General features: G+C 40.9%; 1 protein-coding gene and 3 pseudogenes across 1 annotated transcript; 2 read left to right on the forward strand and 2 right to left on the reverse strand.

The window, feature by feature from the left end:
- Positions 1-6,200: 6,200 nt before the first annotated feature.
- On the reverse strand, positions 6,201-10,138 carry LOC101123714 (keratin, type I cytoskeletal 18-like; annotated as a pseudogene).
- A 9,915-nt stretch (positions 10,139-20,053) lies between these two features.
- SAMD7 (sterile alpha motif domain containing 7) lies at positions 20,054-42,539 on the forward strand. The gene is made up of 8 exons (XM_055381437.2): positions 20,054-20,290; positions 22,644-22,770; positions 24,399-24,523; positions 28,221-28,299; positions 29,733-30,361; positions 31,636-31,757; positions 39,473-39,583; positions 41,452-42,539. The coding sequence occupies exons 2-8, from the start codon at positions 22,685-22,687 to the stop codon at positions 41,638-41,640; spliced, it is 1,341 nt and encodes a 446-aa protein (XP_055237412.1). The 5' UTR covers positions 20,054-20,290; positions 22,644-22,684; the 3' UTR covers positions 41,641-42,539.
- Positions 35,162-36,398, forward strand: LOC109026189 (glycosaminoglycan xylosylkinase-like; annotated as a pseudogene).
- A 6,115-nt stretch (positions 42,540-48,654) lies between the features above and the next one.
- On the reverse strand, positions 48,655-52,324 carry LOC101149945 (four and a half LIM domains protein 1-like; annotated as a pseudogene).
- Positions 52,325-68,030: the final 15,706 nt, after the last annotated feature.

The following is a 68,030-nucleotide window of genomic DNA, read 5'->3' on the forward strand; positions in this document are numbered from 1 at the left end:
AGTTAAACCTAATGCAAACTATGGACTTTGGGTGATTACACTGTGACAATTTAGGTTCATCAGGTGTGACAAACGTACTACTCTTGTGTGTGGTGAGGGGGGCGGTGTTGATAATGAGGGAGGCTATGTATGTAGGGGACCTGGAGCATATGGGAAGGAAATCTCTGTACCCTTCTTTCATTGTTGCTTTGGATCTAAAACTACTTTTTAAAAAAGTCTTTCAAAGATCAATATAGGCCGGGCGTAGTGGCTCAAGCCTGTAATTCCAGCACTTTGGGAGGGTGAGGCAGGTGGATCACTGGAGGTCAGGAGTTCGAGACCAGCCTGGCCAACCTGGTGAAAACCCATCTCTACTAAAAATACAAAAATTAGCTGGGCATGATGGCACACGCTTGTAATCCCAGGTACTTAGGAGGCTGAGGCAGGAGAACCCCTTGAACCCAGGAAGGAGAGGAAGCAGTGAGCCAAGATCACACGACTGCACTCCAGCTTGGGTGACAGAGCGGAAAAAAAAATAGATCAATATAATGCCCTAACTGTAATATGAAGGAGAAAACTAATGAAAGTAATCTAAAAAAAGTCATGCATTTTAATATGCAAATATTACAGTACAACTACACAGAAAGACATAGAAAAGCCAGCCACTTGTGCCTGCTTATATTTAATATGTTTGATTTAATTTATATATATTACTTTCCTATTTTATTACATTTCAATATATTTAAATTATATTTAATATAACAATATATTTTAATTTATATTCAATGGAACATATATATATATATTTTTATTTTTTTGAGATAGTCTTGGTCTGTCACCCAGGCTAGAATGCAATGGCATACACATGGCTCACTGCGGCCTCCACCTGCTGGGCTCAGGTGATTGTCCTGCCTCAGCCTCCTGAGTAGCTAGGACTAAGGTGTACACCACTATACCTGGCTAATTTTTAAATTTTTTGTAGAGACTGGGGTCTCACCATGTTGCCCAGGCTGGTCTTTATTTTCTGGGCTCAAGGACTCCTTCAGCTTCAGCCTCCCAAAGTGCTGAGATTAGAGGCATGAACCACCATGCCTGGCCAATGCAATATTTTTGACTTTTAAAATATTTAACATTTTGAAATCAGAGTTAAGTTATTATATATTTCACAGTAGCATATTGTGAGGTTTTAGATAGAGAGAGCCATAGAATGTCTAGGAATATAGAATGATGTGATGTGTCTATGTGGTGACTCAAATAGCATGAATGGCATTGCTCTTCCTGATGTGATGTTTTTGCAATGAACAACTCTTAGTAAAGTTTGGAACAATCGGCCGGGCGCGGTGGCTCACGCCTGTAATCCCAGCACTCTGGGAGGCCGAGGTGGGCGGATCACGAGGTCAGGAGATCAAGACCATCCTGGCTAACACGGTGAAACCCCGTCTCTACTAAAAATACAAAAAATTAGCCGGGCGTGGTGGCGGGCACCTGTAGTCCCAGCTACTCAGAAGGCTGAGGCAGGAGAATGGCGTGAACCCGGGAGGCGGAGCTTGCAGTGAGCCGAGATCGCGCCACTGCACTCCAGCCTGGGCGACAGACTGAGACTCCGTCTCAAAAAAAAAAAAAAAAAGTTTGGAACGGAAAAAATCAATTTCCCCTGAACTTATATCAGAATTGAATACCTGGATAATTCAATGTATACTAAAATCACACAAGAGAAAGCTCTGTGTTTCATGTAAAGTGGAGTTCAGTTCTAAGCTCTGCTAATTCTAATTTATCTCCATGAATTCCCAGAAAATCATCTTAAAATTTTGTGTGAGGCAATACAGTTCTTCGTTGAGCAGGGCAGTCCACATACTACAAGACATACTTTATCCCTGGAACCACCCATCAAATCCCATAACATTCCCCAAACAGCCAACCAACCAGAAACCCTCCGTAGGTTTCTTTCTTTCTTTCTTTCTTTCTTTCTTTTTTTTTTTGAGATGGAGTTTTGCTCTGTCGCCCAGGCTGGAATGCAGTGGCACGATCTCGGCTCACCACAACCTCTGTCTCCCGGGTTCATGTAATTCTCCTGCCTCAGCCTCCTGAGTAGCTGGGACTACAGGCTCCCGCCACCATGCCCAGCTAATTTTTTGTATTTTTAGTAGAGACGGGGTTTCACCATGTTGACCAGGATGGTCTCAATCTCCTGACCTCGTGATCCGCCCGCTTCTATCTCCCAACCCCCATAGGTTTCTAAAATACCCAAGGAGGCACCTCATCCCTAGTGAAAATCCCTGGTCTGAGATCTCTTCTAGTTCCGAAATTCTGTGGTTCTTTTTATATGCTATATCCCCAAACTTAATCTAATTAATTATTTGTAATACCTATTAAGTGCCTTACCATTGAAGGAGGCAAAAATAACCTTGTGTCTTGTTCCTTTGCAAAGATTTTTACAGGCTTATCCCTAATGCCCAGCACAGCCCAACACATAGGGTCTCAATAAGTACTTTTGGATGTATGCATATATATGGGGAAGATATTCCAGCAGTATAAGACATGAACATTTTCCTTACATTCTACATTGCCACATTTCCAATACATTCTAATTGGGAAATTAAGAATAACATGTGACAACAATAAAAGATCAGTACAAAATAATATTTCATTAAGGGGTGCATCTTGTCGATTAAAGCTGTAAGTATAATAAAGTGATAAGAGAAATTACTGAGATACCCAGAGAAGCTTTCATAATCAGTAGAATTGGAGCTAAGGCATGAAGGAAGAGCAGAACTTGGGTGAGAAAGAGGGAAAGCTTTCCAGAGAAACTGAGAGAAAGCAGGGCCCAGAGTCAAGAATGTGCAAGGTCTGTGTGCAGAAAGGGCAACGAAGTTCGTACTAACGAGGAGTGGAAACGTTGGGATGAGGTATTCAGGGGCCAGATTTAGAAGGGACTGGAATACGAATTAGTTGAAACTTGTTATTTGAAAAGTTTTAATAAAGGCCAAGCTATGCACTGTCTTAGAAACCCAAGCAAACTGCTTACCTTGGGGGGTAAAATGAGTGTGGATGACTGAGGACCATACCATTGGAAGTGGTAGAATAGAATAGTGGTTACACACTTAAATTTCAGGTGAAATAGGCCTGGGTTCAAATTCTGGCTCTGCCTCTACTAGGATCCTGACCTCTTGAGCTTCGGTTTCCATTTCTAGAATGAAGCAAATAATAGTGGCTACCTCAGAGGATTATTATAAAGATAACATAATATGGTGCATGTGAGATGTTTGGTGTGTTGTAACAATTTGATTACTGATTAAGTGTTGGTGACAAGGAATGTTAGCTGCATATATATCTCCAGACTTGCTGGGAGGCTGCTGAGGGTGTGGGGAAGGGTGGGGAGAGGATCCTAGGAGTAATGCCCTCTATCCTTCCTTTTATTATTTGGGATTCATAGAAAAGCTATTTTCAGGGGGTGATGATTAAGGAAAGTTCTTTGTGAAGACATGATTTTCTGTCTCACTTATTGAACTTAGTGTTTGTTCATAATTTGTTACTTATTTTGTTGCTTTCAAAGAAAGGAAAATATTTGCGACAATGACTTCCTATATGTCTCAAAGGCTGTGGCACAACTACTGCATACAATGAAAACTCAGATGATTTTTCTTTCCTCGCAGTGCAGGTGAGAAAAGACTTCTACAGAAAGGGTGAGCTCCTCAATTTATTTGATCCAATCTTTAGCGATATTATTTGGGTCAGCATTTCTAAAGTTGCATGAATATAAGAATTAGCTAGAATACTTGTTAAAAATATAGATCCCCAGACCCCTTCTCTGGAGAGTCTAGTTCAGTTAATTTGGGCTTCTTGCTAAGGCAATTGTAAAATGCAGTGATAATAGCTGATGATTACTGAGTGTCTACCATGCATCCATCACAGTTGGAAGTTCTTTATGTGTATAAACTGAGATCCTTCCATAGTTTTAAGAGGCAGGTACTAATACCATCTCCATATTAGAGATGAGTAGCTAAGCAGAAAGAGGCTAAGATTGCAGAGCTAGTAAGTGAAAGAACCAGGATGTGAGCCATCTAGCCTGGCTCCAGAGCCCATGCTTTTAACCATTACCCTTCCCACCTCCACCTTATATACAGATGCCTATGCTGTAGTTTGAATGCTTTCTTCATATCACCAGAGCAAGTAAGGGTGATGTTCTGTTTTGCACATTTGGTACCACATTTAAGATGGAAATGCTTTTTTAAGGGAAGTATGTAAAAATATATAGGAGAGAAAAAAAGTTGTTTTTTGTTTTTGTTTTTGTTTTTGTTTTTGTTTTCAAGATGGAGTTTTGCTCCTGTTGCCCATGCTGGAGTGCAGTGGCACGACCTTGGCTCACTGCAACTTCTGCCTCCTGGGTTCAAGCGATTCTCCTGCCTCAGCCTCTGGAGTAGCTGCAATTACAGGCATGCGCCACCACACTCAGCTAATTTTGTATTTTTAGTAGAGACAGTGTTTCTCCATGTTGGTCAGGCTGGTCTTGAAATCCCCACCTCAGGTGATCCGCCCACCTCAGCATCCCAAAGTGCTAGGATTATAGGCGTGAGCCACCGCGCCCAGCCAAAAAGGTTTTTAAAAAAGAAGAAGACATTAGCTAGCTGTGAGATAACTTCAACTGAGCTAAATATGTGTAATTGAAGTCCCTAAAGGAAAAAGGAGGAATACAAATTACTTGATAGAGGAATGGCCAAATTTTTTTGAAGATTGAGGACAACCATAAACCTACAGAACCAAGAAGTTCAATGAGCCCCAGACACAAGAAGCACACAGAAAAAAACTAAATAGTGCATATTATAATCAAATTGCCTAATGCCAGTGATAAATTTAAAAAATCTTAAAAGCAACTAGAGGAATAAAAAGACACATTATCTACAGTGAACCAAAGATAAGAATGACAGCAGACTTCTTGCTAGAAACAATGAAGCAAGAAACAGTGGAATTATACCTTTATTTTGTTTTTTATTTTTTAATTTTTGAGACAGGATCTCACTCCATTGCCCAGGTTGGAGTGCAATGGTGCAATCATGGTTCACTGACACCTCGACATTTTGGACTCAAGTGATCCTCCCAGCTCAGCCTCCCAAGTAACTAAGACAACAGACACACACCACCGCATTCAGCTAATTTTAAATTTTATTTTATTTTTTTAAGATATAGGGTTTTGCTATATTGCCTAGGCTGGTCTTGAACTCTTGAGATCAAGTGATCCTCCTGCCTCAGCCTTCCAAAATGCTGGCATAACAGGCATAAGCCCAGCCAAACAATACCTTTAAAGTACTGGGGAAAAAATCCTGTCAATTTAGGCTTCCGCACCAAGTGAAAATATCTTTCAAATATAAAGGAAAAATGGATATTTTTTTCAGACAGATAAAAACTGAAAGAATTCCCCACAAGCAGGCCTGCATTACATGAAATATTAAAGAAATTCCTTCAACCAAAAGAAAATGATACCACATAGAAATCTGGATCTACTCAAAGGAATGAAGGGCACTGAAAATGTTTTCATGGTTAGAGACGACAGTGCATATCTCCTTGATCTTAATGAGGTTCCTCAAGCATTGAACCATTTTCTACATGGACACATCAATAAATTTAGCATTGATGACTGATGCAGGATGTTTTGCAGCTAACTCAAATTCTATTTTGCCAACTTTAGTACTGTTGATCCTAAGTCATCCCTCAAAGGTATAAGCAACCAGCTTAGAAAAAGTTTCAATGCTTGATGCTTTCAAGTAGCTTTCAGTTTCTTGAAGATAAACTTGGACTCATTCTGGTCTTGGCAAAGACCAAACTTTTTTTCTTTTTCTTTTTTGGTGAGACAGGGTCTTGTTCTGTTTCCCAGGCTGGAATGCAGTGGTGCCATCACGGCTCACTGCAGCCTTGACCCCCAGGCCTAGGCAATCTTCCACCCCAGCCTCCTGAGTAGCTGAGACCACAGGCATCTGCCACCATGCCAAGTTATTTTTTTTTATACAAGGACTCACTCTTTTGCCCAGGCTTCAATCCTGCCTATAGAATGGGAAAAAATATTTGCAAATCATATATCTGATAAGTGGTTAATATCCAGAATATACAAAGAACTTCTGCAATTCAACAACAACAAAAAAGCAAGCAACTTGATTTTATTTTTTATTTTTGACCTCTGAACTTTTTATTGGCCTCCTGCTCCCAAAAGGTACCTTGCTTCTGCTGGCTTAATGTCTCAGAACTTTCATGTCATTGATCTCAGACACCACTTTGCTGTCCACTATCTTGCGGGTGGTGGTCTTTTGGATGGTTTGCATGGAGTTGCTGTTGTCCAGGGCATCACCAAGATTGAAGTCCTCCCCGTCATCCAGCAGGCCATGGTAGGTGGTGATCTCAGCCTCCAGCTTGACCTTGATGTTCAGCAGGGCCTCATACTCCTGGGCCTGATGCTGTCCCTCTGCCTGGGATGCAGCAGGACCACCTACAGGTGCAGCAGGACCCTGTCAAGCTGCATGGTGTAGCAGGCCTCCACCTCCCTCAGGCTGTTCTTCAAGCTGGTCTTCAGATTTCTCATCTCCAAGGACTGGACTGTACATCTCAGCTCTGTGAACGTCATCTTAGCAGCTCTGATCTTGGAGGACTGTGCAGTGACCACTGTGGTGCTCTCCTCAATCTGCTGGGACCAGTACTTGTCTAGTTCCTCTCGTTCTTTTGAGACAGCTCATCGTATTGGGCCTCGTTGTCTGCCATGATCTTGCTGAGGTCCTGAGATTTGGGGGTATCTACCTCCACAGTCAACCCAGAGCTGGCAATCTGGGCTTGTAGGCTTTTTACTTCCTCTTCATGGTTCTTCTTCCTGAAGAGCAACTCCTCCTTGAAAGCCTCAATCTCTGTCTCCAGCTGCAGCTGAGTGACATTGGTGTCATCAGTGACCTTGCAGAGCCCACGGATGTTGCTTTCCACAGACTGGCACATGGCCAGCTCTGTCTCATACCTGACTGTAAGGTCATCAGCAGCAAGATGAGCATTGTCAATCTGCAGAGCGATGCGAGAATTGTCCACAGTATTTGCAAAGATCTGAGCCCTCAGGTCCTCAATGGTCTTGAAGTAATGTCCCAGACTCTGACCTGGGGCTCGTTATTCTCCAGGTGCTCCCAGATTGTGTTCTCCAGCCTCCAATTCTTAGTCTCCACGCTCCTCACCCTGTCCACGTAGGAGGCCAGGCAGTCATTCAGGCTTTGCATGGTCTTCTTCTCATTCTGGATGCCCCCCATTCCTGCCAGACCCCCGCCCATCCCCGTGGCCGGGCCACTGGACCCCAAGCCGTCCCGGAAGCTGGTGGAGCAGGACACGGAGATCCGGGAACCAGAAGCCTCGGCGCCTGCGTAGACACTGGACACGGTTCTGATCGGCTGGGCACCGTAGCTGAGCAGCTGGGCAGAGCCGAGGGACCGGTAGTTGGTGGAGAAGGTGGAACGAGTGGTGAAGCTCGTGCTGTCCGGGAGGAGAGTGAGAGGACAGGACTCAGGTTTTGCCGACAACGCAACCTGATCTTAAAATGGGCAAAGGACTTGAAAGCTATTTCTCCAAAGAAGATACACAAATGGCCAATGAGCAGGTGAAAAGATGCCCCACATCACTAATCATGAGGGAAGTGTAAATCAAAACCACAACAAGATACCCCCTTATGCACAATGTGATAGCTATCATTAAAAACAACTACAACAGAAAATAACAAGTGTTGGTGAGAACGTGGAGAAATTGGAACACTTGTGCATTGCTGGCGGGAATATAAAATGATGCCGCTCCTGTGGAAAACAGTACGGCAGTTCCTCAAAAATGAAAAAATAGAATTTTTAAAAATTAAAACTTTAAAAAATGATCCAGAAATTCTGTTTCTGGTATATACCCAAAAGAATTAAAAGCAGGATCTCAAAGAGATATCTGTGCACTCATGTCTCATGTTCACAGCAGCGTTAGTCACAGTAGTCAAGAGGTAGAAGCAACACAAATGTCCACCTATGGATGAATGAATGGATAATATGTGGTATATACACACAATAGAATTTTATTTGGCCTTAAAAAGGAAAGGAATTCTAATACATGGTACTGCGTGGATGAACCTTGATGACATTATGCTAACTGAAACAAGCCAGTCACAAAAGGACAGATATTGTATGATTCACTTACATGAGGTACCTAAGGTGGTCAAATTTGTAGAGCTTATAGAAAGTAAAATGGCAGCTACCAGGGCTTGGTGGGGAGAGGGAAAGGGAGTTGTTTTTCAATGAGCATAGAGTTTCAGTGTTGCAAGATAAAAAGAGTTCTGGGTATCTGCTGTGTAACAATGTGAATGTGTTTACTACTCAACTGCACACTTAAAAATGATTAAGATGGTAAATTTTATGTTATATATACTTATCACAACTTTAAAAAAGATGGCCGGGCATGGTGGCTCACACCTGTAATCCCAGTACTTTGGGAGGCCAAGGTGTGCGGATCACCCGAGGTCAGGAGTTGGAGACCAGCTTGGCCAACACGCAGAAACCCCGCCTCTACTAAAAATACAAAAATTAGCTGGATGTGGTGGCGCATGCCTGTAATCCCAGCTACTTGGGAGGCTGAAGCAGGAGAATCACTTGAATCTGGGAGGCGGAGGTTGCAGTGAGCCAAGATCACGCCACTGCACGCCAGCCTGGGAAACAGAGCGAGACATCATCTCAAAAACAAAAAAAAAAAGGAAAGAAAAGAAAAGATATTTCATGCCATGCGACACTCATAAAAGTGATTCATTATTTAGTTATAAAACAATGACATCTGAGATTGCTTTGAAAAAGAGAACTGCTCACGTCAAGAGTCAGAGAGATCCCAGGGTTCACTTCTGATTTTGTCAATGATCCAGAGTGTATGAAATGCAATTATTGTATCTTTTCAGGATTTGTTCAAATGCTATTACTGCTTTGTAAAATATCTGGGTATTTGGGGTGTGAATAGGATAATATTTATAAAACTAGAGTCTCTTTACCAAAAAAAGAGTTTAAATAGAGAAAAAAATGTTATCAGTAGTGTCATTATGCTACTTCTGTAAACATTATCATATTATTAAAAGGAAATCTGTCTATATAACTAGGCTGGGCTAGATATCTAAGCATGATAGGCCCTTTGTTACAGCAAGTAATATTTAGTTTCCAGAAACCAGTATTTAAAAGCCTGCTTTGTACAACTGTTAAAGTCTATTATTACAAGGATTTATTTTTGGCACTGGATCCTGGAGCTTTGGCTAATAGCAGTCAATGGAGTAATTCTAGCCTAATTTTGCAAGTGTTCTAATGACAGTGAAAATATGTTACCCATGAACATAATGACGCTCAGCAAAAGAGCTCAACATTTTATTGAGCCATAAGAGCATAATAATTGCAGTTCCCATTTTCCATAATCATGCTTTGTGGGGAATGTTTTTATTTGGAGAAATGCAATCATTTTTGGAAACAAATTCCATGACAATTAATATCCACATAATAAAAATGCATTCAATTCCAGAAGTTTAATTCCAGAAGCCTAGATTCAAATTCCCCAGAGAAGTTTTTATCTTGTGATCTTGATACTAAAGGAAATAATCCCAACAACAGCCAGTTTACAAGTGGAATTGTTTAGATGATCCTTTTAAATTAAAATTTGCCCATTTGAGAATGAAATGTCATTTCTTCCTGTTTCCTAGCCAACTTTCTTTTTTCATACCTTATCAGTTATTTTGCATGCTTAGTTTTTATGCTATCTCAGTAGTGAAGAAGGAAGAACAAGAGAATCACATAGCAGAAACAAGGGTCCTTTGCCAAAAAAAAAAAAAAAAGAAGGCATAGATTATAAACTAGAAGCAAGAACTATGTCTTCAGCATACAGAGCTCATGGTGCTCAGCATTTTATGGTCATTAGAAAGCATTATTTAAAATTAAATGATTTTCAAAAGCACTTTACCATGTGGAAAATTTTTTAAGTATTATTTTTGTTACTCAGGGCCTGTGGCTTTCTAAATTTTAGCAATTTTTTTAAAGGGAATATTAATGAAAGTGAGACCATTTTAAATTAAGGCAATTAAGGAAAATGACAATGAAAACCTCTCTGTTGACTGTCTTTCTTACCTTACCATTTCCAAATTGTTGTTCATTTGTATAATCTATATGAGAAAGAGCTGATTCAACGGAATTGCCTTTATAACAACAGTATACTTCATTGAAATGATTATATGCAATTGATTATAAACTGTTTGTTATTTCTATGTCAATTATTTCCCTAAGCAAATACTTTCATTCACATAAGGCTTATATAAAATACAGCCTTCTGTTAATTGTTAGAAGCATTACAAAACACATATAACAATATCAGAATAATTTATTTAATGCTACTATATTTTTAAAAAGTGAACCACAATCTCATGAGATAGAGATTTCAATTTTTCACAGTTTCCTTAGATTGTGAAATAAGCACCATCTACATCTGGGCAAAGAAATAGAAGTACAGATGAAGAGGAAATGTTTCCTATTCTTTCTTTGGAAGTCGTTTGTTTACATGAAAAAAGTTTCTTTGCAATGAATCTGATTACATTCCATTTGTATATTTACATGTTTATCTCCTAGAAAACGAGCACTACACAGTGTAGGAGAAAATCATTTCAAGTACATTGTGGGTCAGAACTGTGCCCGTATCAAAACAAATGATCATATAAAATAGTTCTAAATCAATCTTTATTTTTCAATATATCCTTACTATATTTACAGAAGTTACTGATGGAAATCATAACAAAATTTGCAAGCTAACTTTACATTTTTCCAATAGATGAGATAATTTAAAGATGTGAAGATACAATGGCAGCTGCTGCTTCAGATGACTCAGAGATGGAGCCCTGAGGTCATTCCCCAGGGAGGGAGAAGGTGAGAATTCCTGTCATCAAAGAGACTGAGGTGGCCTGGCTTTGAGTCTCACATTGCTTTTTTTCACCTACTTAGTTGAGACATTTTTCTTCAAAACTAAACCTTGTTGAGAGAGAATGGGTAAAAATTTCAGATCATCTCCACTGGTTAACATACCAAGAGCCAGGACTAGAAGACAGGACCACAGCTGTACATAAGGCAGTCTCAGCAAGTCAGGAGAAAGGTGGGCTATTCTTTGAATCCAGGGACATTCAAGGGTACTCTGGAGTCCAGAAGAGGGGAGCTGTGTTAGATGAGTAGAGGGAAAAGCTAAGTGCAGAGGGGCTCTTACCCCCACGTTTTGTGTGTTTCCTAGAAGAAAACCTCTCAGCAATGTTCCCTGGCACAACCTAGGGTTGCCAAGGCCAGGCAGAGACCGGCTGAGTTACGTTTCTTGAGTGACTCTGTGTTGTGTGGAAGGGACATAGAAGTGCCTGCATGCCCTTGGGCAATATAAGAGAAGCTGTTTCTGGGAAGCTTGCTAGGGTGGGTCACCAAGGCTAGGGCAAAAATAACATGTGCCCAAGGCTACAGCGAGGACCGCGCAAGCCAGGGGATGAACAGGCATCAGGACCAGACCCCAGAGCTCTACTGTGTCCCTGTCACAGCAAGGGACAACATGATGCTGAGTCAGCCGGGAGGACCTCCTGGCAAGCAGACTACAACGATGTCTGCATCTGAAGCCAGAGCCTCCAGCCTGAGGCAGCATCAGGAGACTCAAAGGGCAGTATGTGGGCCCTCAACACTTCCGATACCCCACCCTCCACTGTCCCATCACCAGGACATGTGTCATCTCACGTGTCATCTTGGGGAAGAAAGGGAGATGAATTAAAAATCCAAAAGAGACAATTTCATCTTGGAAGAGACTATGTTACATTTGAAACATTGTCTCCTTATATTGTTGAATAAGTTGGAAATGACCAGATTTGACTAAATGTAGTCTTCACCTCTTACCCAGAGAGTAGGATTTTGGAGGGATACTAGATCAATTGCAGGAAAGTTAAAAGGCTTTTCTTTGTACAGAGTGTAGGGTGCAAATTTACAACACTCCTGAATGACTAACAAATAATCCCCAAGGCCATTGCTGGTGGCTTATCATCACCTGTTCCTCTCTTCCAGTGGAGCTTCTTCCAACTATTCCCAAAATAGCCAGAGACCTGTGGGCCTTCCCACTCCTCTGCACTGTGATCTCTCTGATTCAGCGGGCAGTTACCTCCAGAACTGACCAGTTTAACTGGAGGCTGGCTGAGGTGCCCAAGCAGGAGCTGCTTGCCCCCAGCTGCGTTAGGAACTACCTCTTTAGATGTTGCACTGAGGGGAGAGATTGTCCAGGAGCAACTGGGGTGGGTAAGCAGTTAGGGGCTCAGGGCAGCGGCTATTTTCCAACCAGAGTGGGGAAATGTCAGTATTTTAACAGTCGGCATAGCCAGACTGGTATGCACTAACTGAATACAAGGAAGTTCCTACCTTTTCTCTCCCACTTCCAATCAGAGCCTCAGACTCTGGAAGCCTCTTACTACCCTCATTCCACCTGCCAGAGTTCCTTCCTTAACACAGTCTCAGCCCCACCATCATAGCAGGAGCTTGTGTGGGGAGTAAGAGGAGTAACGACCGCAAGTGAGGGTCTTGGGAACTCTTCCAGGGCTGAGTCAGGAGAAAATGTCGTTAATGAACCCCGCTGATAACACTGATCACATTTTCCAGAGAAACAGAAATATAAATGGTGGCTCTATATTGGAATGAGTACCACTGTTACACTGTTAGATTGATGTTTATGGGCTGGTGTGAACCTAATTACTCTTTATGATGTTGCTTCTATGAAAACAATACATTTATAAGTTTCTATTGAAGAATGTATAAGCAAGTCTTTCAGATACAAGCTCTTCTAATTTGAGACTACCAGAGTGATTAAAAAAAACTATATGCATTAGGGCCGGGTGCAGTGGCTCACACCTGTAATCTCAGCACATTGGGAGGCCAAGGTGGGCAGATCGCAAGGTCAGGAGATCGAGACCATCCTGGCTAACATGGTGAAATCCCATCTCTACTAAAAATACAAAAAAAAAAAAAAAAAAAAAATTAGCTGGGAGTGGTAGTGGGCGCCTGTAGTCCCAGCTACTCAGGAGGCTGAGGCAGGAGAATGGTGTGAACCCGGGAGGTGGAGCTTGCAGTGAGCTGAGATCGCGCCACTGCACTCCAGCCTGGGCGACAGAGCAAGACTCCGGCTCAAAAAAAAAAAAAAAAAACTGTATGCATTAATATTATAAATGCTAATAAATTTGTGAGACACTTCAAAATGCGTATACAACATGAGAAAGACAGTTCAGTAAAAATTAGGGCAAAGGGAAAATAATGTTAGGAAAAATAAGATGAAGCCATAGATAATTTCTGGTTTTAAAATGCATGTCTAGGCTGGGCATGGTGGCTCACGCCTATAATCCCAGCATGTTGGAAGGCTGAGGTGAGTGGATTGCTAGAGTCTAGGAGTTCAAGACCAGCCTAGGCAACATGCTGAAAGCCTGTCTCTACAAAAAAAAATACAGAAAAAAATTAGCCAGGCATGTGGTCATGCACCAGTGGTCCCAGCTACTTGGAGGCTGAGGTGGGAGGATTGCTTGAGTCTGGGGATGTAGAGGCTGCAGTGAGCCATATTGTGCCACTGCACTGTAGCCTGGGTGACAGAGCAAGAACTTGTCTCAAAAATAAATAAACAAATAAAAATAAATATAATAAAATGCATGTCTAAAGGCAGGCCCTGAGCTTCCTACTATCCAACACAAAGAATGCAACATGCTAGTTACATGATTCCTGAGGTTTTATTTTAGCCTTATTTTTCAGAAAAACAACAACAACAAAACAATTGTCCCCAGTACTACAGGCTGAGAAAAATTTCTCCCATGAATCCTCAACAGAGGACTCTGTGCAATATAGTTACCTACCATAATGGCTAATGTTTAGTGAGAACTATTCAAGCATTTTGTCTACCATGTTGCCTTCCCTTTCCCAAGAAGGGCTCTTCTGAGATGAGGAAACTAAGGCTCAGAGAAGTTCAGTAACTTGGCCAGACCATACAGCTAATGAGTGGTGGTGCTGAGGCTTATTGAGTCTGTTGCTCATCTAAGTCCCTGCTGCTGACCACTGCTTTATGAACAATAACCCTGGAATAAATACAGTCAGTTCCACATGCTATTTCTTATAATGAGTTCAACAGCCAATAATAAAAATGTGTGTCAACAAAGGAGCAGGTTACCTTCAAACTGGAAGCCTAAAGCATTATTTGAAACACAACTTAAATTTCTTATATTCAATTCTTGTTTTGTACTTCCCACTAGTAAATTACTAGGAATCAAAAAATATGTATGTTCTTTTTCAAGCTATAAATGTTTCTCTAGCAAATATAATAGGCCACATTTTCAAAATTCCATGTTTTCCCTCTTATATAGATCACAGCTCTCACACAGATGATAAAGGGTTTTCTCACTGCCTGTGAGAATTAAAGTACAGTTGTCCATTATAGAAGCTTCTTTTTAAAATAGACTGCCATCTTTCATCAAATGTTTCAGCTCTGTGGAAAATAACTTAGGTTTTTTCCTACTCGCAAAAGAAATGTTTCCACTTGAAACCTGTTGGAAATATGGAATAGGCTATATAGTTCCATCAAAGAAAAGCTTATTACTTATGTGCATAGTATATTTCTTTTGTGTCAAGTTGAACAGTGGTATTAAGTGAATGCCCACAAAGCATCTTAAAGGCTAAGGAAGGATTACACTAAAGGCTAAGCTCTGAGACAGGTTTATGCACCTTGCAGGGCACTTTCCTTGGGCTTAACATCTTTTAGCCTATCTGTAGAGGATATCAGAGGGCAAAGTTTCTGTCATGAAATAGGACTAATCAACTTAGTTGAATTTGTATTTAAAGCAAGGTTAAACTGAATTAAGACCATTTTTGAAAGAATTGTCGGATGTATCTTTCAACCCGCAGCCAGAGAAGCTTCTGCAGTTGAAGGCCAGAAAGTCTTTGTATGGTTCTTCCATCTGCAATATCAAAGACAAGAAGTCTTCATAGAGGATGTAAGTATGTAACTCTACACATTGATTAGCCCAAAATTGAGGCCAGTTACTCTGAGTAAAATATTTCACATATAAAATAAAAGGACATCTTTATCTTAAAGGAAATGCTTAGGTTTATGTGTAGACTTTACTGGCTATTACTAACAGTATGTGAGCTAATAAATTCCTACTTGACTGAAGTTACTAAAGAGTAAAGATGATATACCACTCCTACCAAATAAACACTGCCTGGTCTTAGTTTTTGGAGTTTTTTAAGTGAAAGTAAAATGAAGTTTATTTAAGATAAAGTCAGTTCAAAGTTGTATGTAAATTTACTGTAGTTTTATTATCTTCAAATAGATGAAGTACCTACCTCTATGTATTACTGCTGTATATTTACTATATATTATTATTTTAATGGCCCCCCATTACTACAGATATCTATATTCCAAAAATTGTCATGATGTATGAACCATGAAATGTCAGAGTAGAAAATTTCAGAAAAACATTGAGGAACAATCAATGATAATCATGAAATAAAATCTATATTGATATTCCTTAATTCATTCTTTAAGACTATCTAACTAAAATACCTACTATTCAGTTCCGTTATATGAGTACTGCTAGAATTTCACTTTAGTCTCTACAGATTTATATATAATGGACTTTGCTTCACAATCTTTTGAAGAAAGTGAACATAATTTATACAAACTGTAGTTGCACATAAATTATATTGAGACCAGTAAAAATTACGTAATTTTGACTTATTTAATGATGTCAAAGGTTTACCTTTTTCTTTACAATACTTGTAATTGTGCCTAGAACCTGACATTTCAAGAAGGCATGGATGGGTCTAATGAAAATGAGCTTCCAGAGTAAAAAGAAATAAGAAGTGACAGCAGCCAGCACGTAACCCACTGTCTTCAATGCTTTCCAGGGTATGTGCTCTGGTGAAATGCAGTTAGAAAAGTACTAAAGCTTATGCCTTTAGGAAAAGTGAAATACATTTTAGCAGCACTGCCAAGTGCTTCAGTATGAACTGTCTTTCTCAAGTTCTCCTCTGTCCTTGGCAGAGATGGGAAGGGGAGCAAGATATGGAGGGACCCAGGAGAAGGCCTATTTGGGTTGTGCTCAGAGTTGGAGGAGATGGACTACAAAGGCCTCTGCAAAACATAAGTAGGAGGAATTACTTTGGAGTTGTTGGGGTACTGCCTAAGAGAAGGCCAAGAAAACTCACAAGAAGCCAGGCCTGAATTGTAAAAATTACTCTCATTTTAATTTAAGAATTTACATCTATTTATCTTACATTTATTTATCTCAGAACTGTGGAAATATTTAATTCTACTGATCTACTTTTCACATACAAAAACTTACCAGATACAGCAGTTACTTAAAAATTAATTCATTTTAATGTATGTAATCAGAAAACATGCATCATACATACCATAAATATTCTACATACGATTAGTCAAACATAGGATTTTCTAAAGTCAAATTGCACTGATTTTAATGAAAGATCACAGTATAGCCAATAACAGACAAATATAATAAAATTGGCACCCGGCTCCTGGGTACTGGGAAATCATTCCATGAATATCTGCTGATTTGGCAAGGGCTTTAGTTCATGAAGTTCATGTCTTACTACTACTGCCCTAATCAGTTGAGACAGAATTAGCACTAGGTAAATCGTCTATGTGCTGCCTGGAGGGGTTTGTTGAGGGTAAGAGTCTGAAGACAGAGATTAAGGAGTCCTCATCCTCCTAATGTGCTGGGCATCCAGGATTAGAGCCCTGGGTCAGAGAAATCCAGGCTGAATGCAGACCTAAGCACCACTACACTCCCTCACTTTGGGATTACCAGACACGCTCTGCACTGAAAATTTATATTCCAGTCTGCACTTTTACTTGAGCATTTCATCTGCTACTGCAAAGTGACCTTAGTTTACAATTTGTCTACATGTGTCTAAAATAGAAAGGGGTGCCCTGAAAATATGAAAGTTCACGTTTAAAGACTCGTGCTTGATCATATGACTCAGTACCCTCAAAACAATGATTTTAAGGCAACACAAATTTGGAGTTTCAAGTATCTACCTGGCTGATGAAGGGAAAGATCAGATCAACCTTAGAACGTTGCCTTAAAAGTATTCTGATTTTATTTGCTTCAAAATGTAATTTTGAAGCAAATAGGGCAGTGCAACTATTCTGTATGATACTGTAATGGTGGATAAATGCCATTCTACGTTTGTCAGAACCATAGAATGTCCAACACCAAGAGTGAATCCACATGTAAACTATGAATTTTGGGTGGCAATGATGTGTCAGTGTAGCTTAACTGATTGTAGCAAATGTACACTCTGATGCAGGATGTTGATAGTGAGGAAGCTGTGCATGTGTGTGTTGGAGGAGGATATGAAAACTCTCTGTAGTGTCCACTCCATTTTTCTGTGTACTGAAAACTTCTCTGAAAAATAAAAGTTAAAACTATGTAATTTGAGGTATGTGCATGATAACAGGCACAAAAGAAACTAGGCAATCCTTTTCTTTAAGGAAAATTTGGGCATCAGTCGATATGATAGTGATAAGTAAATAAGTACTAGTTCATAAGTGCAAGGATTAAAAGAAACGAGGGAAGCCAAGTGGAGCCCAGAACTGTAACACACAGGAGCTGCAGATGCCAATGACTCATCGTCCTGCCCAGGGACTTCCATGACATGTGGACATTTCTGCAGGCACTCGGAATAGCTTGCATTTTAGATTAAAATTTGGTGGACTGATTAAAAAACAATGAACCACTCCCCTGGCATTGCAAAAAGAAAGCAAGCCAGACCCAAGAACCATGGACTCAAGAACAGATGTGGTACCAAGGATAGCTTTAATGGTACATTAGATAAGACTTATCCTTTCCCATTGGCCAAATAGCACTGAGTTCTCCCACTTATTTCACATGACTTGTGACTAATGGCAAAAAAAAAATCCTGCTGTTTTGTTGCAGACAATGGACCCTACAGAGCCTCATATAGATATGCCTAAGCCTGGCAAACCTGGTATTTCAGAAGAAAGGCATTTGTGCCAATTAGCTACTGGAATGACATTAGAAGTCTGCCACATTGCCTCAATAGCACTAGTCACCATTGCTTCCCTACCTTACATCTTCTTGGCCTCCTTCTGAATTCACCTGCAACCATGGAAGTCATTTCCCATCTGAAGCACCTGCATCTCCCTTTCTCAGTCTGAAGGTTTTCTCCTGCACCACAGGAGCTTGTTGTGTCTAGCTCAAGCATAACCCATATGCAAAGGAGAACTGTGCCCTCAACCAATGGCCAACAGAAGTTGATGGGCCAACTCTTTGCCCTTCATGAGGACAATTCTGAGATGTGTACCATAGGTTTCTTAGAGGGCTCCCAGCAGGGCTGAGCACCAGTTGCCCACAGTGAAAACCCACACATTAATTCACTCACCCTTTATTGACTTTTCCCCTCCTGGTCTTGCTTTTCTACTCCCTCACATGGGCTTCCTGGGATTACCTCCCAAATAAACTACTGTACTTAATTTCTTGTCTTAGGGCCTCCTTTGGGGATTCCAAAGTAAGACAATCTCATCTCCTTTTGGTGATTCATCTCCACGGCTTTTCCTAAAGGTAACATGTAAGAGGAAGAGGTGGTGAGCCTCTAAGCAATTCTTGCTCCTCTCTTTCTTGCTTTTTCCTTCTCCTTTTTCCTGACTTGTCTGAGACATCACATAGGATACAAGCTGAGCCATATATATATAATTTTTTTTTTTTTTTTTTTTTTTTGGAGACAGAGTCTCCCTCTGTTGCCCAGGCTGGAGTGCAGTGGTGCGATCTTGGCTCACTGCAACCTCTGCCTCCTGAGTTCAAGCAATTCTCCTGCCCCAGCCTCCTGAGTAGCTGGGACTACAGGTGCCACATCCGGCTAATTTTTGTATTTTTAGTAGAGATGGGGTTTCACCATGTTGGCCAGGCTGGTCTCGAACTCCTGACCTCAGATGATCCACTCACCTCGGCCTCCCAAAGTGCTGGGATTACAGGCGTGAGCCACCACACCCAGCCTGAGCCCTATATTTTTTAAAATAGCCTTATTGAGGAAAATTTGATATAAAAGAACTGCAGCTATTTAATGTGTACAATTTGATGAGTTTTGGCATATGCATAATCCATGAAGCCATCACTTAATCAAGGTAACAGACATAGCCAACACTTCCTAAAGTTTTCTTGTGTCCCTTTGTTTTTGTTTGTTTGATTTTGTGGCAAGAACACTCAACGTGAAATTTACCTTCTTAACACATTTTGACATGCACAATGGACGAACCTGAAGGACATTATGCTAAGTGAAAAAGCCAGTCACAGCAGGACAAATACTGCATGATTCTTCTTCTCTGAGGTGTCTAAAATAGTACAACTCATAGAAGCAGAAAATATTATAGTGGTTGCCAGAGGCTAGGGGGTGATGGAAATGGAGAACTGTTGTCCAATGGGTAAAGTTTCTTTTATGCTAGACAAGTAAGTTCTAGATAACTGCTGTACAAAATAGAGCCTATAGGCCAGGCATGGTGGCTCACACGTCTAATCCCAGTGCTATGGGAGGCTGAGGTGGGTGGATCACTTGAGGTCAGGAGTTTGAGACCAGCCTGGCCAACATGGCGAAACCCTGTTTCTACTAAAAATACAAAAAAATTAGCCGAGTGTGGTGGTGAGTGCCTGTAATGCCAGCTACCGAGGAGGCTGAGGCAGGAGAATTGCTTGAACCCAGGCGGCAGAGGTTGCAGTGAGACAGGATCATGCCATTGCACTCCAGCCTGGGCAAGAGAGTGAGACTCTGTCTCAAAACAAAACAAAAAACAAAATAGAGCCTGGAACATCAAAAATTCTATCTCATTCCTCACTTATGAGTAAGTTCAAACTTCTACTAGAGACCATCGATTCATGACACAAATCAAAGTTCAGCAATTTTTCAAAATGAAACGCCAAGTGATGTCCCCCATTGTTCTGTTGTAAATGGTCTAGAGGGAAGAAGGCAGCTGTGCACCGAATCCCATGAGGAGCACCTGAGATTTCAAGTTGCAGGGCAGGGTCCTCGCTACAGTTATGAGCCCAGCCCATCTCCGACCCAGCCTGTGTTCTCTGCTGGCATCCTCCATGGCTTACAGGCACCTAGCACAGATTTTTATTCTAATCCTGACTGTGTGGTGGTAACTAAACTCTCTGAGGCCACTATCAGAAAGGAAAGTATACTGACCTCACAGAAATACAGTGAAACTAAATGGAGATAAAGAACTTTAATATGTATGTATGAATGGCAAAAGCTGATGTTAGCTGATCCATGGACTTGGATTTCCAATTTGATTAGAGGGGTTAGGTCTGAAAAAGAAGCTAACAAAGTGATTGTATATTTAAATACCATTATATTTTTAGTATTTGAACCATGTGAATGAATTAACCTCTATTTTAAAAATTAAATCAAATGCACAATTTAATCAAATACATACAAGGAAATAAAGGTCACTACTTTGAAAAGCAGAACATTTTCTTCCTAGTATCTTTTTCTTTAAACATAGTTGCAGGTATCTCAGATTTTTAAAAACAATAAGAAAACCCAATTATTTATTTATTTTTAATTTTTAATTTTCATGGGTACATAGGTGTATATACTTACGGGGGCACATGAGATATTTTGATATGGGAATACAGTGCATAATAATCACATCAGGGTAAACGGCCTATCCATCACCTCAAGTATTTATCATTTCTTTGTATTACAAACAATCCAATTATACTTAGTTATTTTTATTTTTATTTGTTTGTTTATTTATTTATTTATTTATTTATTTTTTTTTTTTTGAGACGGAGTCTCGGTCTGTCGCCCAGGCTGGAGTGCAGTTGCACAATCTCGGCTCACTGCAAGCTCCGCCTCCCAGGTTCACACCATTCTCCTGCCTCAGCTTCCTGAGTAGCTGGGACTACAGGCGCCTGTCACCATACCTGACTAATTTTTTGTATTTTTAGGAGAGACAGGGTTTCACCATGTTAGCTAGGCTGGTCTCGATCTCCTGACCTCATGATCCGCCCGCCTCGGCCTCCCAAAATGCTGGGATTACAGGCATGAGCCACCGCACCTGGCCTGTTTATTTATTTTTGAGATGGAGTCTCACTCTGTCACCTAGGCTGGGGTGCAGTGGCGCCATCTCAGCTCAATGCAACCTCCACTTCCCAGATTCAAGCAATTCTCCTGCCTCAGCCTCCCGAGTAGCTGGGATTACAGGCACGCGCCACCACACTTGGCTAATTTTTGTATTTTCAGTAAAGACGGGGTCTCACCATGTTGGCCAGGCTCGTCTTGAACTCCTGACCTCAAACGATCCGCCCGCCTCAGCCTCCCAAAGTGCTGGGATTACAGGCATGAGCCACCGCACCTGGCCCTATGATTAGTTATTTTTAAATGTACAATACATTATTGTTGACTGCAGTCATCTTGCTGTGCTATCAAATACTAGATCTTATTCATTCTATCTAATTATATTTTTGTACCCATTAACCATCCTCCCTTCCCCCTCCTACCCCACTACCCATCCCAGGTAACCATTGTTCTACTCTCTGTCTCAGAGCTCTCAGATATTTTAAAAGTGGGAGTTGAGAATGAAGAAGAAGCTAAAATGACCTGTTCAACTAGTACTTGTTTTTATATTTAAAATCATTCAAAGGATATTAAAGAACAAGAAAATGTCAGGAAAAATGTTATCCCTTTAACAGTAGTCCTTTTTTCTGATCACTAGTTTCTGAAGGTAAAGCATATGAATATTTGTATTTATGTAAACTTGGCTATAATTTGATCACAGTTCTAATTAAATACAGTCTCGTGCAGTCTGTATCCCTTCTAATTAGATATACTTTTAGACATTAAAAATATTCTCCTCCCTCATTTTCTGGTGTTAAATCTTATCAACTAAATAGGAATATTTTTCCAAAGATTGAACATATGGGAGAATTTATGCATTTGTACCTCTGGAACTGTAAGAATCAAAGTAAGTTGCAAGAAAGGAAGTTGGGGCCAGGCACGGTGGCTCACGCCTGTAATCCCAGCACTTTGGGAGGCTGAGGCGGGTGGATCACCTGCAGTCAGGAGTTCAAGGCCAGCCTGGCCAACATGGTGAAACCCTGTCTCTATTAAAAATACAAAATTAGCCGGGCGTGGTGGCGGGCGCCTGTAATCGCAGCTACTCCGGAGGCTGAGGCAGGAGAATGGCTTGAACCCGGGAGGCGGAGGTTGCAGTGAGCCAAGATTGCACCATTGCACTCCAGCCTGGGCAAAAATCGAGACTCCATCTCAAAAAACAACAACAACAACAAAAAAGAAAGGACGTTGGTATTTCTGGAATCTTGCAAGGCTGGTTTAATTGTATTATTGCTTGTAGTTTGGTACCGTATTACCTGTGAACTCTGCAACAAATTCCAAGGGCATACTGATAAAACACTGAGTTCTACAATTATATCTGGGGTTTTTGTGTAACTAAAAGCTTGGTGTAGCTAGTCTTCCCAAGTGTTGTGAAAATACAAAAGGCTTTTATTGTGTTCAAGAAGAATTCAAATAGTTCACAAAAAGTAGAGTTATTTGTTAAAGTGTCTATCTGGTTCTTTTTAGAACTCCATTAGTGGCGAGAGATATTGAAGACAAACCCGGTGATGGCTGTGAACCCTTTATTGACACCAACAGGGCAGCAGACAATCCCACTGATCCCCTCACCATTTGGGCCTCCAACTGTGGACAGGTATTTCTCTTCAATATAATAGTTTGATCAAAGAACAACATGGAAAATCATTACGTTTTGGAATGATGTTAAGTCTAGTGTTGCTTTATTGCCTAATATTATTTCAGTGAACTGTGGTGCAGTAATTCAAGTCAAGACACCCTGCTGGCCTCACCTTCAAGACATCTGCTGTCATTTCTCATCTGAGACCTGCTTGACCTACTCACTCAGCAAATAATTAATGAGCACATACTATATGACAGGCATTGTGCAGGTGCAAACACTGGAGTAATAGTCTTCTAGGGCTGCCATAATAAAATACTGCAGACAGCTGGGCACAGTGGCTCACGCCTGTAATCCCAGCACTTTGGGAGGCCGAGGTGGGCAGATCACAATGTCAGGAGTTTGAGACCAGCCTGACCAAAATGGAGAAACCCCATCTCTACTAAAAATACAAAACATTAGCCAGACATGGTGGTGCAGGCCTGTAATCCCAGCTACTCGGGAGGCTGAGGCGGGAGAATTGCTTGAACCCGGGAGGTGGAGGTTGCGGTGAGCTGAGATCGTGCCATTGCACTCCAGCCTGGGCAACAAGAGCGAAACTCCATCTCAGAAAAAATAAACAAATAAATAAAAATAATAAAATACTACATACTGGATGGTTTAAACAACGGAACTTTATTTCGTGGTTCTGGAGCTGGGAGTCCAAGATCAAGGTGCTGCAGGGTTGGTGTCTGGTGAGGTCTCTCTTTCTGGCTTACAGGCAGACACATGCTCACTGTATCCTCACATAGCCCTTCCTAGTATGCATTTGTAGAAAGGGATCCCTGGTATCTCTTGTTCTTAAAAGGACACTATACTATCGGATTAGGGCCCCACCTTTATAATATCATTTAATCGAAATTACCTCCTTAAAGGCCCTATTCCAAGTACAGTCACATTAGCAGTTAAGGCTTCAACATGCTAATTTTTTGGTGGGGAGGGGAAACAAGTCCATAACAACTGGGTACCCTGGATTTCCCGTGAAGAAACAATTATTTCTGTTCAATAAAAAGTAAATTATAAGTATTTGGGTTGCACACTCTGGAAATAACTTACCTTCCCCTGTTTTTTTGTTTTTTGTTGTTGTTGTTTAGAATATTTTGACATTCAGGAGAGAAAGCAGAACTCATTATTTATCCTTGTTTATGGAGTGTGAACAGTAAAGTGGAACTTCTAGAGACCACTAAAGTTTAGAAAAATAAGTTGTCCACCCAGGTACTCAAACATTGATCCCAGATGGTAAACCCGACCAAAGTATGTCCATTAAATGAGAAAAGAATTTGTGGTCACAGTAGACTGTTGGTCATGAAAAATCAGAGAGCAGTGTTGATTTATTTAAATATTTTTTCCAGACATCCCTAAAACTTAACTTTCCTGCTTTCTCATTTTGTTGTCAGCTGGGTCAATCCTTCGTTAGTGGAGTACTTCCCGATCTTTCCACCATATTTCTCCGTAAATTCATAAAGACTCCAGGACTTTTGTATTTCATCTTGAGAAGAGATGATAGAATCCCATATGGCAATAACAAAATCTCATTGTCTCAGTCATGGAAATTGTGTACTCCAACCTCATTTTACCTATTTTATTTTATATCTTTTTGTTCTCAGAGATGTATTGCCTTCCACCGTAGCTCCAACTGACCCAAGACAGTTTTGCGTTCCTTCCCAATTTGGATCCTCTGTTCTACCAAACACAAATATGCCAAATGTGTTGTCCAATCGGATCTACCCAGGTATGAGCAATAGAAGTTTGGCTCTCATCTGTGGAGTCATTTTGAACTGGATGGATGCATTAAGTTTGCCATCATTTTACTGCTAAATTTTGGAGGCAGATCTGTGTGGTGGTTGTCTCCGTAGTCTCTGTAGTCACCACCTAGGTTCAGATCATGGTGCTACCACTGTGTGGTAGCTGCTTAACTCCTCTAAGTGTCAATTTATTCATGAATAACATGAAGAACTGCAGTATTACTATTTGTCTTATCTTACACATGAGGAACTGATAAAGTTATAAGGAGATTAGATCTGAGAATTAATGGGGCTTAAGGCAGTTTACATGGGCCCAACGGTCATAGTGAGAATTTGGCTTTTATTCTGAGTAAAAAGGGAAGCCATCAAGGGGTTTGAGCAAAAGAGCAACATGGTCTGACTGAAATGTTACCAGAATAATTCTGGCTTCTGAGATGGGGACAAACCTGATGGGATCAAAGTTCTGGGAATAAACTGATGGGAATTAGCAGGCTATTAGAATAGCTAAAAGATTATGACAGCTTGGTCATGGATGGTGGCAGTAGGAATAATAAAGAGTGGTTAAATCCTGTAATTATTTTGATTGTAGAAACAACAGGATTTTCTCACAGTGTGTATGTGGAAGGTGGAAGAAAGAGATACTAAGAATGACATCAAAAATTTTGGTGCAAGTAGTTGGAAAGATGGAGCTGCTGCTCATTGAGTTGAGGAAGACTGTGGAAGGAACAGAGTTCTTGCGGAGGGAGAGAATCAGAGGCTCAGCTTGCTCATATTACATCTGAGATGCCTAACAGACACCCAAGCGGAGAGGTCAGGAAGGCAGCAGGAGTGCAGGGAGAACGTCTGAGGACAACTTAGGGATATACTTTTGGAAGTAATCAGCATATATGAGGCTAGATAAGATCACCTATGGAGAGAGTGCAGATAGAAGAGGTAAAAGGAGCATCTCTGGAACCCACTAACAGAGTCCAGAGATGAGGAAAAGCAAGCAAGGGAGAAGCAAAACAAGTGAGGGGAACCAGTGAGGTAGCAAGAAACCCAGGAGAGCATGGTGGCCTGGAGGCCACAGGAAGAAAGTATGGAATGATTACATCAAGCTAATTACCATATGCCTTATCTCACATATTTATCACCTTTTTTGTTGTTGTTGTTTGTTTGAGATGGAGTTTCACTCTCGTTGCCCAGGCTGGAGTGTAATGGCACAATCTCGGCTCACTGCAACCTCTGCCTCCCTGGTTCAAGCGATTCTCCTGCCTCAGCCTGCCAAGTAGCTGGGATTACAGGTGTGCGCCACCACACCCGGCTAATTTTTGTATTATTAGTAGAGACAGGGTTTCACCCTGTTGGCCATGCTGGTCTGGAACTCCTGACCTAAGTCATCCACCTGCTTCAGCCTCCCAAAGTGCTGGGATTACAGGTGTGAGCCACCATGCCCAGCCATATTTAACACTTTTTGTGGTCAGAAGATTTACAATCATTTTACATTGGACTATTTTAAGGAGAGAGTGAGCAACTGTGTCAAGTGTGCCATCTGCAGAGCAAGTAAGATGAAAACTGAGAATATATCATTAGATTTAGCGCTATGTGGCGGTCATCAGAGATTTTGATGTGAGCAATTTCAGTAGAGTCGTGTTGGTGAAAACATGACTTGTGAGGCCTCAGGAGAGACTAGGAGGTGAGAATTTCCTCAAAATGTTGAAGCTCAAACTGGTGTATCTTCTATTCCCCCCCAAAACCATATTCATAAGTTTATGCTTATCCCTGCTCCACAATTTCAACAACTCTTAATAGATGGGAGCAATGTGAAGGGAAAGCCTGACACAAAAAGAAATAGGATTCACGCCTGGGTCAGGGAAGAGACTGGCCTGCCTGGATTTGAGCATGTTTCTACCACAGGTCACGAATCCATTTAACTGCAATGAGAGCAAGCATCCAAGCAAGGGCCAGATCTGGAACTGGGCCCACCCAGTAAATTTGTTCAAGGACCAAAGGAGACAGTCCAACAGCAGATCCTGGATGGAAGCCACCTGGCAGCAATAACCCAGTAATCTGCAGCCCATGATTACAGACAACAGGCCAATAGACTAGTAAAACAGCTGCACTGCAGGCCAGGTGTGGTGGCTCATGCCTATAATCCCAGCACTTTGGGAGGCAAAGGCGGGCAGATCACAAGGTCAGAAGTTTGAGACCATCCTGGTCAACATGGTGAAACCCCGTCTCTACTAAAAATATGAAAATTAGCCAGGTGTGGTGTCACATGCCTGTAGTCCCAGCTACTTGGGAGGCTGAGGCAGGAGAATCACTTGAACCCGGGAGAGGGAGGTTGCAATGAGCCGAGACCATGCCATTGCACTCCAGCCTGGACTTAGGTCAGGTCTCCAACCTCAAGGCTGAAGTATAAGAGAAAGCATGGGTGAGATAAGGCCTCAGTCCTACAAAAACTGAGCTACTAAGTAAGTTAGCAAAATAGAAACTAAGACAGGGATCTGTTTACAAAACAGGGTTGTTAGGTAGCAGTGAATTATACAACTGAACTAACATTAAGTTTGATATTGCCTGTTTGGGAAAGAGAAAGTATGGGAGAAGGTTTCTTGAGACCAGACCTCAGAGGGTTCTAAAATCCAGGCAGTTAGTGTTGTGCTCTCTAGACTGGACTTCTTGCACAGACTTTCTCTGTGTCCGTGGGCAGTATGCCATGAACTGGTAGCTTCATGCATGCCAGCTGTCTAAAAGAGAGTATCTCAAAGCCATAGAACTACAAAAAACCTAGAGCTTTACAGTTAGAAGGATTCCTGGTGATCACCTCATCTAACTCCTTGATTTTACAGATAACGAAGAACCTCATTTTTAAAAAAGATCTAGTATGATTTCTTTCAAGATAGATTATTAGTATAAATTTAATGCACTTTACTGGTTTGGTGCAAAGTGAGTATAAAAAATTGTTTCTGGCTGGGTGCGGTGGCTCACGCCTGTAATCCCAGTACTTTGGGAGGCCGAGGCAGGCAGATCACGAGGTTAGGAGATCGAGACCAGCCTGGCCAACATGGCGAAACCCCATTTCTACTAAAAATACAAAAATTAGCTGTGGCATGCGCCTGTAATCCCAGCTACTTGGGAGGTTGAGGCAGGAGAATTGCTTGAACCTGGGAGGTGGAGGTTGTAGTGAGCCAAGATCACACCACTGCACTTTAGCCTGGATGACAGAGCAAGACTCTGTCTCAAAAAAAAGGATAGATTGTAAATCTTCTGACCACAAAATGTGATAAATATGTGAGGTGAGGCATATGGTAATTAGCTTGATTTAATCATTCCACAATGTATACATATATCAAAACATCACATGGTACCCAAAAAATACATATACTTTTAAAAGACCAAAAAAGGCACAGATCACGAGATTCACAAATCACTTCATCTTTTTCCTATTAAAGTATGGCAGGAAAATGCCACCAGTCATGAGACCAACAATTAAAGAACAAAAAATTATCTGGTATTTGTCATGCTATCACCAACGTGACTCTAAGATACCCAACTGCAATGATCTGATACCATTTCCAAAATTGTGCGCAATTGCTGGTTTGTTTTTTTCAGATACTGTTGTACATTGTTATAGTTTATTTTATTATTTTCAAATGCATGTTTTTAATTTATTTGTGGGGTGGGATGGTGGTTTTCTTTTTTAAGGTTGGGGCATTTTACCACCTGAATCCATAAAGGCAGTGGCCAGAAGGAATGAAATGATTCAAAGGCATCATACTGCCAGGTAATTTGGCAATGTTGTTTTATTTATTCTCTATTCATTCACTTGCTCATTTATTCACTTGTTATCTTCATATAACAAATGAATAGATGAATATATATAACAAATAAATACACACACACAAATTACTTACATAAAGTATTTCAGGCAGATTACAAAAAGAAACATAGTCTGCTCTGCCTATGGAGTAGCCATTCTCTATTCCTTTACTTTCTTAATAAACTTGCTTTCACTTAAAAAAAAAAGAAAAGAAAAGAAAAGAAAGAAAAAGAAATGAATACAAACATGTATTGCAGGTTGGTTAAGGATAAAAGCAAGATTAGAAATCACGGCCGGGCGCAGTGGCTCAGGCCTGTAATCCCAGCACTTTGGGAGGCCGAGGTGAGTGGATCATGAGGTCAGGAGTTCAAGACCAGCCTGGCCAAGATGGTGAAACTCCGTCTCTACTAAAAATACAAAAAAATTAGCCAGGGGTGGTGGCAGGCACCTGTAATCCCAGCTACTCAGGAGGCTGAGGCAGAGAATTGCTTGAACCTGGGAGGAGGAGGTAGCAGTGAGCCGAGATTGCACCACTGTGCTCCAGCCTGGGCAACAGAGTGAGACTCCGTCTCAAACAAATAAAAAGAAATCACACAGTGAAGCTAACAGTAGTATTAGTACACAGATTGCAAAAGACCATCAGTGTCCCATAATTAAAATGCCTACGACTCCTCTGAAATTCATATTGGCATTACTGTCTTAAATGACTTCAATTTTGCGCAAAGATAGGAGCCAAGTTTGCCTACCTGACTTCAGATTATGCCATCAGAACTCAGACAACACCCATGTCAGCCCAACAGTGGCCTTCAGCTATAGTACCCAGGAGAAAGAAAAGTATAACAATGAATAGGGTATGGCCCCAGGGTAAGAGAAGGCAGAGTCAACTTTCTCATCGCTGAACCCAAAGGGATCCAGTTGAGGACCAAAAAGCAAAGTGAAGTAAGCAAAACTACCGAGTCTTTCCCTCTGCTCTTCCCCAGCCACTTGCATTTATTTATAAATATTGAGACTTGCAATGTCTAATTGTCTTTCCTGAATCTCACTAAGATTATTTTGCAGGGTTTGAAAACCTCTTCCCAGTACTTTAGGTTTTTTGAGGATTAATCTCTGGCAAGGAACTAGCTGTGCTGCGTAAGCCCCATCCCTGCTAAATTTGCCTCGTCTGTTTGGAGTTAACACTCTAAAGACTGGCCTTTGGACTTCCATTGAGACTTAGACAAAGCTTCAGATCTTACTCAAAACTCTCCTTCCCAGTGGTTTTGTGGGGGATTCATGTTTCCACCAAACAAACTTCAGATAAACAGTGTGAGGACTATTTTAGGGAAGGCAAGGGGTCACTAAAATTACATTTATAGTGGTTTTCTTGGGCTGTATAAAATATATTGTTTTGTTTTTAGGACAGAAATGGAAATGTATGCTATTTACCAGCAAAGGAGAATGGAAAAAATTAATCCCAAGGGACTAGCAGGCCTAGGGATACCCTTCCTCTATGGCTCCAGTGTCCCAGCTGCCCCCGCTGCCTACCATGGCAGGAGCATGCTCCCTGCCGGTGACCTGCATTTTCACAGAAGCACCCTCAGAAACCTTCAGGGAAACCCCATGCTAGCGGCAACTGCACCACACTTTGAGGAGAGCTGGGGGCAGAGATGTCGTCGACTCAGGAAAAATACAGGGAATCAAAAAGCTCTAGACAGTGATGCTGAGAGTTCCAAAAGTCAAGCAGAAGAAAAAATCCTAGGTCAGACTCATGCAGTTCCCTATGAAGAGGATCATTATGCAAAAGACCCAGACATTGAAGCACCCAGCAACCAGAAGTCAGGTGAAACGAATGAAAAGCCAACGACAGCTCTTGCCAACACCTGTGGAGAGCTCGAGCCCACCCACAGGAAACCCTGGGGGTCTCACACCACTACCCTGAAAGCAAAGGCCTGGGACGATGGGAAAGAGGAGGCTTCAGAGCAGATTTTTGCAACCTGTGATGAAAAGAATGGGGTTTGCCCTCCAGTTCCTCGACCATCTCTGCCAGGTGGGTGTCCAGGGGCCAATGGCAGATCCTCATTAACTACAGGTTGCCAAGTCCGTAGGTTACTACATAATAAACTGTAACCATCCTGCCTCTTTTTATCTTTCTTTCTTTTCTTTTTTTTTTTTTTTTTGAGACGGAGTCTCGCTCAGTCGCCCAGGCTGGAGTGCAGTGGCGCAGTCTCGGCTCACTGCAACCTCCGCCTCCCGGGTTCACGCCATTCTCCTGCCTCAGCCTCCCGAGTAGCTGGGACTACAGGAGCATGCTGCCACGCCCGGCTAATTTTTTTGTATTTTTATTAGAGCCGGGGTTTCACCATGTTGGCCAGGATGGTCTCAGTCTCCTGACCTCGTGATCCGCCCGCCTCGGCCTCCCAAAGTGCTGGGATTACAGGCGTGAGCCACCGCGCCCGGCTTTATCTTTCTTTTTCTTAATCCTGCTTGGAATTACCTTTTCTTAGCATCATTTTATTCTATCAGTGCTAATAAGCCATATCAGTGAAACTAGCCTCTGTTTATATTTTGCTATATAGAGAATTTTCAACAAAGGCTGGGAAGGTAAATATCTTGGGAAACATAATAGAATTTTAATTTAAGATTTTAATGTAATTTAATGTTCATTTCTTCAACACAAAGCAGAGAGGCTTCTTGCTTCAAAGTGTGAATTCTATCTCCCTGATATTTAAGTATATGAAAAAACAGGCAATTAAGCAGAAGTATTACCTTTCAGTGTCCAATACTGTTGATACTTTCAAATTTAAAAATACTAATGCACTTCATGACAGAAACACACACTGAATAGTTTTCTAGAACTCCTTTAGATAAAAAAAAAATATTTTAAGACACAGGGATTGTGAAGGGCATGTAATACAGCCACCATACCAACTGTTTCCCTACAAAGTGTTAATTTGCCATTCTGATGAAAATGTAGCTAAATTATTGTCTCATCTCGAAAGCAGGATAATCACCTATCACAAAAACATAGTAACATTAATCTGGAGAATAGAATCCATGGGGCATTTCTGTTGTAATCTGAGAGAAGCTGGTGCAAACCTGGAACTTGTTTACTTCAATAAATGCTATCAGTAAAGATCTTTTCAGAGAAAGAAAAGAAAGGAGGCAGCTGAAGCATTTAGAAAACATCTCCTAGTAAGTCTTAATATCTTGTAAGGCATTTGCAAATCAAGACCACTCTGGGGTGATAGAATATAAGGAAATTAATGTAACTATACATAAACCTGTATGTATTTTATGCCACAATTTCTTTCCATTTTAAAGGAACACATGCACTGGTTACAATTGGGGGGAATCTTTCTTTGGATGAAGATATTCAGAAGTGGACCGTGGATGATGTGCACAGCTTCATTAGCAGCCTTCCAGGTTGTTCAGACTATGCTCAGGTGACTTAATGTTTAAGTATTTCCATACAAGAAAAACAGTTTGAAATATCTTTCCTGCATAATGAATTAGGTCAAACTTGCACTGTGCCTCCAGAAAGGATTCCTACTAATCTCTCTTTTTTATGCCAGTGTCTACCCTGGGACAGGTCTCTGATTGGTGGAACTTGGGTCATATACCCACACCCCAGCATCAGGGGAGGCTGGGAAAGCCATTGTCTGTCTTTAGCTTCTTTCCTATCAAGACTCCTAAGAAGTAGGAATTCTCCCAAAATTAGAAGAAGGTTCAGAAGCTGAACATCCAAAAAGAATGGGAAATAATGACTACATTCCCTACTTATCCACATAGCAAACATTTTTGGAGCACAGACTTCTGGGTGAGAAGTTTTAGGTTACTCACTGTAAGTAACAGGAATATATACTTCATTCTAAAAAGAACAAGAAGGCAATATCTGAAAAGTTAGAAAATCATTATTTTAAATTCTGTATTTATGCTGGGACAATATATAAAAATGTATACAACATATTCAATCTGGCATAAAATACCATTTTAAAAAACTATAATGAACTATCAGGGCAGTTAGAAACAAAACTAGCCTCACTAGTATTGAAAAATTTGTGACAAAAGTCATAGGTTGGTAAAATTTTGAAGTTTATGTCAATGCTACATTTTCATGCATTTAGTTTACTTTTTCGAGTTATTTAATAATACAATTCTAAGCAATAAAGTGCCTACTAAATCTAGTATCATTTTTGGTTTGCATGTTAAAGGAAAAGAAAGCAAGAAAAGGATATTAAGGTTTAACTACGTCATAATTAACTGATACTAGAGCTGATTATTTTCCAGATCTGTTTTGTGAAATGTTTGTCTACAGTGAGATACTGTTAACTCTTTTTCTTTTTATTATTATTATTTTTTAGTTCAGTTTATGGGACTTATGGAAAAACTATATAGAGCAGTTACTAAGAATATAGCTTCTGAAGCCAGAAAGTACAAATTCAAATCCTGGCTTTTCTATTTTCTGGCTGTGTGACCTAGGACAAGTTGCCTCCTTTCTCTGTGCCTCAGTTGTTTTATCTGTAAAATGAAGATAGTCATAATAATACATTTTCAGAGGATTTTTGTGAGCATTAGAGTGCATGGCACCTTGTAAATACTCAATAAACATGAATTTCATCATTATACCCAAGAGACGGCCAAACCTCAAGTTACTTATGAAGCAAGTTGTGTTCTTCAAGTCACCCATTTTTGTCTTTTGCATAACCTGATAAAAAGTTTTTGGCCTACTCTACCCTGTTCAATGGTTATAACCTTATTTTTAAAAATTAGTCATTAGTCATGGGTAAGCCACTTTTTAAGTTTATCTATACCACTTCAAGTGCCATGTCAACCACGGGTTCAATTAAGTTGCTAACTTCTGATAACAACCGGAAGAACAACCCTTATTTAATAAGCATGTGATTGCTCAGATCTGGCACATTGAATTTGAACTCTGATTATTCTTAGTGATCCATAGTCAGAAAAGTGCAATTTATAATAATAGCTCTTGTAATAAATAATATTACATGCTTTTCATAGTTTAAAATCCCAAATGTCCCCTTGTGGGTACACAGAAGTCACATAAACATGAGTACTCCAAACTCTGCTGACTCATTATCTCTCACTGACAGGATGTCAGCGCCCTCTTCCCTACCCCAAGAAGTGGTAGCAATTATTTCTAGATATGTCTCAAATTTGTTTAGGATCAAGTCCTGCTTTAGTTTCCCCATTAAAGTATACTCCCTCCAAGTGACAGCAGGTGGCATCAACTGAAAGATGTCACTGCTGTGCTGTGCCTGCCCCCAGCTATGCTCTGTGATGTTATTTTATACAGAAATGGGGAGATGCCCTCTGGATGCAACAGCCCTGAAGCAGCACTGCTTGTACCCCACTCTCACAAGGATGCTTGTCTAAAATGTCCCATCAGGTGTTACTCATAGTTACTCATAGCCCCTTTCTTTTTTTTTTTTTTTGAGACAGAGTCTTGCTCTGTCGCCCAGGCTGGAGCGCAGTGGCATCATCTCTGCTCACCACAACCTCTGCCTCCTGGGTTCAAGCGATTCTCCTGCCTCAGCCTCCCGAGTAGCTGGGACTATAGGTGCACACCACCACGCCTGGTTAATTTTTTGTATTTTTAGTAAAGACAGGGTTTCATCGTGTTGGCCAGGCTGGTCTCGAACTCCTGACCTCATGTTCCGCCCACCTCGGCCTCCCAAAGTGCTGGGATTACAGGCATGAGCCACCGCGCCCAGCCCCATAGCCCCTTTCTTTAAATGAGTTGGACCAAGGTGCTGAGATTAGCTGGCATTAAACCCACTGTCCCCCAACTATCCTCTTACTCCCCATCTCTGCCTTAGGTGCCTACTCAGCAACTTCTCACCACTCACCTCCTGTAGGTAGAAAAAGAAATTCAGCAGAAAAAAAATAACAACTAAAACCCAAAGCCCTGAGTGCAAATGAACTCTTTTAAATAGGTATAGAGAAAGGATTGGTGGCTCAGCTGTTAAGGAACATTCAGGAGAGCCTGCAACATATTTTGTTCCAAGTAAATGTCTAGTTCAGAGGACTCAGCAGATAAAATATCCTCTCTCTAAAAAGAACTGAAATTACTGAAAATATGTACACATTTATATCATTACACATGGCCCAAACTGCTCTGGTGAGAAAGAAAGGGGTACATCTGAGCGACAGGGACATGTCTGTGTCCTCGCCCCAGGCCCTGAGTACATCCACCATGGCTGAGGGTTAGATCCTCACACATTTCAGTCCCCTGGCTGCCAACCTACCTCTGCTTGAAAATTTATCCACTTGGTTCCTCCTTTGGATGCTCACAAATTGTCAGGTGCACACTACCACACCCAGCTAATTTTTTTTAAAGAGATGGGGGTCTACTATGTTGCCCAGGCTTGTCTCAAACTCCTGGGCTCAAGTGATCCTCCAGCCTTAGCCTCCCAAGTAACTGAGATTACAGATGTGAGCCACCACACCTGGCTCTTTAACTTATATTAGCCATTTTCTATAATTTGCTTAATTAAAATAGGAAAAGAAATAATTACTTAATGCAGTTTGTTGGGGGACGGCTGGCTCAGCGCTGAGAGAGGTGGCCAGGGAATGGTGGGAGCTGCAGTGGTGGTGGCAGTGGCTGGGGTGATAAGCACAGCCTGGGGCTGCCCCTCCTCGGGGGCCACGCTGCATTGCACTGCGTGGGTAGCCACGAGCGAGTCTAGGACGCAACGGGAACTGTGGAAGGTGCATCCACAAATGGACCAATGTGTGTAATGATGGAATCTCCTTACTAACCATTACCACCGGCTCTCCTTGATAAGTGAGCCAGAGAGTGGGTCAGGGGAGAAGAAAAGAGGTCAACATGAAGCTAAAGCGGTGAGTCATGCTGTTAGCAATTCTTGTCATCTTTATCTTCACCAAAGTTTTCCTGATTAACAACTTAGATACATCAACTGCCAAGCGGCGTTTCACTACTTGATCCCCTGAGGGCTTTTCACCGAATGATGACTGGCTTGTGGATGGAGCGGTCACCCAAGTTGGACCACACGTTGCAGTCTTCCTAGGAGATTGCAGCCCAGTGGGTGGTTCCCTAGGAAGTGTACTGTGAAGAGACACCAGAGCTGGGGGCAATCATGCATGCCATGGCCACCAAGCAAATTATTAAAGCTGATGTGGGTTATAAAGGGACACAGCTGAAAGCCTTACTGATCCTTGAAAGGGAACAGAAAGTTGTTTTCGAACCTAAGTAGTATAGCCGAGACTGTGTATTGGAAGGGAACCATATGCCAGTTATGATAGACACAATGCGGAGGTAGCAGCCTTTCACTTGGACAGGATTGTGGGTGTCCCAGAGCCCTGCTGATGGTGGGCAGATCCGTTCATCTTCAGACAGAGATCAAGCCTGTTACCATGGAGCAGCTGTTGAGCCCCTTCCTAACTGTAGGAAAAATACTTGTTTTTATGGGAAGTGTTATTACTACCAAGAAACAGAATCAGCTTGTGCCGATGGAGACACAGTGGAAAAATCTGTCACACTTTGGCTTCCAGATGTGTGGCCTCTCCAGAAACACTGACACCCGTGGGCCAGGACTTACTGAAAAGGCAAATTGGCCAGGTGGGAGTATGATGAGCGCTACTGTGAGGCTGTGAAGAAAACGTCCCTTTATGACTCTGGCCTGTGCCGCCTGGACACCATTAACACAGCTGACTTTGATTACCTGATTGACAATGCTGACTGCCATTACTATAAGAACTTTCAAGATAATGAGGGCGCCAGTATGCTCATCCTTCTTGATAATGACAAAAGCTTTGGGAACCCCTTGCTGGATGAAAGAAGCATTCTTTCCCCCCTTCTATCAGTGTGGGATCACTCAGGTGTCTACCTGGAACAGACGGAACTACCTACAGAATGGTGTGCTGAAGTCTACCTTAAAATCTGCCATGGCCCATGACCCCCTCTTCCCAGTGCTCTCTGATCCTCATCTGGACGCCATGGACCAGTGGCTCCTGAGTGTCCTGGCCACCGTGGAGCAGTGCACTGACCAGTTTGGGATGGACACTGTATGGTGGAAGACACAATGCCTTTCTCCCACTTGTAATTCTCAATACAAAATAAGTGAAACTTCTTTTTACAAAGATAGAGAAGCAGCACAATCAATTCCAAATGGTATGAAATGGATTGGAAATGGCCAGCAGTAAGTTCTGGTGACAGGGGACAGGGTGGCCTTGGATGTCTTTGGTGTTTTCTGTAGTAGAAACTAAAGCAAAGACCACAAGTTTCAGAGCATGGAGATGTTCCTGCTGAATCACCTTCTGAATTCCTCAGCAATTGCCCATTCTAGCAATAGGCATCATAGTTGGTCAGTCTTAATTCCCAGGCCAAAGGACAATCAGACATTTGCATAGATGAATACTGGGATTGGCTCTGGAGTGTGTGTTTTGAGTTGAACATTTCAGTCCTTTCTCCACACTGGTGCATATTGTGGAAAAATATATGTAAACATTCATGACTAAAATCTATTAGAACACAAGGTTCCCAGTACAGTAGCTTTCCAAGAAGATTCTACTTTTTAGCTGGTCCTGAGTCATGCCCTCTGAGGCATGGAGCACAGAGTGGAAACAAGACCAATGTGGTTCCTCTTCTTGTGGCACTCATAGTCCAGAAGAGGGGCACCAGTGAGTGATCCCACATCCATACGAGCACGTTGTGAAAGGCGGGTACAGAGCATGGTGGGAACACATATGAGGGACTCATGGCCTCCTAAAGGAAGAGGCCTCTAAAGTGAGACCTGAAAGTCAAGAGGAGAGGTGAGGCAGGAGGGAGATAAAGGAGGAATTTCCAGGTGAGGGCCAGAGCCAGAGAAAACTTTAATATGGTTGGGACTTTGAGAGTAGTTCCCAGTGCTACAGAGGGCCAGGGCCAAGGTGGGAGAGGTGGGGAGAGCAAGACGAGACTGGAGAGGTGGACAGGGCCAGGTCACAGAGCCCAGAAGACCCAGTGAAGGACTATGGCTTTATTCTGGAGGCAGTCAGGTTTTAAGTAGGGAGCGGCATGGTTAGCTTTATATTGCAGAAAGATCACTCAGGTTGCTTTTATGAAAACAAGTTGAAGAGGACAAGACAGAGGGGAAGCCTATTCAGATAAGCAATGATGGAGTTCTATCCAGGGTGGGAGCAGTGGGGGCAGGCGGATAAGAACACAACCCAGAGGAGGCAGGGCAAGATGGCCAAAAAGAAGCCTCCACCAATGGTCCTCCCTTCCGGAACACCATATGGAGCAACAATCCACACACAAAAAAACCACCTTCATAAGAACAAAAAATCAGATGAGCAATCACAGTACCTGGTTTTAACTTCATGTCACTGAAAGAGGCACTGAAGGGGGTAGGAAAGATAGTCTGGAATTGCCCACACCATCCCTCTGCCGTCCCCTAGAAGTGACCGCGTGGTATGGAGACAGAATCTGTGCTTTTGTGGGCGGGGACACGGTAATTGTGGGACTCTGCATTGGAACTCAGTGCTGCCCGGTCACAGCACAATGAAAACTATGTAAGAGGCCAAACTGGCACGATTTAGCTTCTGAGTTAAAGATACATGTTAGGGAGCCTTCAGCATATACAGCCCATCATTGAAGCTGAGCAAAGCTGAAATGAATCAGGAAGACCAAAGGGACCTGAGTCAGAAGCCTAAGAAACAGGAGCTGGCAAAGGTGACCTTGAAGGAGAGAACAGGGGTACCCAGGAGGGAGCAGCCTCATGACAGAAAGGAAGAGCAAGCACTGTTCATGAAGGCACAGTCAACAATGTCAGATGCAGCCAGGAACTTCAGAAATAGAACAACTGCAAAATGTCTGCATGTTTGGTGGGACAGAGGCACCCGGAAGCCTGAGGAAAGCAGGCTTAATGGAATGGTCGGGGCAGAGCTCAGATTCCCTGAGACTGCAGAATGACTGGGAAATGAGAACGTGAAAGCAGGGAGCGTCGAAACCCTTTGGAGAAATCTGGCTGTGAAGGGAGTGAGAGACATGAGGCAGCATTTGGAAATGGAGTTTGAGTATTTTCATTATTTTTGTTTGTTTAATGATGGTAGAGACTTATTTAAATCCCAGTGGGAAAGAGCCAGCAGAAGAGGAGAGACTGAAGAGAAAAGAGGGAATTATCTATCCCCTCTGGAAGTGGGAGGCGTGAGGACCCACAGTATATGTGGAGAGATCGTCTTTAAATGGTGCAAAGACCTCTCTTCCATTGTATCGTGACAGTGGGAGAAAATAAAGGATTTTGGTTCATTGGTCAGAATTAGAGGGAGTTCTTATCTACTGGTTTTTGTTTTCTGTTTGTTTTTTTTGTTTTTGTTTTTGTTTTTTTTTAGTTAGGAAGCGCTATGATCTACTGAAAATGAGGGAAGGCTCTGCCTACAAAGTCTAAAGTTTGAGGAGGGTGGAGATAGCTTGAAATAGAAGGGAGAGAAAGCTCAACAGTGAATATAGAAGGATTTCCAGGCAAGTTGAAGTTGAAGATCATGAAATTACGGTCCTATCAATCTGCCTAGATTTTGTATCCCTCTATCTGCCTGGAATCTTTGTCCACCAGCAGCCTTCCTGGCTTTCAGAGAAAGGAAGGCATGCCACGTCCACTACAGTTTCAGGACTAACAGACCTGCTGGAAAGGTCCGGTAGGGAAAGCTCTCAGCAGCATTTCCCTCTCCTCCCTTTACCATGCATCTAAGGCATGGCCAGCAGATACCACATCTGTAAATGTGAGACATGAAATTTATCCATAACAGGTTTAACCCGCATCCCTTTACTTAGAGCATTTACTCATTCATTCATTTATCCAGCCGTATTTATTGTACATCTTCTTACCATATGCCAGCCTCTGTATTAGGGGTACATTGGTCAATAAAACACGGACCTGGCCCTCAAATAATCCCTATTCCTGGTTGGAACTGAGTTCTATAAACAGAGAATTACAGTTGATTACAAAGGTTATTAAACAGCACAAGCAATGTGCTACTGAGCACAGAAAAGAGAGCAACTAAAAAAAGGTTTTACAAATTTTTCTGTCATCCTCAAGCAGTCTTAATGTTTTCTCCAAAACTAAAATATCTAGGTGGTAAAATAACTTTTTTAGAAAAAGACATTCGGACAAAGTTAACACCTTTTGTATTTGTGAAGGTATTTAAAGATCATGCAATTGATGGAGAAACTTTGCCGTTACTCACAGAAGAGCACCTTCGAGGCACTATGGGATTGAAGCTAGGGCCGGCACTAAAAGTTCAATCACAGGTATGGTGATTTTATATAACTAATTATGTATTAATGGCACAAAGCTTAATACAAATATGTTACTTTTATCTTGTTGTAATATAAATAATACTTATTTAACTTCTTTATTGCTTTCCCTCTGTGGTTGAGGACATAATAGAAGTGAGGGACCCTGAAAACATTGGATGGGATGGTGGTACACATTCCTAGATATAACTGGGAAGATGATAAGCAAGGATGCACTGGTAAATGTTTAACAAGTAGTTCTCTTTGAAAAAAAAAATGAGCCCCAATTTGTAATATCTCCAATTTCTGTGGTGTAAATTACTCACACCGTGGCTGAGAAACTCCTAATGTCACTGAATACTGTCATCCTCCGAGAAATCATCATCCCACTCGGGAGTGCTGCCCTCCTCGCTCTGGGCCCATGACACTTGGGGGTGACTATCCTGAAATGGGAAAAGATGCATAGCAGCACCCCGCTTTAGAGTATTTCTACCAGATACAATTTCAAATATAATAGGTGTGAATAACGTCAAGAGCAGAAGTAATAATAATAGTAAAATAATTAGGTAAAAACAATTAAAAAGTGATGAGCCTTAAGCATGTATTACTTTTGTTGTGCATAATTTATTTAATATGATGCTTTGACTTAATTTTTAATAATGATGTATTTAACAACTGGCTTGCAAACTTCCTAAACATTTAATAATTGGCTCTTGTGAGTTAGCCAACCCCAGCACGCCACTTCTCACTACCTCCACCACTCCATCCTGGTCTCAGGCACCATCGTCTCTCATTGGATGACTGTATTGGCCTTCTTTTTTTTTAATTTTAATTTTTATTTTAAGTTATAGGGTACATGTGCAGGTTTGTTGCATAGGTAAACATGTGCCATGGTGGTTTGCTGCACCTATCAACCCATCACCTAGGTATTAAGCCCAGCATGCATTAGCTATTTATCCTGATGCTCTCCCTCCCCCCATCCCAACCCCTGACAGGCCTCAGTGTGTGTTGTTCCCCTCCCTGTGTCCATGTGTTCTCGTTATTCAGCTCCCACTTATAAGTGAGAACATGCGGTGTTTGGTTTTCTGTTCCTGCATTAGTTTGCTGAGGATAATGGCTTCCAGCTCCATCCATGTCCCTGCAAAGGACATGATCTTGTTCCTTTTTATGGCTGCATAATATTCCATGGTGTATATGTACCACATTTTCTTTATCCAGTCTATCACTGATGGGCATTTGGGTGATTCCATGTCTTTGCTATTGTGAATAGTGCTGCAATGAACATATGTGTGCATTTATCTTTGTAATAGAATGATTTATATTCCTTTGGGTAAATAGCCAGTAATGGGATTGCTGGGTAAATGGTATTTCTGGTTCTAAATCTTTGAGAAATCATGCATTGGCCTTCTAACTGCTCCCCCTGCTTCTGCCGTTGCCCACCCAGAGTTGATTCACAAAACAGTAAAAGTGGTCCTTTTAATATATAAGATGGATCATGTCACTCTTCTGCTCGAGATTCTAAAATAGCTCCCCATTGCCTTCAGAGCCAAAGCCAAAGACCTATGTCATTTGTGCTCCTCCTCACATGCCACCACCATTACTGTCCTGACCTCACCATCTACTTTTCTCCCCCTCAGTAATTCCACTATTGCTCAGCTGCCCCTGCTTAGAGCCACCTTGATACCCTGTTTTACATCTGTAAACACTATAATTCTGAGAGAAAGAAAAAGCCCACCACATCCTACAATTGTGACCCCCACAACTATATATTAATAGATGTTCCATGCCTGAAATTACCTCAGCCTCTCTGCGATGTGTGTTTAATGCTGAGTCAATGAAAAAAATTCATAGAATTGATTACTATAATTATTTTGTCTTAAAAGGTATCTCAGCATGTGGGAAGTATGTTCTACAAGAAAACTCTTTCATTTCCTATAAGACAAGCATTTGATCAACCAGTAGATACATCCCCTCTTCTGGATCCTAATTCCTGGAGTGATACAATGAGCATTTTTTGTCCCCAGGATACAATAATTCCTAAAGGAATTGAGCGAGATAGTATGAGAAACTAAAAGCCCTCAAGGAGGAAGAATAGTCTTAGCCAGTTTTCCAAAGAGCCTAGGATATTACGAAGGATGTGTGAGGATTTCCCAGTACTGGATGGAGAATGAGGAGAGAAAGTCAGCCTTCCTGGGGCTGTCATGGAGGAGACTTGCCCAAGGGGCTTCCCTGCCAGGGCTGAATGACCCCAGCACCAAATGACTGGAGATGCATCCTTAGGAGCAAATGCTAATGAAGGGGAGATTTACAAACATCAAGAAAGCTGCAGATGGATGTTTCCATGAAGAAATCTCTGAAGAAACCAAAAGAGCTGAAACTGAAAAAAGAGCTCCCTCCCTTTCTTCACTCATTTTCCATTCCCAAACCCTGAAAGAGATAAAGGCAACCCAATGAAACCACAGAGAGGCAGAAGAGAACGGGCAGAAGTACAGAACAGAAATGGAGAAGCTGACCATGACTCCACCTTTTCTCATTCCAGATTTCCAGCGTGAAGCAGGCCCAAGCTAGGGAAGGTGAGAAGCTTTAACCTTAAATTTTCGAGTTTTGGCCAGGCGCGGTGTCTCACGCCTGTAATCCCAACACTTTGGGAGGCTGAGGCAGGAGGATCATGAGGTCAGGAGATTAAGACCAGCTTGGCCAACATGGTGAAACCCCGTCTCTACTAAAAATACAAGAAAAAATTAGCTAGGCCTGGTGGTGCGCGAGTGTAGTCCCAGCTACTCGGGAGGCTGAAGCAGGAGAATTGCTTGAACCTGGGAAGCGGAGGCTACAGTGAGCTGAGATCGTGCCACTGCACTCCAGCCTGGGTGACAGAGCAGGACTCCGTCTCAAAAAAAAAAAAAAAATCGAATTTGACTATTATTCATGACTAGGTATTTTATTTCTGAAATAAAACTACGTTATGACTGAAAGTGACTGGAGGACTGCTTTTTATCTGAGAGGGAGGTGAAAAGTCATAGTATCCACTTGAGATTTCATCCAAGGGGTGGGGAAGTTATCTCTGCAAAGCAGGTTTGAGCTGGCAAGGTGGAGTGCTCTCTGCTCACACCCTGTGGAATCCCACATTTTCAACTTGATGTTTAACAGAATGTCTCTGAAAGGATAAACAAGAAAATGATGACAGTTTGCTCAAGGAGGGTATTGGCTAACAGGATATGAAGTCTTCTTACTATATACATTCTTGTACATTTTGAATTTTTAACCATGAGAATATATTTTCTATTTAAAAAATTTACATTTAACATGAGCAAACTCTAGAAAGCAGCCTCTGAGATGGCCCACAAGGATCCCTGCATCCTGGTATCCCAAGGCCTTGTGTGATCTACTCCGCTTGAGGGCAGGCTGGGGGTATTGAGGCTTTTCTAATGAACAGAATACAGAAGGCGTGATAGATAGGATGTCACTTTTGTGGCTTCTGTCTTGGGTGCTCGCTCTCTCTCTCTCTGGATTTCTCACTCTTGGGGAAGCCAGATTCTTTGTCTCCAGGCAGCCCTGTGGAGAGCCCCACATGAACTTGGAAATGGATCTTCTGACGCTGCCTCAGCTCCAGCCCACAGCTTGATGGCAGCTCATGAGAGACCCTCAGCCAGAGGCCCCCAGCTAAGCCACTCTGGATTTCTGACCCACAGAAACTGTGAGATAATAAATGTTTTCAGCCACTAAGTTTTGAAGTAATTTATTTCACAATAATGGAGTACTAAAACAAACAAATTAAGTTGCATTTAGTAAACACAAATTGCATGCTACCCACATTCACTTTTTGATTTGGAAGGTGGGCTTTTGAAATCATTTTCCTACAAGCCTAATTTAGTTAAGCTTCCATTTCTTTCATTTTTACTAAGACAACAGGTTTTTCTTCTGACAAAAACTGTATGAAACCATCACATATATTTGTGAATTGTTACTTTACTCTCTTGGTCCCTTTGCTGAAAGAGACAGGGACAGACAGAAAATCCTCCCATATTTCAAAAATATGTCTTTTTTAAGTTATTTAAGATGGCAATAAGCCAATGAATAGTGAGTGGCAAGATATTTACTAAAAATAACTTGAAAAATGCTTCACTTCCTCTTTCCCTCTTTTTATTCATCTGATGCTCAGTGTACCGAAGAACTGTTTGGTCACGTGACATTTCACCTGCTATACTACCCAGCATACGGAAGTTTCACAAAATACCAGGTGTGAGTTACAGATGCTGTGGTGAGGGATAAAAAGAAATGCTTAATATTTTTAATGGCAAAGTGATAATGAGGTTCAATCACTATGATGACTTTTGAGTTTCGTATTGCTGCTAAATAAGTCCATTGAGTTGGTAATTGATTGATTTGCACAGATGTATCTCAACGTTGCTCTAAGGAAAATGTTCCGATATGCCATCTTGGCATGTACTATCACCAGAAAAAACCACCGTGCTTAATTTTAGATCCATGCATTTAAAAAAGAACCAGAAGAACACATGTAAAGGAGGCCTTCCCCAGCTCTCAGTACTCTTCATTGGAAGAGAATAAAACTGAAATTGCTTGTCCCTACCAAGATTACCTTCTACCAAGATTGTCTTCTTCTAAAGACTGCTGGGTAGGTTTTAACAAAAGGGACATTTATGAACAGATTATTTTGGAGGGTGAGGATTTTTATTTACATTATCATCTAGAAATAGTTTTTAACTTTTTCTCAAATGCCACTTTAGGCTTGAAGCATACTCTGTACTCTTTATGAATAAAAAACAAAGCAACAACAATGACAACTTCTCTCTTCTTGGAAAACCATCACAATAAAATTATATTTGATAAATAGGGAATTATGACTTATGAAATATGTTTAGACTGATTGAGTAAATATCCAGGCAATGGAGTACTATGCAGCTGTTTCCTTTAGGGAATTATTATAGCTATTAAGGAGAAATAATAGAATTTGAGCATCACCATTATGCACCCCTAAAACATAAGTAATCTAGGCAATAGTCATAAATGGCTGCTAACATCTCAAAAAGAGAAATAACCAGATATCATGTGCCATCTGATGGAAATCCATGAAACCCCATATGAATGAAAGTCTTACCAAAAAAAAAAATTAACCTGAGTTGAAATAAACCTCTAGATCCAAAAACCAATTTACAGGAAATACAGGGAACAAAGGAACATGTTAAACATCACTGCAGTTATAAAAATAGTAAATATCCAAATTATGGGGAACTATAGTAGAAATGACCTGATTTTCTCCAACAAATAAATGCGAGGGAATGGGAAAAGGAAAACCTGTAGATTAAAAGAAAGATACTTAAGATTCAAATAACCCAGATGTAAAAGTTTTGGAAATAGTGGTGATGGTTGCACAAAATTCTGAATATAATTAATACCACCAACTTTTATGTTAAAATTACAAATTTTATATATTTTTTACTAAAATAAAATTTTTTGAATTCAAATCACCCAATATAATCATGAAACATTTAAATCCTTTTTCAAATACATTGTAAAAAATGAAACAATTAGGGAAATCTGAACACAATTTGGGATATTCAATGATATTAAAAATTACTGTTATTTATTAAAAACATAGTATTGTGAGCTTTTTTAAAAGATTTCTTATTTTTCAAAAATATATACTGAAATATGTACAGATAAAATGATATATGGTATCTGGGATTAGATTTGATCCTGCCTCCAACCTAATAAATTAGCCTGTTATTATTTTATGGAGACTGGCAGAACACATGAGCCTCTTGGGTCAGAGACAAAGAACTTTATTACTCATGACACAGTAGCAGCATGAACATCAGCATATGTGTATTGGTTCCTTTTGCCCCTAGGTGCTACAAGAGCAACACATAGGGGCCCAGAGGCTACCTGCCCATACAGTAGGTTTGCTTCACAGCTGAGGATCACAACTTGGGGAAACCACTAATTTTATAGCAAGCAGTAAGCAAGCCTGCTCTTTGTTCAGGGGTGATGATGGGTGTGGAAGGAAGGATTACCCATTTTTTAAGGTTACCAGCTACATAATCAATCTTGAGAAATGGTTCTGGTAAAAGAATAGTTAGAGCCTTGCAGTCTCTTGGTCCACCCAGCAAGATGTGTAGGAACAAGAGTCCCAAAAAAGAGTATTTCCCCCAGTAATATCATGACAAGGATTTGCTTCCAAAAATCTATTGAGTGGGTAGGGTGTAGGTAGATCACTGGGACTATGGGTGAAATAAGTTCAATCATGAGTTGATACTTATTGAAGCTGGGTTTTGACTACATGAGGTTCACTATTCTATTCACTCTACTTTTGTATATATTTGAGGTTTTCCATAATAAAAGTTTTAAAAAATCTGTTTACTAAACAGCCAACATATAGCTATAACAGTTATAGAATAAGTGTGGATACCAATGTTTGAAAAACAGTATAGGGCTGGGCGTGGTGGCTTACGCCTGTAATCCCAGCTACTCGGGAGGCTGAGGCAGGAGAATCACTTGAACCTGGGAGGTGGAGGTTGCAGTGAGCTAAGATTGTGCCACTGCACTCCAGCCTGGGCAACAGAGCAAGACTCTGTCTCAAAAAAAAAAAAAAAAAAAAAAAAAAACTATATTTTTAAATACATGAATTTTTTTTATTCCATTAAATTGTTTCCATTAGTTATTTAAAATATATGGAATATTTTACTCTGCCCACTAACACTAAAAATGTATTATACTTCAAGCAAATGCAGTTTCTCATTATGGTAAATATGTACACTGTTATTTTATTACAGATATATGAAAGATCTGTTTTATAGAGAGTTGCAGTCAATTTGCTGTACTTATCCAGCATATCCTCTGGAAAGGGAATCCTCTACATAAATCAACACAAGGTCCAAGGTCTCCGATATGTCTGATAATAGCCACAGGTTGTCATTGTGCAGGTGTGAGAAACTCATCTCCTGAGTAAAGGAAATAGTTTACTTGAACATCATTGAATGCCATTTTGAAAAAATATGGATGCTTTTAGATTTTTTAACTACATATACTTTTTTTTTTTGAGACGGAGTCCCGCTCTGTCACTACATATACATTTTAAACTACGTTTCTAAAATAGTTTACCTTCCTCTTTGGCTCATTTCCTAATAGGTGACTTTATTTTGCTAGCTGGGATTACAAAAAGTTTATTAAACTGATTGTTGAATTAAATAGCTATTTGTTTCATAGTGCTAGAAGTTATTCTCATCAAAACAAAAGCATAAAACACTTGGTTACTGTAAAAAACAAAATTCTTACCACTTTTTTAATATACAGGCATACCTCAGAGATATCTGAGATTCAGTTCCAGACCACTGCAATAAAGGAATTTTCTGGTTTCCCAGTGCATATAACAGTTATGTTTACACTATACCATAGTTTAAGTGTGCAATAGTATTATGTCTTTTGAAATGTACTTACCTTAATTTAAAAACATCTTATTGCTTAAGAAAAAGCTAACAAAGTGAGCACACGCTGTTGGGAAAACAACGCCAATAGATTTACTCAACTCAGCGTTCCCACAAACCTTCCATTTGTAAAACATGCCATATCTGCAAAGCACAGTAAAATGAGGTATGTCGATACTTTAGCCCTTAGTCCTTGGTAAGAGAGGAGAGACACACTATAATTTATAATTCTTCTAATTATTTTCAAACTATTTTGGAGAAACATCATGGGGATACTAACTTTTTTACAGTATAAAAGTAAGTTAATCATTCTGTAGTTCCTAGACTAATCCTCCTCTTTTTTTAAATTCATATGCTGCTTTATTTCCATAAGGATACACTGAAACATTAGACGATAACAGCTAATGACAGAATGTAGAAATGAGACATCAGCTTCTCTAACCACTCCTACAAAATGTTAGTACACATAGTCATTACATGTTTACTTTTGATATTGTCTCATTATATCATAAAATAATGTAGAATACAGTAAGTAGGTGATCCTGTATTTCAGGTAAGTGGTAGGTGGAAATCCGCATTTCCTCTTGAGGAAAATTCCTAGGAATCGCTATAGAAGGGACTTTGCAGCCCTCATTAACACATGGACAAAGAGCAGACAACTGCGTTACAAGGGATTCAACTCACCACTGCTCTGTATTGTCATATCCATGTTGATGACAGTCCTGGCACCTGCTCAAGTCCCCCTATGGAGTTTTGCAGTTACTTCCATAGGATGAATTTCAACACTACAGGAACATCTGAAAGGGCTAGAATATTTTCATGCAGGCCAGGCACGGTGGCTCACGCCTGTAATGCCAACATTTTGGGAGGCCTAGGTGGGTGGATCACCTGAGGTTAGGAGTTCAAGACCAGACTGACCAATATGTTGAAACCCCATCTCTACTAAAAATTCAAAAATTAACTGGGTGTGGTGGCGCACGCCTGTAGTCCCAGCTACTCAGGAGGCTGAGACAGGAGTATTGCTTGAACCTGGGAGGCGAAGGTTGCAGTGAGCTGAGAATGCGCCACTGCACTTCAGCCTGGGTGACAGAGCAAGGCTCCATCTCAAAAAATAATAATAATAATAAAATAAAATAAATAGAATATTTTCATGGAAGTTTCCAAACCTATAAACTATTTTGCTATCAATTAAAACAAAAATATTCCTAATTAAAAACAATAAAAAGGACATCAGGGTTGGTTTTGTTAAGTTTCCAGAAGTATTTGCTGTGACAATGTTCCTCTGAAACAGGCTCATTTTCTCAGATCTGCCTACACTTCCCAAATCACCTGCATGTTCCATGCTTTAAGGTAGGAACACTCAGAAAACATGCCACATGGGGAAATCAAACATTAGTACGGGGAAAGGTCAGTTTAGAATTACAGCTAAGTTCAAACGTTAATTTTCTGGAAGTGCGTATTAGTCATTTGAAAGCACAAAATAACAGAAGGAAGGTCAGAGTTTTGATGAGGAAGTTAAATCATGCACGTCAGTAAGTTCTTTTCCTGCTCACAGAAGAGGGTGAGCAGCGAGTTGAAGCAGCCACTACAACTCTTGCATGTCGCATGACTACACGGTAGGTCCCAGCTGAGCCGCAAGAGGCATCTCAGTGGGGGCTTTATCTCTTATGCTTCTTGCTTACATCACTAAGTGGCTAAATGACTAGCACTTTTCTGCTCTGTGAGAAACATGCAGAAGAGTCAATCTACTTAAGTTTTCGTTTTTCAGTTGCAGCTGGACAGAAATTCACTTTGCTGCAGGGTTGCTTTTTGCTAAATTCTAATATGATCACTGTGTGCCCTTATTTGAGTAATGCTGTAAAACGGGAGAAAAGACAGGAGACCTTTAAAGAGGGAAAAGACCATTCTTCCCCATTGATGGTATAGGGCAGAGAGTAAGGACACAAAAAACAAAATTCAAATTCCATTTTACAGGGCAGGAGCCCCTGTCAGTTTACAACTTTTTGGCACAGTCAGGGCAATATACTTGCTCCTCGTGGAAAACAAAGTGCTTGTTGGCCAGATTCACAGAGCATTTTTTGCAGTGGAAGCAGCAGTCGTGCCAGGATTGTCCTTCATAGGCCACCACACTGGAGCCTTTACCAAACCCAGTGATGGGGTGCTTGCATCCAGCACACTTCTTGGCCACAAAGTTCTTGTAGCAATCCACACAGTATTACTGGTCCTCCACAGTGGTGAAACGCTGCACAGCCAGCTTCTTAGAGCAGGTAACACACACAAAGCACTCAGCATGCCAGGGCTCATCCTGGTAAGTGACTCCCCAAGATGCGATGGTCTTGTTGCACTTCACACAATGCTTAGCAAACTTGTTCTCATGGCAAGTCACACAGTAAAAGTCCTTCCCTTTAGAGAAGAAGCTTCCAGTCCCCATGACTTGCTTGCAGTTGCTACAGGTGAAGCGGTCTTTGTGCGAGATGGTCCCCTTGTACTCCATTTTTTATCTCCTGCCACAAAGGCCTTGAAGCACCCCTTACACTTGGGAGAGTCCTCCTGAGTGGCAAACTTGTTGCACAGGATCTTGTTGTCCTTGGCCACAAAGGTCTCATTGGCAAGGGGTGAAGGCACTTGGCACAGTGGAAGCAGGGGTCATGCCAGGAGCAGTTTTTATAGTGCACCTCCTTGGAGTCCACATGGATGGGCTTGCAGCATTCCACGCAGGTGTTGGCACAGAACCTGTCAAAACATTTCAGGCAGCAGTGGTGGTCACCCTTCCTCACATACTTTTTCCTCTGCAAGGGGTCCCTGCAGTAGAGACAGTCAAACTTCTCTGCCATGGTGCCCACCTTATAGCTGGAGGGACCTCACTTTGGATGTGTGACAAATAGGATGTATTTGGCAAGGGCTGGATACGGTTGAAAACAACTTCCAACGTGCTGCCTGGGGATGCTCAGCCGCACAGCTGGCAGTGGCGGAGGTGGCAGTGGCTGCAGACTGCCTCCTCTTTTAATATATGCATTGTATTCATTCTTTTTTGAAGTATTCCACAGATTCTCAGAATCAGTTCTTCATTACGAGCTGTTCAACAATTCATTCACTCAGTAGATATTTACTAAGAATCTATGTGCCAGGCCTGGTGCTACAGGCTAAGGATAAAAAGGGAACACCACAGGCGCTACCTTGGCAGAGCTTATGATCCAGTAGATTTGTTGATTAGAGTGTTTATTATAAGCAGGTATATTCGTGTGTGTGTGTGTGTATTTAGCTAACTCAAGTTGGAGGAGAAAGGGGTAAATACTAGATGACGCTCAAGTCTTTTATCAGCCCATTCCCTGTAAGTCCCCTCTCAACATTCTAAGTTCTTTGTCATCTAAAAAGTATTCAGCAATCTCAGATGTCCTTCTTTTTGTGCTCCTTTTTTGGGAATAGCTAGGTTTCCACACATTTTTTTTCCCTACAGGTGTACTCCTACATAGAGAAATAGCCTATTTCACTGCAGAAAGGGTGAGAAAGTTCCAAAAAAGGTAATAAACCAGCTGTTAACAGAACCTAAAAACCCCACTTCTTAACTGTACATCTTTCTGTCTGCGTCCTAAGAGTATGCCTTTGCCTTTGGAAACACAAAAAGAAAGAGAGTACGTCTCCCTTCTGGGGATCAGCAACCACTGCGGATGCTCCTGCACTGGAGGCCTCCATGCTCATAACCATTATGGGTCCTGCCATTGAACTGTTCTTACAGAAAGTGCTCTTCACTGGGTACCTTGAACCAATGTCAAAACCAAGCCTGTGCCACTAATGTGTGACACTGGGGGCTGTGGGCTACAAGGGGCCCGTGTATCTGTGTCAGGAGAGAGAGGCCCCACGCAAAGCAAAATGTATAATGAAGTCTGTTTAATGCAAAAGCTACCTAGGAAAATTCTCTCTGGAGCAAACGCCCAGAATTCCATCTGCAGCCTGACTAAAAGTACCTAGGAGAGAGAGTTGTGAAAGAGGAAGGAGAACAAAGAAGAAGGAGAATCAAGGGAGCTGTGACCCTAACTTATGGTCCAGCTTCTATCACCTGTGACAACAAAGCTAGGAAAACTATGCTACCTACTACCCTAAGACATCCATCTTTTAAACTGAGTCCAACCGCCAACATGAAAAACAATACTGACTCACCCCTCCACCCATATCGTCCATTCTGGACCAGACCTTCTACCTTGGCTCACAGGAAAAGAGGAAAGTGTTGATGTGTGCCAAGTGGAGGAGAAGGGACTGTGCTTTGGACTCCCTCTTTCTACTCACACCACCAGGGAAGATGCGTGCCCTCAGGAGACCGCCTGACAGATAGTCACCCACTTGGCTCCTGGTCCCTCCCCCTTTCCAGCCACTTTCTCCTGCTGAACCCATCTTGCAGTTCATCTCAATTAGGGCTCTGAGTTCTGTCTTTCCCAGACAAGCAAACTCACCCTAAAGAGTTTCACCCAGCGGGACCATCATTCAATTCTTGCAAGTCTCACCAATCTCACTCTGTGGAGGGATATTTCTCCCTGTCATAATGACCAGCTTGACAGTGGATGTATCTTCATCCCATGTCCTGCTTCTTGACTCCGAATCCCTTAGGCCATCATATTCTAAATTCAGAGTACCTCACCTCCTAAGCATTTCCTGTAACAGTAAGATATCCGTACTTTAAGTTATTCAATTTTCTTATAGTAATCATCTCAACCAGTCTCCTACTCACTGCCCCAAGGTCTCTAAGAATTTATGCAAATGACACTGGGGGACAAGGTCATAATCTCCCCTTTCCTCAAGGGCACAGGCCTCTTCAGACACACACTAGGATATGCTGTCTATGAGCTATATTTATAATATGGCATTGATATAGCCTTTCTCTTGCATCTGCACTCCATCCTGCTGCTTCTCTGGACTTATCTCAATCCTCAAATTCTCTGTTTTAAGCCTAAGTCTTTACTCCACACTGTTGCAAAGCTATTTCGTTAATTTAACTGGACACATCACACAATATCTACCATCAGCCTTGTGTTATAAATCAGAAGCCTGTTTATCTTCTGAGGTAGACTCTGTCATTAGCTGCTTTGGATCATAGACTAAAAATAACATTCAACTGCTCTCTGAACCCTGCAAAGTGTAAAAACTAGAAATGTCTTTTTCTATATGGGCCAGGCTGATAACTTGCTAAAATGTCAACCTGTTCTTTGACATTTGTGTGAGTAATCCAACAGGTTCTGTGCAGGAAGCACAGTATTTGCTAGAGTTATTTCAAGTACAGTACAGCACTTTGCTTTGATAATAGAACTCAGCTGCAGTCTTCTTTCACCTGTAAAACAGAGATTACAAGTGTTTACAGAAAGCGCTATTTGACAAATAATAAATGAGAACAGTTTCCTGATATTTTCAGGACTTCAATCACCATCCTGTAGTACAGCAACATTTTCTTTTCAGACACCTATTTAGGTCCCCAAACACTGAATAAATAGAAATAGCTTCCTTCCAAACAGCAGAAGGAACGTGTGTGTGTGTGTTTTTGTGTTGTGTGTGTGTGGTTTTTTGTTTTTTTTTTTAGACAGAGTCTCACTCTGTCACCCAGGCTGGAGTGCAGTGGCGCTCACTGCAACCTCCACCTCCCAGGCTCAAGCAATCCTCCCACCTCCCACCTCAGCCTCAAAAGTAGCTGGGACCACAGGTATGCACCACCATGGCCCAGCTAATTTTTGCATTTTTTGTGGAGAAGGGGTTTCCCCATGTTACCCAGGCTGGTCTCAAACCCCTGGGCTCAAGTAATCCTCTCGCCTTGGCCTCCCAAAGTTCTGGGATTATAGGCATGAGCCCACTGCACCCAGTCAAGAGCTTTTATTCATGGTAGTTTTTTCTTATGAATTAGGTGGTGATCGAGTGGTTAATTGTTAATGAGATTGGAGTTACTGTCATAGCCTAACAATGGACTTAGAATCCTTTAATATTGAGCTTTTCCTAAATGATCAGCTTAGCTGTTTGTGTTAACACCAGTAGTTTGTCAGCAAAACCACTCATTTAATTGAGAAAGCAAATAAATAAATATTCACAGCACAGGGATCTGAATGCATCAGCCAACATCTGATTGTATAAGTCATACAGACATGAGAGGGTTTATCAGCAAATCCAAAAGACAATTCTAAATAGGACTAAAAGGCAACATTTTTAGTCCTGGGAGTGTAAGTCATGGGGAAAAAGTCTTAATTCCAGGATTTATGGCTGTTCTCATGCCAGAGGCATTTAAAAAAATCATTATTTACCAGCCTTTATTTATACCCACCAACTCTTCAGGCAAACAACATCCACATCAGGTATTCTAAGTACTGCTTCCCTTACAGAGAATTTTGCAAAGTGAATGGTCTAATCGGGTTGCTTCTTATGATTACTGTCACTGAAATACTGAAATCATAAATTAGGACTTTGTTTTTAAGAATTAGGATAAAGGATAAGAATAAGCTTTTTTCTGCTTAGCAGTCTAGGGAAAAAACACAAATAAATTTTTTTCTTTTTTTTTTTTTTTTTTTTTTGAGAGGGAGTCCCGCTCTGTCCCCCCAGGCTGGAGTGCAGTGGTGCGATCTCGGCTCACTCCTGGGTTCATGCCATTCTCCTGCCTCAGCCTCCCAAGTAGCTGGGACTACAAGCGCCCGCCAACACGCCTGGCTAATTTTTGTATTTTTAGTAGAGACGGGGTTTCACCGTGTTAGCCAGGATGGTCTCAATCTCCTGACCTCGTGATCTGCCCGTCTCGGCCTCCCAGAGTGCTGGGATTACAGGCGTGACCCACCATGCCCGGCCCAAAAAACACAAATAAATATTTTTTTAAGAAAAAAAGAATAAGAGCTTTTTTAAAAAAAAAAAAAAAACCTACATTTGTTAGTATATGAAAAAAGTGACTAAATCTGGGTGGATGCTATGAAATGCAATAATTTGTGTGAAAATTCACTTTCCATGAACATTAAAATCTTTTCTTTAAAAACAGTAGTTTGTTTTAGTTATCTTGGTTTCTTTGGATGGTGTATTAATTAGGATGTTCTAGAATGCAAATGACAAAATCCAATTCAAACTGACTTAAATCATAAAGGAAACATATTGGACCTAGTAATTAAAAAGTCTAGATGTCTGGCTTCAGGCAAGAGTTAATCTAGTGATTCAAATGCTGTCACCAAGGATCCAGTTTTCTCTTTGTGCTGCCTTCCTTTGACTTCATCTTCAGGTTCTATAGAAGTGGCTTCCAAGCAGCTTGAGGTCCTTCTCTCAGGATGGTAAAATGCCCAGTGCAGTCCAGACCTAACATTCTCAAGTCACACAGTAGAAAGGAAGAACATTGTCTCTTCTAATAGATTCAAAGTCCTGGGAGTCACTCTGTCTCATTGACTCCTTTGACTCTTGTGCCCAATAACTGTGGCCAAGAGAGCTGAATACATGGATTGGTCCACCCCTGCAGCCTGAATTTTTAAAATCTTTTTAGCTGCGTAATCTTGTTTTTCATTTATAATATCTCATTGTACCCTTTTTGGTTGTTATCCCCTTGAGATGAGCAACTATAAGTTCTAAATTCCTTGCACTATTTCAAAGTGCTCAAAACAATGAATGCTCAACAAGTGGGATTGAGTGATTTAATAATTTAAGGTAATCACTCTGTTGTAATGATCATTATAGTCATTTCTTTATCAACTGTTTTTTAGTATACCAGGGTACTTCGCAAAAAACGGTTACGTACCACTTAATGATATTTTGGTCAATGACAGACTGCATGCGACGTTAGTCTCATAAAACTATAATACTGTACTTTTACTGTCCCTTTTCTGTGTTTAGATACACAAATACTGCTGTTACAACTGCCTACAATATTTAGTTCAGTAACATATTATACAGGTTTATGACCTAGGAGCAACAGGCTGTAGCACATAGCCTAGGTGTGTAGTAGACCACACCATCTAGGTTTGTGTAAGTATACTATGGTGTGCACATAATGACGAAGTCACCCAAGAAGGGATTTCTCAGAACACATCCCTGTTGTTAAGCAATGCATGACTCTATTAGAATCACAGGATGATGAATGTTCTCCATGGCCCCTCCAGATCCTCTCTTCACCCTCTCCAGCATGCTCAGTGCCCAAGAGGCTGACTTCAACAGACTGTTCAAATGGCCTCCCTTCCCTCTAACTTCCACTCAAGGTCAGCCAATGGAACCACCAAGAGGAGTCTGAGGAGTGCAAGGAAACAGGAGAGGGAGTGTTGATTTCTTGGTCCCCTTCCTGCTTTCCCAGGCTGCTTTCCTCATGGAGACCACAGCTCCTGTCAAGTAGCTCTCTCCTGAAGCTACAGCTACATCTCTTCCCAAGTTGTAGATTCTGGGAAACCAGTTTTTCCCTTTGTCCTTTCAGGCCTAAGGATGAGAAGGCTCCCTGATATTGATAGTTCTCATTGGTTTCTCTTAATCCCTACATCTGTGTGTGTGGTCCTTCACTATCTCCTCAGTTACGTTATTTAAGTGTGCCATTTGTGTACTGCCAGGATCTTGACACACTATTACAAAACCCAATTCAAACTGGCCTAAATCATAAGTGGAATTTATTGAATGATGTAACTAAAAAATACAGACATCTGGTTTCAGGCCTCCCAAGGATCTAATCATCTCCCAAAGGTCCCACCTTTAAATACCATCCTCTTGGAGGTTAAGTTTCAACATATGAATTTTGAAGGGACAAATACATTTAAATCATAACATGTCTTCGTCAATTTTTTAAATTAAAAATAAGTTTTTTTAATTCTTTTTCTTGAAACATAGTCTCGCTCTGTCACCCAGGCTGGAGTGCAGTGGCGTGATCTCGGCTCACTGCAAGCTCCACCTCCTGGGTTCACGCCATTCTCCTCCTGCCTCAGCATCCCGAGTAGCTGGGACTACAGACGCCCGCCACCACGCCTGGCTAATTTTTTGTATTTTTTGTAGAGATGGGGTTTCACCGTGTTAGCCAGGATGGTTTCGATCTCCTGACCTCAAGATCCGCCCACCTCGGCCTCCCAAAGTGCTGGGATTACAGGCGTGAGCCACCGTGCCCGGCGAAGTTTTTAAATTCTAAAAGCAATGAATGTTCATTATACAGAATGTAGACATTTAAGATTAACAAAAAAAAAAAAAAAAAAAAAAAGGAGATGGGAAAGAGTAGCCTTTAATTCCACTGTGGTAAGTATTTTGGTGTATATCCAATGCTCAATCATTCCTCTCTCTCCCCCTCTGGGATCTTACTGTAAATATTCTTTTGAGTATCTTTGCATCTCAGAACCTAACACAGGTTCTACTTGCATGAGTAAATGATATTTAGGAAAAAGATCAATGCTTGAATGTCCAAACCAGCTCTTTTGTCACATGCTGCTAAAGATAATATAGCAACTGCTACACCATTCTGTTCCCATGTGCCTGCCAAAGGAATACCATGTCAAGGACTTATCTGAACCATCAAGAAACCACGATACTGTACTAAGTTCAAGGGAATGCTCCTTAAAAGGAGAGGGACTTTACAAGCCCATTGGCAGGGCTTCACAAGTGAAGGAGCCCTTCACTTGGAGCTACAAGATCTAGATTTAAATTTCAACTGGGTCATTCTACACATTTTACTTGTTTAATCCTCCATTTTCTAATCTGTGAAATGAAGACATCAACTTATGACCTATAAGATCCCTAGCAGTTAATGGTCTATGACATATATCTCTATCTATCCAAACACAAACATATGTGTGTGCGTGTATGTGTATGTGTGTGTTTGTGGTGTGTGTGAGTGTGTGTGTAAGAATGAAAAAAAGCAAGAACTATGCCTTAGGTGCTAGTATGACAAAATCTGAGTTTGTTTGCTTGTTTTCTAAAAAGCGAAGTCTTATAGGAAATCCAGCCAATATGTTTTTCATGCCTACACTTTCTGTGGCTAAGTTAGGAAAATCGAAAGCAGGAAACTCAACAAAGTACGACAAAAAAATAACTGGAAAACACTCCTCTGTGTGTGTGTGGCTTTTATTAGCTCTCAGTGAGATTCTCAAATGATTGTTGTAATTCTATCTGAAGTTCCCTTTCTTGTTTCACGGCTTAATGCTTTGTTGTGTCATTTCTGAAACACTCCCCCATTTCCAATGTTACAAGCAGAGAACAGCTCTTCACTCACTTGTGAACAAGAAGTGCTATAAGAGAACTTAACAAATGAAGCAAAAGAAATCGTAATATCAAAGCAGGTTAAGAAAGGAAAATGAGAAGTGTCTGGAGGAAAGGGAGCATGAACTATCACCGCCTACCTTCCTTCCATCAAGCTCAGAGACGTTTTTAAACCTCACACCAATTCCTTGACAGCTTTTAAGAAATGAGATGCTTCCATTGTGATCTGAGTTATGCTGAGGTGCCTCTTCGCTCTGCCTAAGCGGAAGGTAGGTTAAGCTTGGTAGAGGTGAACCACAGGGAGCCATGCTCGGAAAACTCTGCTCCTGGGAAGTTTATCCATTCAAGTGCACCAAGGCTTTAGAACTCCCTACCCTAGAATGTCTGCTTTTTCCAAATAATCAGAACACATTTGTTCATTCCCAATACGGGTGATGTGTACCCAATTCTTATCCATTTCCTCCAGCTTGGGACATTTTGCCACTATGCAAGTACCAGGGCTGGCTGCAAGTGTTGTCTTTTACACCTCAGGTCCAGACCAGTCCGGCTGTCCCAGCTTTCAATGTTATGGCCACCAAATGGGTGTGTGGCCCTCCTGTTCCTGTAGTCAGTGGAGACTGGGGAGTAATTTCTGCTTCCACCTTGGCTGGCACAGGAGTCCTCTCATCTTCAGCCACTGTGGCTGCTGCTGTTGCGTCGAATTTTTGTGGTTTTTTTAATTTTAATTTTATAGTTAAAAAAATTAGAGCATATGGTCACATGGCTCAAGAAGGTATACTGTGAAAAATTTCTCTTCTGACTTTGTCCTCCTGCCACTAAATCCCCTCCTGTAACAAGCAAAAATGTACATATATTCTTTTTAACCTCTTTTTTTATTGCAAATGTTAACATACTACGTTGGAAATTTTTCACCTAAAATACCTAGAGATTATTTCACAACAGTACTTAAAGAGCTTCCTCACTGTTTTAAAATGTTGTATGACATCTCATCATGTATGACTATCATGATTTATTTAACCAGTCTCATTTAGCCAGCTGATAGACTTTTTCAGGCTCTTTCCAAACTTTTTATTATGTATGGCATATACAATTTCATATCGGTACAGGCATGTCTGTAGGACACATTCTTGCAAGTGGAATTCTGGGCCAAGGTGCTTATGTAATTAAAATTTTCACAGATGCTGCAAAATTGCATTTTCTGGAGGTTGCACCCATTTACACTCTTCCAGCAATATGAGTGACTCACACTCATACTGGGCTTCAGTTTACTTATGTAGGAACTTAACCTGCTTGAAGTCACTCCAGCCTAATGGTCTCCCAATTTAAAATTGTTTAACATAATATTAATGTCTAAGCCTCAATAGTACCTCCCCTCCTACTTGCTCAACTGCATGTAAGAGATCCGGTTTTTTATTATTATTATAATGAACAGAAATTTATTGGCTCACAGTTCTGGAGGCTGGGAAGTCCAAGGCCAAAGGGCTGTCATCTGGCAAGGGCCTTTTTTCTGAGAGATCCAATGTTTAATAGTGTCCCTATTTCTATAAATTTGCTATAGACTTCAGGGATATTACATGTGCCTATGAGCCCGTTATTGTCATTATTTCCCATTCTGGTGAGCTGAACACATCCTCTGTGGCAGGTGGTTCCATAGAAGCATCACTCAGAACTGAAACAACTCCTGAGCCCATGGCTATCCCTGGGTACTGGTGGAGTGGAAACTCAGCAATGCCTAGAGCTACATCTAGTGTCAATGAGCTACAGTCCTGCAGCTGTGCTGGTAAAGCTGGAACTGAAATGTCCTTGAGACTACAGATCCAAACAGTTGACCTTACAAAGTGAAAAGGACAATACCCCATCTGGGTGACACTCAGGTGCAGCAGTACAGGGTCCCACAGTAAGGTTGTGTGGATCTAATGTATTAGACCATTTACTCTTACAGTTCCTTTAATTAATATGCTAAACAACTTTTGCCAAGGATCATACTTACTGCTAGAAGTCTGTGTTGAGGTAAATTCTACAGCAATAATCTAAAATCTCCACCCCATCTGAAACCCATGCTCTATTTCTGGGTCTAACTTGCCAGGCTGGGCTCCTTCTTCTCTTACAGGGTGCTCCTTCCTCTTATGTCCCACACTGTTCTTTCCAAAACTCGTGCCCTCATGAGGACCACACTAGTCCATCAGACCATGTTTTATATGCTTTCACAGAGTTCAAAGTCTTTTTCTTGGAAAGCTGTACACCCCTGGCATAAATCGGTGGATGCCAACAGAACCATGGTAGATGGATGTACAAAGGTCACCATGTTGACTCTCACTCACAAATCGCATCTAACTGATACTCTCTAGAGGATCAAGTCAAATTGATAATAAGTAAATGAGTAAATAAACTCTTCCCTACAGTAGTATCACAATAAATGTAGAAGGAATGACAGAAATAGAAAATCACAATTTGGTAAACACCACAGTAATAATTATGTCAGGCAGAGATAATTAATGGATACTAAAATTAATAGACAAAAGTATGATGAAAAACAGAATACTTACATAGTTTCAAAGTATCCGCTCATAAGATGCATATTAATTTCAAAGGAAAGAACAGTAACTTTACAGCAGTGAAACCTGCCAGATGCCATCTTAACTAAGTGATCAAAGTGCCTCATTACCAATGACAAGACACATCAACTACTTTCCTCCTGACAAGACACACTGAGAAGGGTACAATGTCACTTCTATGATATTCTTGACAAAACGTATAACCTGAATTAAATCATTTGGAAATAACAGACAAACATAAATTGAAGAACATTCTGCAAAATAATTGGCCAGTACTCTTCAAAGAGTCAAAGTTATGAAAGAGAAAAACTGAGGAACTATCCCAGATTAAAGGAGACCAAGGAACCATGAAAACTAAATGCAACTGGTGAGCTTGGACTGGATCCTGAACAGAAAAGGTCCACTAATGGGACAACTGACAAAATCTGAATAAGGTCTGTAGATCACTTAGTAATACTAAGTTCATTTCCTGTTTCAAAAATGGTACTATAGTTACATAATATAACATTTGTAGAAGCTAGGTAAAAAGTATGTGAAAATTCTTTATATTAGTTTTTGCAACTTTCTCAATAAGTCTAAAAGCAGTTCAAAAGGACAAGTTGGGAATAATAAAAATAAATTTTTAAAACTAAGACAGCAAAATTCACTTATTACAATATTGGTTTGTAGAGAGTGTGAAGATACATATTAATTACAAAAATTATATTCATGCTTGAATTCAAAACTGGACAAGTAAACTTATCCTTTGATTAGTCAAATGTTGGCTTATTCAGGCATTTCTTAAAAGCACTCTCTAAAATTTCAGCATTTATTTTATTATCAGAAGTTGAAGGTCAGTATAACAATTGTATGTGAAAATATTTCAGTAATCCTGGTTTGCCCTCGCAATAATCTGAAGAGATCTCTGCTGGGGACTATTTTATTATGACAATCGAGCACTAAATACACTGACCTTCAGATTGTCAATTCCTGGGTGAAAATGGATAGAAGATTTTCCATTTGGCAGATGAAAAATCAAGACCCCCAAATCCCTTTCCTTAGGAGGTACAGCTTAGGCAAGAAACCTATTATATTTTTTGCTGTTTGCCTAAAATATAGCAATATACCACTTTAAATGTAGTGATTTCATTTACCAGGGGAAGGAAAAAAACTTGTATAACCTAGAGGCAATATGTAGAGTAAAAAAAAAATGATAGAATAATTGGAGCCACAGGAAGCGGAACATCTTACATGACACGGAAGATTATAAAGTGTTATCGTTTAGTAGTTTCTTATATAAATACTCAAGGAAAAATAATTGAATAACTAGTAGCCTTAATTTAGGGGTGGACCCATAATTACTACTTATAACAACCTCTGCCAAATTATTTAAATATTTACCTAAAAGTTAAAATATCCAGTCTGTAAGGTTTACTGGCCTACTGTTCTTTTCATTTCAGAGACATCCACATTATTAAACATCAGCTGGACAACAGCACATGAGTACAAGAGTTGTCAGAAAATCATCTGAGGCCAGTGTAAGAAGGAATAGGTTTGAGGATTTTTTCCCCAATCGGCAAGTGAGGTCCAGGTCTGGAAGTCTTAGTTTCCTTGGCCCTCATAGCTTCCCTGGATTCTGTGCTGAGTCTTCCTTCTTGACCTTTGCCATCCCACTCCCCTTTCCATCTTCTGTTTTTATTTTCAAGACAGGATCTCTCTATCATCCAGGCTGGAGTGCACTGGCATGATCATAGCTTGAACTCCTAGGCTCAACCAAGATCCTCCCACTTCAACCTCCCAAGTAGCTGGGATTACAGGCATGAACCATCATGCCTGTCCATCTTAATAGATGGGCTTGCACAAGAAACAAGGTCTGGGTATACTAACAACTTATGAGGTTTAGCTGCCTTTACTTGCCCAAGAGGTTTTCATTTTGGAGATTTAGCTTTGCCAAACCCTATACTTCCTCTCAAATTGCTGGATTGGAGATAGGTTGAGAGAGTGGGTGCTTACATGTCTCTGTTCTCAGGTAAGTCTACACTTACAAGAAACTAGGCAAATGACTGATTCCCAGAATCTCTCTTCTTGCACGGGGAAGGGCTTCCTCAACCAAATCTAGGGAAGCTTCTTGTCAAATTGGTTGTCTCTAAATTCCACAGAGGACTATATAGAAAATAGAGTCTTTGGGATATGATGAAGACCTCCCAGTAAAATTTTGTCTGCCTCATAAATATCTTTCCCTTACTTACTAAAGCTCCAGAGGACAAAGATTATGCCATTTTCATCATTTATTATTCACTCCATCAACAATTTATTTACTCTGAGCCAGACCCTGGACTAGACATTGAGAACAGAAAACTAAAACATAGTACCTGCCCTTGAAAGGTTCACAGTCTGGCAGAAAGAAAAGCAACTTACGATGTCAATTATATGTACTATAGCAGTGATTTTTACAAAATGTTGTAGGAGCCCAGAAAAAGGGTCAATTGAGTTTGCTGAAGAAATAATTCAGAGAAGCTTCCACTGTGGGGGTAACATGTTACCTGACCCTTGAAGAGTAGGCCAGGTGTGAAGGAGAAGCAAAAAAAAAAAAAAGAAGAAGAAAACACATAGGTGTGGAAGCATAAATGGTGAGGTAGAAGAGTGACGGGAGAAGAGTGGTCTCACAGTTGTTCTTTAGGAAGGTGAAAAGGTAGGAGTGAAGTGGTTACCTTAAGAAAGAAGACAGTGATATTAGATATGGTCAACTGGCACACAACAAAAGATGGAAAGCTAGTCTTCATTTCCCAGACTCCCTCAACTAGAGTTCCAGTTCTAATTAGATGCACTGGTAGAATATCAGAAGGACAAATGTGACAAGGAGGCCATCTTCCTGCTGCTGCTGCCCAGCAAGGTCATGGAGATGGTTTTTCTACAGCATCACTCTAGCATGCAGTCTTGATCTTTGTGAGAGTAGGAGGCAACAGCAGCAGTGCTGGCAAGAACTTTCTGATCCTGGCTTCCTGGCAATTGGATCACAGCTCTCCTAGTAGTCTACTGAACACAGTGTTGTCACAGTGGCCTCCTGGCTCCCCAAAGGTAGAGGTTCCCCCGGCTGGTTAGTCCTGTAGGGTCTGGCAGTTATTCAGGCAGGACCAACATGGCACATGGTCCTTCACACTTTCAATGATTTTGGAAGCATTTAATTCTCCTAATTAAGTATCTTTCTAACTAAAAAACTACATTAATTTCCCTTTTGCATTGAACCTTGACTGAAGCAAATGTAAGGGGAAACCATGAGAACTCCATATGTGAATGAGAATGATACTGCTACCTTTTCTGTTCAAAATGACAAAATAATTACCATTTTAATTAAGAAGATGAAGTGATTATTTTTATATATTCTTAGTCTAGTATTAGCAAGTTAAAATTTGTTACGCTTTTTCAAAACAGTATTTGTGTTTGTTTTTCTATATACTTACTGTCTTATTTATGCCATTTTTTTTTTCTTAAGAGACGAAGTTTTGCTTTGTCCCCCAGGCTGGAGTGCAGCGACACAAACACAGCTCACTGCAGCCTCGAACTCCTGGGGTCAAACAATCCTCCCACCTCAGCCTCCCTGTAGCTGGGACTATAGGCACATGCCACCATGTCTGGCTAAATTTATGCCATTTCTTGAGTGGAAGTATCAACTTATTTTAAAATATTAATTTACCTCTTAAATAATATTAGATTCATTGCATTTTATATTAGAGCTATTTTATATTAAATTTATTTTTTTCTTTGTGATAACATTAAATCACTAACATTATTAACTACATATTCTAAACTGCTTTTATACAAACGACATCAAAAAAAGGTCTGTTATTTGCTCTAGTTCCCTAGAATTTTCTCTTTGATTTTGTCACATATATATGTTTAACATATAAAATGGACCCAGAGAAAGTATTATTTAGAACAAAAAACTAAACCTATCAGCTCCCAGTTTGCATAAGTCTGATCAATAGGAATACATTTCTATATTATTCCTTTCCACTTGCTGAGATGGAAGTTCCCAGGAAACTGAATTTTTCAAGTTCCTACCTATTCATCAGTCCTCCAGAGAGAGATCTAGATTGGAGAATGCTTTGTTTAACACAACATGGTAATGAATTTCTTAATTTACAAAAACATGTCCAAAGGAATCCAATAGAGAGTAAAGAGCCCAATTTGTCTACTGTATAAAGCAAGGAAAATTCTGAATTTCAGAGACAACCCTAGGGAGAAGTGACAGAGCCCAGGGGCAAAGAGAAGAGATTCAGAAGGGTGGGAAGTATTCTAGAGTGAGTGAAGAAAAGTAGGCAGGTAGTCAGGAGCAGTGGGAAAGGACATGAGGAGGGCCTACAGGGATGGCCAGGGAACTCCTAGATATCAATACCTAGTACTGCTTATTTAAGTTGTGGGCTCTATGTTATGGATTAAAGCATATAAAGAGATAGGAAAGCCATTAGCATTCTAACATTGGAAGGAAGCGTGGAAGAGGAGAACCCAGCAAGAAAGATTGAGAAGAAAGGATTAGAGAGGTGGGATGAAAAGCAGAAGTCTGTGAGACATCCTGGAGGGTGGTGGGAGGCAAGTGATCCCTCAGGTTCTTGGACTTAAATACCATCTATGCACTGATAACTCTGTAGGGGAAGAAAAACATTTCCCTATCCTGTTAGGTTCTGTACCTGAGGCCTATGCATTAAACTGACAAAAGACAGATTAACAGAAGAAAAGTGTACCAATTTTATTTGATGTTAATATTTTTACCATTCATGAGGGCTTCATGGAAAAGAAGTGAAAAATCAAAGAAGTGGTTAGACTTCGGGGCTTATATGCCATCTTAACAAAGGGTGATAAATTGAAGAGAAGTAACTAGATAAAGAAAAGGGGGTTTGGGTTTATAGAGGTGGTAAACTGTGAAAAGGTAAAAATATAGGGGAAACTAATGGTAGATAAGGATTATAGCAAGGTTTCTTTGTGCAGACTCATCTTGGTGCTGTCTCCACTTCTGGTGGTAAGGGTTGTTTTCCTTGTCTCGGTGTGGGAGAAGAATGGGGACACCTTTGTGAGAATTTATTCTCTTTTAGGCAGATAAGGACAGAGCTCTTGCTGTGTCTGATTTTCTCATTTGCCTTCAGGTCAAAATTATCCTTCTGCCAAAGTGGCATATTTGGGGGCAACATATTCTGATTCCATTCAACTCCCAAATTTATACCTCCAGCCAAGACTTCTTCCTGAACTCTGCTTCTCATATAGGTGGCTGTGCAATCCATATTTCCTCTTGGATGTCCATTAGGCTTCTTCACATTAACACACCAAAAACCAAATTTCTATATTCTCATGCCAAACTTCTTTCACTCTTATATTTCTCATTTTAGTAAGTTACAATTCCATTCTTCTGGTTGGTCAAACCAAAAATCTTGGAGTTATCTTTGATTCCTCTCTTTCCCTCATATTCAGAATCTCATTGACTCTACCTTCAAAATATAACCAGAATCCAAGATGTCCCACTGCCTCTATAGCAAACACCCAAGTCTAAGCCACCATCATCTCTCACCTGTTTGCTGCAATAACCTACTAAGTCCCCACTTCTATCCCTGTATCTCCTCTCACAGTCTATTCACAACACAGCAATCACGGTCCTTTCTAAACAGAAGCCATTTTATGTCATTCTTCTAACCCTAATCCATCGTGGCACACCCTCTGAAGCCCTCATTTTACTCAGAGTGAAAGCCAAAGTCATTAAATGGCCTACACAATCTAGCCCCATTTCCCTCTGATCTTACCACCTACTCCTCTTCCTCTATTGAATCTGCTTTAGCCACTGACCTCCATACTATTACTCAAACACACCTGCACTCTCCCACCTCTGAACTTTTGTAAATGCTGTTCACTCCACCTTAAGTATGGTTTCCTAGGATACCCACTGGCCTGCTCCTTCTTCTTCTTCATGCCGTTTTTGGTCAAAGTGGATCTCCTCAAAGAGGACTGCCCTGACCATTTAAGTTCCAATTACACCCTCCTTCCCACTGCAAGCAGTCCCTTTACCCCGCTTTGTTTCTATTGTAAGGCTTTTAACATACAGTGGGCCCTCCCTATCCAAGGGTCCACATCTGCTGATTCAACCAATTGAAAATACTTGGGAAAGAAAACTAACAGAAAATAACAATACCACAATAAAAATAATACAAATTTTAAAGTTACATAGTATAAAAACTATTTACATAGCATTTACATTGTACTAGGTACTATAAGTAATCTAGAGATGATATAAAGTATATGGGAGAATGTGCATAGGTTATATGCAAATACTGTATCATTTTATATGAGGAACTTAAGCATCTGCAGATTTAAGCATCTAAAATCTAGAACTAATCCTGATTTACTCACTGTCATTCACTGTTACAGATTTTTGACAGGGGTCCTGCAATTAATCCCCAGCCGATACTGACGGACGACTGTATCATATAATTCGCTTTCTTGCGTTTTACAGTCTGTTCTCTTCTTCCCAAAATATAAGCTCCACAAGAGCAGGATGTTTGCCTCTTGAACACTAGTATATCCTCAGTGTCTAGAACAAGGACTGGCACATAATAAGCCCTCAATAAACATTTGTTTAATGAATGAATAAATATAACTCATTTCCTCAAAAATCTCCAGTAAAGTCTCTTGTAACTAATAGTTTTGCTTTGGCAAAAGAAAGAACAGGGGCCAGGTGCGGTGGCTCATGCCTGTAGTCACAGCACTTTGAGAAGCTAAGGCAGGCAGACTGCTTGAGCCCAGGAGTTAGAAACCAGCCTGGGCAACATGGAGAAACCTGTCTTTACAAAAAATTAAAAAATTTAGTTGGGCGTGGTGGCACAACCTGTGGTCCCAGCTATTCAGGAGGCTGAGGTGGGAGAATCCCTTGAGCCCAGGAGGCGGAGGTTGCAGTGAGCCGAGATCGCACCACTGCACTCCTACCTAGGCGACAGAGCAAGACCCTGTCTTCAACAACAACAACAATAACAAAAAATACTCCTCATTTGGGAGAGAAATAACTGTCAAATAATAAGAGTAAAATTGGAAATTCAAAAGTAAGTTGGAACTAGAAGTGGCTAGGGGAAACTCCTTACTGCCACCATCAATGATATAGATGGTGTGCTGGGAAAAGGATTTGAGCTATTTTTATATAAATATTTTTATATAAATATTAAATGGAAAGGAGACCCAGAAATTTGACCCATAAATCTGAGGTTATATGTGTGAACATTAGCCATCATTCATGCTGCTATACACAACGGGGAGTCATGGAAGGAAGAAGGTCTGGAGTGTAAAGAGCATAGAAGTGAGGAGAACAATTAAAAGGCCATTGCAATACTAGTTCACGTAGGTAATGATAAGGACTTGAACAAGGCAATGTTAATGGGAATGATGAGGGAGGGAAGAATTCCAAATATCTCAGCTGTAGAATCAACAGGATTGGTGACTGACTGGCAGAAAGGCGTGGTTGGGATGCATCCAAGGTTTCTAGCATGAGTAATTGAGTGAACAACGATGTAGTTATTAGAGTTTTACAGTAAAAGGGGCAGGTTTTGCTGGGGAAATGGTGATTTTTAGTTGGACATCCAGTGGAAACATCCAGAAGAAATCTGGAATTAAACATGAATGCAGTATTTTGGAATTAATCTGTAAACAGAATGCACAAATAGAAGAGACAAGAGGAAGGTGAACATATAAAAACGGTGGCCAGGAACATGTGAGAATTGGGTAAAAGGAGAGAAGTCAACGAGAAATCAGAAAGAAGTTGATATACATGCCAAAGAAGGAAAAGAAGTCAAGAAGAACAGTCAATATTGTCAAATACTGAGTAAGATGCTAGCTGAGAGAAGGTATTGGGTTTGACAAAATAATTCTTACTGGACGGTGGAGGTAGAAACCAAATTGTTGTAATCTAAGGAGTGAATGACAGAACAAGAGGACACTAAATTAAAGCTCTGCTGATGAAGAAAATAGTAAGGCAGTAACTTGAGGATGAGTCATTGTCTATAAAGGATTTTTATTCCCCACCATAGTCCTAACCTAACATTTATCTATCTAGTAGGCACTCAATACCTACTGAATGCAATATTTTCATTTACAGACCAGGTCTCCTATAAAATAGTCCAGTGTTTATGTCCACATAAAACAGCACAAAACAGATTCATCATTCTGGGTGGGTAGAGGGATTGAAGGAAATAAAGACATTTCATATTCTATATTATGTTTTGGGTTAATTGGCAAGAATAATTACTTCTTTCTCACCCCATCCCTGACTATACACACACCCAAATTATAGATTATAGA

Source organism: Gorilla gorilla, chromosome 2, assembly GCF_029281585.2.
Source record: "Gorilla gorilla gorilla isolate KB3781 chromosome 2, NHGRI_mGorGor1-v2.1_pri, whole genome shotgun sequence".
NCBI lineage: Eukaryota > Metazoa > Chordata > Mammalia > Primates > Hominidae > Gorilla > Gorilla gorilla.

Excerpts from the sequence above, each read along its gene's own strand:
- SAMD7 (XM_055381437.2), top strand. The coding sequence starts at position 22,685 with ATGGCTGTGAACCCTTTATTGACACCAACAGGGCAGCAGACAATCCCA. Across the intron at positions 28,300-29,732 it reads CAAAGGCATCATACTGCCAG|GACAGAAATGGAAATGTATG; the intron begins GTAATTTGGCAA and ends TTTTGTTTTTAG. Across the intron at positions 31,758-39,472 it reads GTTGTTCAGACTATGCTCAG|GTATTTAAAGATCATGCAAT; the intron begins GTGACTTAATGT and ends GTATTTGTGAAG.